The 66,858-nt window shown below is 61.9% G+C and overlaps 4 protein-coding genes across 11 annotated transcripts; all 4 read left to right on the forward strand.

The window, feature by feature from the left end:
• The first annotated feature begins 1,646 nt into the window (after window positions 1–1,646).
• LOC140900869 (uncharacterized) lies at window positions 1,647–11,400 on the forward strand. 3 transcript variants are annotated; one of them, XR_012155737.1, is made up of 4 exons: window positions 1,647–2,333; window positions 3,102–3,332; window positions 3,767–8,960; window positions 9,411–11,400. XR_012155737.1 is itself a non-coding variant. In XM_073318787.1 (3 exons), exon 3 carries the CDS (start codon window positions 5,506–5,508, stop codon window positions 6,952–6,954), a length of 1,449 nt encoding a protein of 482 aa, XP_073174888.1. In that variant the 5' UTR covers window positions 1,647–2,346; window positions 3,102–3,332; window positions 3,767–5,505; the 3' UTR covers window positions 6,955–11,400. The 3 variants fall into 3 exon arrangements, 2 of the variants coding, with proteins under 2 accessions (XP_073174888.1, XP_073174889.1); XM_073318787.1 differs by having other exon boundaries at window positions 1,647–2,346; window positions 3,767–11,400; XM_073318788.1 differs by having other exon boundaries at window positions 3,767–11,400.
• Window positions 11,401–20,813: 9,413 nt separating this feature from the next.
• On the forward strand, window positions 20,814–26,091 carry LOC140900672 (tubulin alpha-1C chain). The gene is made up of 4 exons (XM_073318302.1): window positions 20,814–20,913; window positions 23,667–23,889; window positions 23,986–24,134; window positions 25,020–26,091. The coding sequence occupies exons 1-4, from the start codon at window positions 20,911–20,913 to the stop codon at window positions 25,992–25,994; spliced, it is 1,350 nt and encodes a 449-aa protein (XP_073174403.1). The 5' UTR covers window positions 20,814–20,910; the 3' UTR covers window positions 25,995–26,091.
• An 11,727-nt stretch (window positions 26,092–37,818) lies between these two features.
• PRPH (peripherin) lies at window positions 37,819–46,447 on the forward strand. 2 transcript variants are annotated; one of them, XM_073318708.1, is made up of 9 exons: window positions 37,819–38,425; window positions 40,618–40,678; window positions 41,465–41,560; window positions 41,947–42,108; window positions 42,339–42,464; window positions 42,741–42,961; window positions 43,190–43,239; window positions 43,607–43,686; window positions 44,247–46,447. In XM_073318708.1, the coding sequence occupies exons 1-9, from the start codon at window positions 37,932–37,934 to the stop codon at window positions 44,292–44,294; spliced, it is 1,338 nt and encodes a 445-aa protein (XP_073174809.1). In that variant the 5' UTR covers window positions 37,819–37,931; the 3' UTR covers window positions 44,295–46,447. The 2 variants fall into 2 exon arrangements, with proteins under 2 accessions (XP_073174809.1, XP_073174808.1); XM_073318707.1 differs by lacking the exon at window positions 44,247–46,447 and having other exon boundaries at window positions 43,607–44,099.
• A 2,046-nt stretch (window positions 46,448–48,493) lies between these two features.
• Window positions 48,494–59,847, forward strand: TROAP (trophinin associated protein). Of its 5 annotated transcripts, none has more exons than XM_073318814.1 (17): window positions 48,494–48,566; window positions 49,794–50,083; window positions 51,294–51,537; window positions 52,224–52,393; window positions 53,067–53,160; window positions 53,411–53,529; window positions 54,048–54,256; window positions 54,625–54,671; window positions 55,264–55,421; window positions 55,804–55,897; window positions 56,071–56,195; window positions 56,757–56,855; window positions 57,159–57,233; window positions 57,630–57,737; window positions 57,909–58,242; window positions 58,508–58,719; window positions 59,392–59,847. In XM_073318814.1, exons 2-17 carry the CDS (start codon window positions 49,847–49,849, stop codon window positions 59,512–59,514), a joined length of 2,448 nt encoding a protein of 815 aa, XP_073174915.1. In that variant the 5' UTR covers window positions 48,494–48,566; window positions 49,794–49,846; the 3' UTR covers window positions 59,515–59,847. The 5 variants fall into 5 exon arrangements, with proteins under 5 accessions (XP_073174915.1, XP_073174916.1, XP_073174917.1 ...); XM_073318815.1 differs by having other exon boundaries at window positions 54,628–54,671; XM_073318816.1 differs by having other exon boundaries at window positions 51,318–51,537.
• The last annotated feature ends 7,011 nt before the right edge of the window (window positions 59,848–66,858 follow it).

Raw genomic sequence — 66,858 nt, forward strand, 5'->3', positions numbered from 1 at the left:
CCGCAGGGTGAGATCAGAGTCTCTTTCCCGGGTCTGCAGGCGCCTTTACGCACCCGTTTCTGCAGGGCTGGCAAGGGAGGCGAGGGGGTAGAGAGGGGACAGGCAGCAGCTGCTGCAGGTGGAGCCCAGACTGGCTGCTTTGTTGCAGGCTGGAGAGCAACATTTTCCATCCCTCCCTGCAAGAAATCCACATTTTCTGCACATTTCCCACGTCCTGTAGCTGCTCTGGATTCCTGCTCCCCATCTTTCTCACTAGTTTGACACATTTCTGCCCCCCTCCCATTTCCCTCCTCATCCATATTTTATTTTTTTTAAATAACTCATCAGTCCCAGACCCCTGGCTATTTTGGGGCAATAACATCCCAGTGAATATTGGTCCCAACCCCAAGGAGAACTGGCCCCCACGAATGGTCAAGATCTGCACCATGGCAGCACACATAGACTGTACCTGGATAATAAAGGACAAAGACCTCCTAGACCCAATCCGCCTTCCTGCAGAGCAGGCTGGTTCCCTACATTCCCCAGGGGGCTGATGAGATACAAGAAGAATCCAGGTTTCAGGGTAGCAGCCGTGTTAGTCTGTATTCGCAAAAAGAAAAGGAGGACTTGTGGCCCCTTAGAGACTAACCAATTTATTGGAGCATGAGCTTTCGTGAGCTACAGCTCACTTCATCGGATGCATTCAGTGGAAAATACAGTGAGGAGAAGATTCCAGGATTGCAGAGGCACAGCTGAACAAAGGAACTTCTGGGCTCATTGAGGACCAGAGGGCCAACTCCTCAGCGGGTGCAAATTAACTTCAATGGAGCTGCACTGATTTACACCAGTTGAGGATGCAGCCCAGGGAAAGGGTCCGTATCCGGTTTCAGAATTTGGCCATGGTCAGAGCTGGGCTTTTTCATCAAGTTCATCTCCACGCACAGAAACCTATAAATCTCCAACCGTGTTGTAGTGAAACAAATGGAAACAACACCCTGCCCTTGGCTCCAGCCCGTGCTCTGCGTGGAGAGCTGTCAGGACTCCTAGCTAAACCCCAGGACACAGCAAAATGCTACATTTGCCTTTACACTGACAGTAGTTTATGGTAGAACATGCTGCTTCCTGGAGATGTGTCTCATCCAAGCAGCATGAGAAGAGGAAAGTCCAGGAAATTCAATTCCCTGTGGGGACTTGTCAAGTTCTCAGGGTCTTTTTGCTCCGGTTTGTAAATGGGCTTTGCGGCGCATTAGGGACTGGAAGATCCACGGCTGAAACATAATCATCCATTCGAACACTCACCACAAGCAGTTCCATGCTTACGGCATGGAGCACAGGAAATGTCTTTTGCCTTTTCTTTTCCTCCCTGGCTTCCTTCTATTTTACTCTAATCTATGGCCTTAGCTACACCTGGGGGCAGATCCTCGGCATGTGTCAATTTACACCTGTCAGGAATCTGCCCTGGTTCCAGCTATTGTTGTAGTGGCACCAGTGAAAATAGCAAGCCCCCGTCTACACTAGGGGTTTGCACGGGGGCAGTTACACCAGTGACGGTAACCTACCTTTATGACCCAGAGAGGTGAGGTGGGGCGGGGCAGGTGGGGGGAACAGGGTGGCTGTATTGAGGGTGGGAGTTCTATGCCATTGATTAAGGCATAGAACTGAGGATCAAGAGGCCTGGGCTCTGTTCCCTGTGCGAGGCACGGTGGTGTCACCTGGGGCAAGTTAACGAGCCCATCTGAACCTCCATTTCTCCAGCTGCACAATGGTGGGTAATATAAAGACCCACTTCCCAGAGGGCTGTGAGGGTTAATTCCTTAATGTCTGCAATGCACTTTAAGACCTGGGGTGGAAGGTGCTCTGTAAGGGCAAAGCATTATGATCCCAGATCATCCCCTATTTGGGAAAAATCTAGGTAGGAAACAATCAAGTGCATTTCAACATGCAGTTCCCTCCATCTCCCAGCAACCCCCCAGCTCTCCACGCTTCTGTACAGCCGCCTGGTTCCTCTCTCCTGTCCTGGCTCCTTGGCAGCCTGGTTGTGGCAGGAGCTGGGCTGCCGAACAGTCCGCTGTGAGCTCAGCACAGAGGCAGAACTTGCCTAAATTAACGCTGGCCGTGAAATGTCCAAGGAAGCCGACTGGGCCGTCGCGACAGTGGCTACTCCTCCCCTCTTTCCAGTGTTCCGTCCTTGGAGCTTGTGTTTCAGTCCCTGCATCATTTTCTTCTGGTCGGAGGAAACAGTAAGAAACCGCAGGCCGCGCTCCTCCCTGAGGTCACCCGCCGAAGCCAGCTGAGGAATCCGGCCCCATGCTTTCAGCCTGGGTTTCAGGAGCAACTTGCCCTACTCCTGCTGGGTGAGGAGGCCAGGTGCTCGGCCCCTGTGTGCCCTCAGCGCTGCTCTCTCCTGCCCCCTCCCCAAACCATCTGCTCTCACATGAGCTCGAGCAGCACCACGCTGCTTATCCCTGCTTAGGATCAGGCCAGGGCAGAGCACGGCGGCTGGAAATAGAAGCCAAGGGTGGGTCAGGTGTGGGCTAACCAGGGTTTTGAGGCTGGAGCAGACAGCCGGCTCTTAGCGCCTTTCATGGAAAGCTGGAATGCCCTGCTGTCCACCCGCCATGCCCAGCTTCCCTTTCAGAACAGGCCACGCTCTGCCCGGGTTCGTATCTCTGTAGTGCTGCACTGTGACTTTTCCAGCAGTGCTGTGTGTCCCGGGGTGTGTGTGTGTGTCTCTTTCGGGGCACGGGGCACCACCCACATAGGGCTGGATGGCACTGTATCTCAGCACACTCAGAACCCTCCCCACAAGATCTGGCCCCGCGCCAGCCTCACGCAAGGCAGCTGGCACGGCTTCATCCCCATGGCAGTTTAGGGGGTGCTGTGCTATGGCCCACAGTGCCATCTTTCAGGTGAGAGTTAGAGCAGGGGTCTGGGCATCAGGACTCCCAGGTTCCTTTCCGTGCACTAGGAGGAAGGAAGGACTAGTGGTTACAGCAAAGAGCTGGGACTCCTGGGCTCTGTCCTCAGCCCCGCACGGTGACTTTCTGTGAATCGCCTCATTACTTCGTGCCTCGGTTTCCCCATCTGTAATGTGGCATTTATACCACTCATTCCTTTAACAGGGGAGCTGTGAGACTGGATTCATTGAAGTCTGTGAAGCATCTTCAGATCCTGGGTGAAAGGTGCTGGGGAAGGGCAGCGGGCTGTGATTACAGGAAGAGGTAAAGGCTCTGTGGGTGCAGCAGAGAAATCAATGAAGTGTCCCCAGGAGCGGGTCCAGTGTGCTGTGGAATAAAATTGATGGCTCCATCCCAAGGAGACAGGAGCCCCAGAGATGCTTGCTGTCTAATTAGGTATGTAAGACAGAGCCCTGCTCATCTGCTGCTAGGCAACGGGTTGTTCAGTTGCTAGGAGACGGAACAGGAATCCCTGGTGGCATCTGGTCTCCCTTTATCACCTAGCAAGTCATATGACTGGGCCCCAGGAAAGCTGTCCTGGGAGGGGGAGAGAGAGGAGAGGGGATAGGGAGCGGGGAGAATAGAAAAGAGAGACAGTGAGACAGCTGGGGAAACAGGGAGGGCCCCCCCCCAACGCTATTGTCCCCCCTGGCTGGCTGACATTCAGATGTTAATAAGAAAGGCCAGATCCAGGGGGTTTCTTTTCTTGGCGGGGGGGAGGGGGTGTCACATTATTTCTCAAGACACTTTCCTGGGCCTGGTCCCTTTCTCAGCCCCACCCCCATCAGAGAGAGCTGAGGCTGCATTTCTCCTGCATGCTGGTGTCACAGGAGCTAAAGCCGAGAGGCCTGGAGGAGGAGGAAGGAGACGAATCCAGGCTGCTGCAGTGGAGAGCCGAGTGCGGGGTCCATGGCACCCACATTCCGACCAAGCAAGCTCCGTGGGACTGATGTCATTCGAACGCCAGCCAGAGCCAGGAGTGGGTCTTCCAGGGGTAGCACAGCTCCGGTCTGAGATGGTAGCGCTGTTTCTGTCCGGGAACGCTGGTGTCACGGGGTCCCCGGGCGATGCTCGGGAACTGCTCCCCAGGAAGCCAGGCAGGACTCTGGGGAGTCTCCTCTCGGGGAGCAGCCTGTCTGCAGGACACACAGCTCACCCGGCTCCACCTTCCTGAGTCTGACCTCGGAGCCTTCAGCATCCTCTGCCCCTCCGTGCGCTTCCCACAGCCAGTCCGCCCAGGCAGGGTCCTGGGGCAGCCAGAGGGTCCTGCCCCCCAACTTCACAGTCAGACGGGACTCTCAGCCAGCCAGTAAAACAGAAGGTTTATTAGACGACAGGAACATGGTCTAACACAGAGCTTGTGGGTGCAGAGAACAGGACCCCTCAGCCGGGTCCATTTTGGGGGGCAGTGAGCCAGACAACCACGTCTGCACTTCACTCCTCATCCCTGGCCAGCCCCAAACTGAAACTCCCTCCAGCCCCTCCTCCGCTGGGCTTTGTCCCTTTCCCGGGCCAGGAGGTCACCTGATTCCTTTGTTCTCCAACCCTTTAGCTCTCACCTTGCAGGGGGGAAGGGCCCAGGCCATCGGTTGCCAGGAAACAGGGTATCGGCCCTTCTTTGTGTCCAGACCCCTGCACACACCTGCCCTCCAGACTCTGCAAGGACCATACACCCTTATCCCACCCCCTAGATACTTAAGAACTGCCTAGGGGAAACTGAGGCACACTCACACTATTCAGAGGAAACATTAAGAACAGTCCCACTTCGTCACAGCTGGGACGTTAGAGACCCATCTGAGGCATAGACAGACAGACAGGTGCTCATCATGACACCCAGACAAAGCCACGCTCAGAAATAAAGGCCCAGTTATACTCACAGCTCTCCAGCCCATCTGCACAGCCACTTTTACACACACACACCAGCACACACACACTGGCTCGCACGCACGCACGCACAACCCCAGTCCTCGTGGCAGGTCAGCAGTGACTCGAGCAATGGCCTGTGTGCAGTGAGTTTGGTGGATCTCAGTCCAGCTCCCGTTGGTCAGGTGTCCACATCTCAGTTAGCAGTGACCAGCCCCTTTGCTGGCAGTCTCAGCAGAGAGGCCAGGGCTGAATGAGCCATGGGGACTGAATCCCCTTTCCCTGCTGGGGGAGGGAGCCTCCCAAGGTAGGCTGAACAAGACAATGGCAGTCTGGCTTGTACCTTTGCTGGGGATAAAGGAAGAATGGGAGTTTCTAATCTCATTGACTGGAGCAGTCAGGGACGAGCTGTTCTGTTGGCCTTGGCCTGGAGCGATACCCATGACCAGGAGGCAGCTCTGACTCTCCCATCTGGCACTGGATCCGGGGCCCCCCCCGGGTTCCAGGCCCTCGGAGCGCCTCTCCAAAGTGTTGTTAGAGTCCCGGAGAAGTGTCTTCTCTTGTGTCCCGTGGGGAGCACTTGCCGTTCTCCTGAGCCCGTGCCTCGCTGCTTTCCTCGCCTTTGGCCTTGCAGAACAGAAGCACACGATGCTCTGGCACTGGGGCCTCCGGCTTCTCCCGACCATGCCAGATCTGTAGAGCATAGATGACTGGCTCCATGGCCCTCTCTCTTTCCCCAACCTCCTTCCTCTGGGCTCTCCGAGCTGGAGAGGGCGGACGGGGCCCCTGGCCTCTGAAAGAGACTGAGCTGTACAGGCAGCCTCCTGGGCCCCAGAGAGACCACTGGGAACCTTCGAGTTGTATCCTGAGGAGGAGGAACATGGAAGAACCCATGTGTCCCCTGGATGGTTCCCCCGGCCCCGCTGTGCCCCCTGGACGTTCCCCCGGCCCCGCCGTGTCCCCTGGACATTCCCCCGGCCCCGCCATGCCCCCTGGACGTTCCCCTGGCCCCGCCGTGCCCCCTGGACGTTCCCCCGGCCCTGCTGTGTCCCCTGGACGGTTCCCCCGGCCCCGCCGTGCCCCCTGGACGTTCCCCCGGCCCCGCCGTGTCCCCTGGACATTCCCCCGGCCCCGCCATGCCCCCTGGACGTTCCCCTGGCCCCGCCGTGCCCCCTGGACGTTCCCCCGGCCCTGCTGTGTCCCCTGGACGGTTCCCCCGGCCCCGCCGTGCCCCCTGGACGTTCCCCCGGCCCCGCCGTGTCCCCTGGACATTCCCCCGGCCCCGCCATGCCCCCTGGACGTTCCCCCGGCCCCGCCGTGTCCCCTGGACGGTTCCCCCGGCCCCGCCGTGCCCCCTGGACGTTCCCCCGGCCCCGCCGTGCCCCCTGGACGGTTCCCCGGCCCCGCCATGCCCCCTGGACGTTTCCCCGGCCCCGCTGTGTCCCCTGGACGGTTCCCCCGGCCCCGCCGTGCCCCCTGGACGTTCCCCCGGCCCCGCCGTGTCCCCTGGACATTCCCCCGGCCCCGCCATGCCCCCTGGACGTTCCCCTGGCCCCGCCGTGCCCCCTGGACGTTCCCCCGGCCCTGCTGTGTCCCCTGGACGGTTCCCCCGGCCCCGCCGTGCCCCCTGGACGTTCCCCCGGCCCCGCCGTGTCCCCTGGACATTCCCCCGGCCCCGCCATGCCCCCTGGACGTTCCCCCGGCCCCGCCGTGTCCCCTGGACGGTTCCCCCGGCCCCGCCGTGCCCCCTGGACGTTCCCCCGGCCCCGCCGTGCCCCCTGGACGGTTCCCCGGCCCCGCCATGCCCCCTGGACGTTTCCCCGGCCCCGCTGTGTCCCCTGGACGGTTCCCCCGGCCCCGCCGTGCCCCCTGGACGTTCCCCCGGCCCCGCCGTGCCCCCTGGACGGCTCCCCGGCCCCGCCATGCCCCCTGGACGTTTCCCCGGCCCCGCTGTGTCCCCTGGATGGTTCCCCCGGCCCCGCCGTGTCCCCTGGACAGTCCCCTTGGCCCAACATCTCCACGAGACAGAACAAGCTTCCTTTCCGGCTGCATTTTGTGTATTGTTGGTAGCAACCAGCAGCTCCCTAGCGACTGTTGCCTGGCCTCCCCGGCTGTGTTTGCAGGCGCAGGGTCAGCGCCAGAGGGGCAAAGATAAAACCCGTCTGAGGAAAGCGTCCAGGGCCGTTCGGAGCCTGTTACCCCCACAACCGCCCCGCAGCGAACACACAAGCAGTGCAGGGGAGTTACACAGCAAGGACAGGCTGCTGTCGGTGTAGGGGAGCCCCAAACCCCAGCAGTTCCTCCAGAGTGCCACTCGCAGACCCGGTGCAATGCACCAGTTAGCGCTGGTCCCACCGGCGCTGGGGAGTGGGGTCTGGCTGGCTCAGGGCTGGACTGGGGTACAGAGCCTTTCACCCTCGGTTGCTGGCTTCAATCTGGCCCCAGGCTAGCGGGATCCCTGGCTGCAGGGTGGCCCGGGGTTACATGAGGCAGGGCGTGCGTGTCTCTGTCGGCTCCCAGCAGGTACCAGCCTCACCAAACGACCCCCAGAACTGAGCTCCTGGTCCTGCGGGACAGAGATGGGGCAAGTGGCTGGGAAAGCCTGCTCTGTGCAGCTGGGTCTGGCCAGGAGCCCTACGGCCGGCTTTGGGGGATAGAGAGCGGTGGTGGCTGCATTGGTTACGTGACAGTGGGGGATCTTCCCCTCTCCTGCCTTTTCATGGGGGAAGACAGATCGAGCGGCACTCAGGATTCGGATTAAGATCATCCCAGTGCCCGTGTTCCCTGAGTCCTTGCACCCCAGAACTTTTCCATGGGGTACGCGCAGCTCTCCCTTGAACGTAGCACCGCGCCCCTCCAGTCTGACCCGGCTTCCCCTCCGCCATGGGCTGAATGGCAGCCAGTGGTGTGGTAACCCAGTGTGCCAGGTCGTAATGCCGCCCAGTTTGGGTGCCCTCCCACAGGGGCCCCAGGCAAACTGCCCCTTTTGCCCCCCTCTCGGGGCGGCCCTGCCCTGGCACTGCTGAGCGCGGTGTGCAAAGTTCGGACAGCTGTGGGTGCCGCTGCCCCTCCCCAGGGCCGTGCTGATGGGGTGAGACAGGGAGCAGAGATCCCCAGTCTTGGTGGCTCCAACCGGCCAACCGCCACCTTCCCCTTCTCCTGGATTATTCCCTGGGGGGAATCTGCTGAGCCAGGAGCCAGAGCAGTATGCACAGAGAGGGGCCCGGGCCAGCAAATTTGGATCAGGGTCTAAGGTTCTTGTTTGTTCCATTAGAGAGCGGGACCCAGCTTTCCGCTTCCCAGGTGTCTGGAGCTTGGGCTGAGGTTTGGGCTCCTCAGAAAAATCCTTTGTGTCTTTTAGTCTCTTAAACCACCTACCAATGCAGATGTCCAGACCCGGGAGAGCCCCTAGCTCTGGTGGGAAGATCCCGGCCACCTGCATGCACTAAATTGTCAGCTCCCTTCTCCCCAAGGGGGGTTCTCTGATAAGCTCTGCGCAGTGCAGCGAGGACACCCATCTGCATGCATGCTGCATCCCCCCGGGGTGGCTCCTTTGCATCCAGCACCAGCCCTGGCTGGGTGGCTCGCGGGAGAGCAAACCTGCAGCTCAAACCCCCTCAGCGGCATCCAGCTCTTCCCCCCACCCTTGTCTCACTTGCCGCTTTCTGGGGAGGGCTGGCGGTTGACACCCTCCCGCTTCCTTGTCTCTCAGCACAGAGACCCAAAGCCCTTGCCCATGGGCCTAGTCCTTAGCCCCATCTTGCACCCCCACTGCATGACGCTGGTGTGTGCCCGGCACTGTCCCAGCCGCCTGCTTTCTTGGTCTGCAAACGCAGCAATTTTCTTTGTTTGGCTGACTGAAAACATTTAAAATAAATAAAAAACAAAACAAATAACACGGTAGGGGGGAACCTCCCCCCCTCCCAGCTTCCTCCTGTTTCATGGGGCTCCTCCCACTGCTATTCCTTGAGCTCCCTCTGCAAACACCCCCCAAATCCCAGGCCCACCCAGCAGGTACCAAGAGCTTGGTGTGGCAAGGGTGTAACTGTGGGTCCAGCACTCAGGTGCCCCTTGGAAACGCAGGGGGACTCCCTCCCAGAACAAGGGAGGATCCCCCGGCCCTGGTGGAGAAGGATGCGGGACAGAATGTCTCCAGAATTGGTGAGTTTGGGGAGGCAGTGACAGGAACGGTGGATGGAGCCAGGTTCCTGCTAAATGGGCAGGGAAGTAAAATGGAGAGGTGGGAACCAGGAGGTGCCCAGGCTCAGCCACAATAGATAGGGAGGTGTCCTGATTCCTTGTGGGGGTGGAGGTATCATCTCTCCATCCGGACCCTGCAGAGAGCACAGACAAGCTCGTTTTCCCATGGGTACGAGCCAGGCCAATCGCCCCTGGCCCAGGGGAGGCGGGCGCCCCTGGCTGCAGGTCCAGGAGCATGGACCAGGCTGGCTCAGCCTTCAAGGGACGAACGAATCCCACCACCACCCGCATATTAAAGCCCAATGCAGAGATTGTCCGGGCTCCCTTCTGTGCAGCGGCCCTGGCGGAGGGCAGGGCCTTCCACAAACTCCAGCTCGGCAATTCCTCTCTCTCTTGTTTTCCCACATCCAGATGTGCAGCTTCAAGAGCATCAGATTTTCCAGCTGCCGGATCCAGGACCCCACGGCTGGGCCAATGTTCCTGTCTCTCACACACATGTTCCAGCCAGATGCAAGCAGTCTCTGTGATGAACCCCAGGACAGACACCCCCGCGGCGTCCCAGCCAGAAAGCAAACGTCGGAGAGATGTAGGTGGGGGATGGGGGGCAGCCCATCTGTGTGGGCCTCAGGGGGCAGAGCAGCTGCTCGGGATGCCAGCAGAGACTCACAAAACACACCGTGTTTAAACCTGTGTGGAACTCGTTTGTGGCCCAGCTGGTGTGCGCATGTGTTTGGATTCCCCTCCCACCTCTCCCGCTTGTGTGGACAGGAAAAAAGCAATTAAACGTGCCCTAACCATGTACTGGAACCATCAGAACTCCGATCCCCCTCCCCAGCATGTTTATAACGTGGTCTGTGCCTGTCCACCTAGCCGGGGAAAATTCAAGTTAGAACATAGCTGAACCCCACTTGGGTTTAAACCTGGTGATTTCTTGCAGTGTAGATGGGACCTGAGGACCCGGCTATCTCGGCACTTGTATGGCCTTCGTCACAGTATTACCTGCATGCCTCACTGGTGGATTTTTATCCTGAGTCCGGGAAGGATTGTCCCCCCTGGGGAGCTGAGGCACTTGGCAGAACTCAGCAAGGAATGGCACCCCCTTGACTCCCAGGCCAGGCCAATGCCCATCCTACTAGGCCACCTCCTTCCTACCCACACAGAGATGGCAAAGACCTGTTAGACCACCCAAGCTAGGGCAGGCTGCAGTCCCCTGATACGGAGGGGCCTTGGCCAGAGTGTGAGGCACAGAGTCAGGAACTCTGATTTAGTTGGGGTTGGTCCTGCTTTGAGCAGGGAGTTGGACTAGATGACCTCCTGAGGTCTCTTCCAACCCTGATATTCTATGATTCTATGAACTCCTGGGTCCCACTCCCAGCTCTGGCTTGCTGGGTAACACCATGCCTCTGTTTTGCCTTCTGTGAAATGGGAGTAAACCTCCTGCCTGCCCTGCGGTGGGGAGGGTGAAGTGCTTCGGGATCCTTGGCTAGCAGGGCAATAGAAGGACTGTCACTCTGCACGGAGGCTTAGCCAGATCATCCCCGCCCTGCTCATGTGCAGCCTGAAGACACAGCAGGAAAAGCCACAGGCTAGTGAGGGGAAAGGAACAGCATGGGTCAGGGCTAACGGGGGGGGCAGGAGAAGAATGGGGAACAGGACTCCTGTAAATTGCACTTAGCCGGGTTAGTTCTGCTGGCAGCTGCCCCGGCCCTCTGAGCTAATGAAATGGTGCAGAATGGAACAATTCTCCCAAAGTGAATCAATGCAGAAGGAGATGAAGGAGGGGAACTATGGGGAGGAAATGCATGTCTACAATAAGAAAGGCTTCGGGGAAGGAAGCTGCTTTGTGCCCCAGCAGCTTGGGGCGGGGCTGCAGCAGCTGGGCCAGCAGCCCATTGGTGGATCTCAGCAGAATGAGTCAAGCCCTTTGTATCCTTTAAACATGCCGGTCACAGCAAAGGCAGATGGGACCCTTTGCCCCTTTGCTCTGCTTAGCAGGGGTGTTGAACCTGTGTGTGCGCGTACCGGCTGTGTGCACATGGAGATGGATGCGTTGCAATCAGAGAGGCGCGTGTGTGAGGCTGTGGTTTCTGGGCATGCAGCGGATCGTGCTATTGCCCAGGGCTCAGATTCAGCTTTGGCCAGCCCTTCCTGCTCCAAATCCCACTGAAGTCAATGGAAAGCCCCCGATGGGGCTGGATCAGGCCTGAGCTGGTCACTTGGCTGGCAGGTCTCAGCCAAGGGGGGCACATGTTTCTTCACACAATTTGAGAAGCAAAAGCGATTCGTTTGTCGCTGAGTCTAAACCAAAAGGCTCGTCACCACTGGATGCAGGGTAAAAAAACACATCGCATTTGGAAACCCCCGGAAAAGTATTCCTATGAATAATAAATAACGGTAATGAGATCTGACTATTTCCCAATTACTAAACAGATATCAACCAATTCATCTGACAAGCCGTTAACTTGCAGTGTGTTTTAATCATTCTTATGCTTATCTTTAAAATCAGTGTATGTTATTCCCCTGGTCTGGTCTAGTATGGCAGTTCCTGCGTTCCTGTTCCTCCTGAAAAACCATCCAGTGCTTATCTAGCTAGCTATCCCCAGAGAGACCTATCTGTGGGTCACCGAGTGCATGGTTTTGGCCAGCATAGGTGTTAAATGTATCTTGCTCCATGGCAGACTGTGAAACCATGCGACAGCCATATCAGCAACAACCACACTGGGAAAGGCTCCTGTGCTTGACAACTATTGTTTGCCAAGGCGGCTGTTCACACGGTTGGGGCTCCGGGAAAGGCAGGGTCTCCACCGGCCTCTCTTTAACCCAAAGGAGCTTTCGGGGTGGAGCTAAATGCCTTGAAAATTATAGTTCACAATAGCAACGCAAAACCAGAGCTGTCTTCTTTTGGGAGCAAGGCTGTGCAGTGGGTAGAGCAGAAGACTGGCCATCTGCGTTCTAGGCTCTAGTCCCAACTCTGCCAGTGACTCACTTGGGCAAATCACTTCCTCTCACTGTGCCTCAGTTTCCCCGTGGGGTTTGAAAGGGAGTTGTGGCACTTTTGTGGCACCACTCTTTGGAAAATGCCTTGCGCTTTCAGGAGAGGAGCAGGAGAGCCGGGCAAAGGAGATTTGTGCGTCTCCCCTCCCTTTCCGGGGCACGGCCCGCTCTCCCCGTGTGCTGGATGAGAGAGCATTGCAGAGGAAAAGCGTGGGTAGATCTGGTTTGGGGGCAGAGCCCAGTGTCAGGGGAGACACAGGGTTTGTGTGCCAGCCTCAAAAGGCCTTTTAGGTCCTGGCTGCACCCTCATTTCTACTCAGTGAAAACGCAGCTCAGCCTTGCACCGCGTGCGGCCCAGAGCCACATGCCCGGCTTGGACCTTGCAGGGTTGGTCGGGTTAAAACTCAGCTCTGGGCCTGGCCGCAGGAACTAACCATGTTTGAGCCACGTCCCTAAACCAGCTCACAAGGCTGCCAAGTCTCAGGAAGGGCGGGCGAGCGGGCTGGGCGCTGGCGTGGGCTCAGGTCTCTGTCCCCCAGGCCCCGCTCTGAGACCAGGGCTAACCCCTCCCTGCCTGGCTGGAGTGCTGGGAGGCTGACGCAGAGCACGGGGAGAGGTCAGTACAGCAGCGAGCTGGGCTGGGGAGCCACGGGTCCAGGCAGACACGGACGGTTAGCGCATGGGCTGCTGGGACCCCAATAAACCCATTGCCCGGCCCTAGCCACGCTGCGAGGTTCGAGCTGGGTTGGACCTGGGTCCCTCGATGCAGCAGAAATCGGGAGGGGCCGTTGGAAAGGTCTCAGATCCCCTCCTCCACCTTCATAGAGCCTGTCAGAAACACATTTCCCACTGGCCCCCCGGCATTGCACGACAGGGGACAATCGGGGAGGGTCTCGCCCGACCCCTCCCCCCCCCCACAGGAGGGGAGCTGGCAGATCCGCTGACATCAGGGATGGGCCTGAGCAGGAGGGAGACCCCCCCCCGCCCACGTCCGGCCATGCCCCAGTTGCTCTGGTTTCATACCAGGCTGTTCCTGGTCCCCTCACAAAGGCTGGACAAAGGGGCCGTGCAGCTGCAGAAAAAAGCGGCCCAGCTCCCTCCCCTGCGTCCCCCTCTCCCGCTCCCTCTGTCTGTCTCGCCCGCCCCGCCCCAGGCCCTGCGGCAGGGAGGAGGCGCCCGCGGTTTGGGAGGGGTCTGTGGGCCAGCTGGCTGCTCCCGGATCTCCCAGGCCCACACGTTGACAGTTGCTCCCCTCCCCAGGGGGATCCACCCACTGCCCCTCTCGTCCTTCCCCCCAGGGTGGTTCTGCCTGGCAGCTGGGCTGGGCTGTCCGGCCGGCGGGGGGCTATCGCTGAGCTGGGGGGCCTCCGTGGCCTGTGGGGAGAGCTTCTGGCAGCTGGGGCCAGCAGCCTGGGTAACGCCCTGTCACTCAGGCGGCTGATGGCGAGGCCAGGTGGGGAGAAACCGGCCGGCTGGCCTAGGGATGCCCCTTGCCTGAGCCCTGCGCCCCACACGCTGGGGATGAGCCATTTCCTGGCGGAGGAGCCCCACGTGCCTTCGCTCCATGTCTCCTTTCGCAGACGGTTTCCAGCACTTCTGATCCAGGCAGATACCGACGTGACGGTGACACAGAAACGTCTCAGGGAGCCGGGCTCCAGCCTTGGTGCTGGGGTCTGGCTGGGAAGCCAGGGAGAGCAGCGGGGGGCGGGGAGCATGGCTCTGGGTTTCCAGTTCAGGCAACTCCCCTGCAAAGCACGTCACCTGCCCCCACCGACTGCTCACCCCTCGGCCATCCCCACACACCGCCATGACCCCACCCAGCCAAGGAGGGCGGATTAAAGACCCTTTGACCTGGGATCTGGACACCGGGAACTGAGGCAGCGAGAAGCCAAGCACCAAACCGAGCCCTGGCACAAGCCAGTGCAAGAGGCCGGATGATGCCCCCACCAGGCCCCACAGATCTCTCTGGGGTGGGGGCAGTGAGGGGGAGTCCAGTGCTGTCCTGGGGAACCGAAGGGCTCATGCTACAGGGCCCCACCCAGCACTAGCAACCCTAGCGTGGGACGAGTCCCAGAGCCAGACGCACAGGACGTGCCTCTGGCTCGTTGCCACCTCGCGGCTCGCTCGGCCCGTTGGCAAAGCAGCCACGGAGCAGGGGCGCGGCTCGGGACTGGCTCCTTGTGGCTACCCACCGTGGGGGAGGGGGTCGCTGCAGACGTGGGCTCTGTGAAGGGGAGAGGAGGTGGAGCCGAAGACCGCATTGCGGCAAAGCCGGGGATGGAAGGAGGGGGAGAGAGGACCGAGATGAAGCAGCAGCCGCAGCGCCTGTGAGTCCCCCCTGTGTTTGCATTTCAGATGCATGGGGGTCTGTGCCATTGCAGGTCCACTAGGGTTGGGGTGTTAGAAACACTCCCTTCGGTGGCTATTATGGGATGTGCATGGCAGCTCCGGCCTGGCCCAGGACCCCGGGCACTGCACAGACACAGAACATGTCTGTGCAAAGCTTTGCAAGTGGACAAGGCTAATTATCAATGGCGATGGACCCAATCCCCAGAACCCAGCCCCCCGCTCCATGGTTTGGGGTGCTCAAAATCCAGTCCCAGCTCTGACTCGTCTTTCCTTCATGCCAACCCCCCAGGCCGGCGCCCTCTCTCCCCACGCTGCGGGACCTGGGGGGCTGAAGGTCTTGGTGCTCACCAGGTGGTTACTCCCCTGCTCTGAGCAGGGGGGTGCTGAGCACGCAACTGAGCCCTGGTGGGAGGGGGCTGAGCTTTCTCAGAGGTCTGGCTGCTTAGGGAATGTTCAACCCCCACGCGGTTCTGTGGGTTGATGTGCAGCCAGCCTCTCCCCCCCCACCCCCAGAGCTTCATGCGTGTCACTGAACTCAGAGTAGGGCTGCCACCTCTGAGGTGAGAAACACTGGGATGTCCGGGGTGAACTGGAACCTGAGAAACTGGAGAGCTGGGAGCAGGTACCAAGCCCCCGGACAGATTTCCCAGGACCTGGACAGGTGCCAGCCTTAACTCAGCTCAGCCAGCCCCCAAACTCAGCTCCCGCCCATGTGAGCCGAAGGAGATTCTCCATTAGCTCCCAGCAGTGCCGGGCCTATGTCACACAGTAAAGCCGCTCTGAGGCAGTGCTGCACTAACCCCTTCAGGACAATATCCAAAGGTTTCTTTCAACACCAGCTCGAATTCCGCCTCCGAACACGGTGAATAATACCCAGTGTGGTGGGGGGTGGGGAGCAGGTCAGGACAATGTGCTGAGTCGGATGCGTGCATGCTGCAGGTCCCCGGGCCTCGGTGCGTCTCCCTTCACTTCTACTGAGCCATGGGGGGGGCTTTTGAAAATCTTACTCGTCATCTGTCTGTGCTTCAGTTTCTCCAGCTGGAAAGTGGGTAAAATAAAACCCCTGGCCGGCCTCCCTCGCACTTGAAATCCAGGCGGGTTCCCTATCGCTCTAGCCTTGTCTGGCGCGCACCCGCGGGGTGAGACACCAGAGAGGACTGCATTTCCCTGAGTCCCGGGGACGAGGGAGTCCTGCATGTGTCATTTGTAAAGCGCTGGCTGAACAGAGCACTAGATCAGGGGGAAGTAAAGGAACAATGCTCGGTATGTGCTTTGCTGAGCTGCAGCCTGCCGGGCTCACGGAGCCAGCCCAGTGCAGGGTAAGGCAGGGGGGCAAACGCTGTTGCCACAGTTTGCAAAGGGCTGGTCTGTGCCCACAACCCACGGGCCACCCCGGGCCTCTGGCAAAGGGAACATTTAGCTGCAGCGCCACCTCCGGGAAGCAACGCGAACCGGCAGCGCAAGGGAAGGGCGGAGGCCTGCAGCAAAATCCGTCCAGTGGGAAGCCATCACCACGCCAGGGTCTGCAGCCTGGTGCGCAGGTCCCCACCCTGGTGAGACTCGCACCCGCGCCCGGGCAGCTGCTTAGTCATTCAGCAGTGAAAGACCCCGGGACAAGCTCTGCCCCTGGGCGACCTCTGGGTAAAGCCCAGGGGGTTTCCAGCAGGGAAACAAGGGCTTGGTTACACTTGAACTGCGCTGTCAGGCCAGTTTAGCAACACTGCTCTCGTTCACACCCCGACAGGTGCTGAAACGAGGGGTGTGGGTGGCTGCAGCACCCCCTGACTTGAAGAAGTTTCCACTCTCTACAGGGTTTCCAGTTTGATTCAGTGACTCTCAGCCCCCCACTGTACAAATTGCTCCAGCAGCACCCCTGCATCCCGACCGACATGGTCAAACCAGCCTCACCTGCGAGTGTGGACCAGGCCGAAGAGCAGAATTTGGGCCTGTTCCCAGACTTGGCAGGTGCTGCTGGGTGGCCTGGCGCTGACCGTCCCTGAAGAGCCATCGCACCGCAATCGAAGTCTGCCAGCTAACACGGTCCCTCCCGATCAACCGGGCGTGGGGCTCAGGAGCCGGGCGTTCCTCACTCCTGGCTGGAGAGTGGCAGAGGATTGATCCCGTGGGATGGCTGCGTGGTGGCCACTGCGGGATGCGGTGGGAGGGGTGTAAGGTGCTGGAGGGCACGTGTTCCCATCCCCACGACCAGTCACAACCAGGCTGTGGCCTAGGGAAACCCCGCTAGATGGGGTGCAGGAATGAGGCCCCTTGCTAAGGTCTGAGCAGTACCTCTTCTGGGTATGATCAGGAGACCAGCCACTGAGACCCTTCACAGCCCCCAGCTTTCAGGGGTGGCCTGATCATTAGACATCCCTAACCCCCCTCCCTCAGGGCAAGGTGAAACTTCACCACCCCGGCCAAATGCCAGCCAAGGAGAATGATCTCTTCCCCCCATTCCTTCTGCGTCCTGGTGCAAACCCAGCAGGAGCTGAGTTCAGGAGGGGCCAGAGGCTGGAGAGATACAGCCCCAGTAGGCTCAGCTGGGGGGGGGCAAGCAAAGGGGACCCAGGGGCTGCTCTAACTTACAGCTGCCGACAGACCACTTCACATCCCATGCCGCCCAAGCTGCTCCCAGCACCTGCTATGCCCGGGGGTCATGAAGGAGGGAGAGGGCACAGGGCCATCTGTGACTGGCGAACACCAGTGAAAAGTAGGGAGGGGGCTTGTTAATGTAACTACTCAATTTTCAGAGGTTCCCAGCATGATTGAGAGCCTCCCCCCCGCCCCCCGGGTCAGTTCCCCACCTGGAGAAGGGACAGCGAGCGCCCAGGGGAACGTCACTGGGCATGCTGCTGCTGCCCCCGCTCCTCTCGCCTGCCAGCGCCCCCCCACTCCGGCCTGGGACTTCCTCTTTTCCTGCCCTTGTTTGTCCTCTTTAATTCCTGTTTGTCTTTAACATTGGTTTGCCTTTCCTGCCCACTGCCGGCCTGTCCGGCCTGCTGCGTTGCCAAGCTGGGTGCCCTGGCCCCGCCCGAGGAGCTCAGATCTGTAACAACAGCTTGGCCGGGCGGCCGGGGACCAGCTGGGAGCCTGTCCGTCAGTGGCAGGTTCTCACCCCAGCTGACCGTACGCTTGGCCCCCGCGGTCATGCTCGGGCCGGGATGTTTTGGTGCCTTTACCGATGGGGAGACCCAACACCCGCCCGGGCCCTCGTCCTGACTCTCAGCCCTCGGGAGTGAAAATGACGCCAGAGCTGGGGCACGTTGAGCCGTGGTTTGAGCAACAAGGTGCCGGTCTTGAGCTGCCACCGCCAGCTTCTCCCTTTCTGATACGGGCTCACGAGCAGTGGGGGGTGCAAACCCTTTCCGAGAGGAAGAGCCCCAGAAGGATGGGGCGGGGGGAGCAAGTCAGCACACCAGGATGTGCTCGTGCGAATGCCGTCCCGGTGAGAGGGTCACACTCACGGCCCTGGGACTGGAGCCCGCGGCAGCAGGGCGAGCGCCCGCCCCCAGCCTGAAGAGACCCTCGCTGGGGGCTGGGCCTGGGATGTACCTGAAGGGGCCTTCAAGGGAGAGGCGTCCCGCCCGCACACAGCCCGTAGAGAGCTGCAGTGGGACTGGCCCTGCTCCCGGCACATGGCTCACACGGTGGATCAGGGGCATGGCCAAAGCGTCACAGGGGGCCAGAATGGGAAATGGAATGTCTTGGAGCGGCCAGCGCCAGCCGGGCCCCACAGAACAGGGAGCCCCTGCAGACCCCGTCCCTGCTCCACGTGCAGGATGGGAGTAACTGAGAACTGGGGCCTTGTCCTTGGCCTCTCTCCTGACATCATGGCAAGCGGCTGGGCTGCTGGCGGACGTTGTTTCCAGTCCCGTTGGCAGGTGGGCTGAGACCCCCCTGCTCATTTAATGTGGGACCCAAAATGGCTGCCACCAGGTGACAACTTGCAGTCACCTGCCGCCTTGGCCAGAACTGACCTGGGGAGCCAGGTGTCAAAGCTGCCCCAGTGGCCGAGGGGTCCAATGCCTGGTGAATGCTAGTGCAGCCTTTAGAGCTGTCATGCCGCCCGCCGTGAGGTTCCTGCTTTAGTGGAGGAGGAGATTAAATTCCTGACTTTATTAGTTGCCTTTGTCCCACCCCCAGCCTGCTGCGTGGTTTTTCCCTAAGGAAACTCCCCAGGATCCCATTGTCAAAATGGAAAAGGAGGACTCGTGGCACCTTAGAGACTAACAAATTTATTTGAGCGTAAGCTTTCATCTGCCTCTGTCATTTGTTTTTATGACTAACTAGCCCCAGTTCCCCAGGTAGCTGTAACTGACCCATACCCTGGAAAGTCCCACAGGTGGGTTCACTTGGGGCAAGTGGCCTTGGCTTTCACAAGAGATGCCCAGAATCCGCGCTGTGGTTAGTACCAAGCAGCAAAGAAAGCCGGGTACTGGCCCTGTAGCTAATCCAGTGACTATTTGAAAGGGCAGTTGTCAAACACGCATGGATTACAGGTGTTCGCCATGTCCTAGCCATGTTGGTACCCGGCTGACAGAGGGACAAGGTGGTGAGGTAATGCCTTTGATTGGCCCAGCTTTGAGGACAAAAGCGGAAAGAAAGCCAGGCTCCATGCAGAACGAAGGTCACGTGCGTCCTGCAGGCTAAAGTCTCTCCTCGTCCCCACTCCCTCGCCCCACAGCGTGTCATCCAGACAACATGTTCCCCACTGGGCCAGCCAGGGAGGGGAGAAGGGCACTGAGTTCAAATCCTGACTCAGACACAGGCTGGGTGCTGGAGCCTCGGGGCAGCCACTTGTCTGTCTGGGTAGTGGGGATAACAACATCGGCCTCCCCAGGGAGTCACCAGGGTTAGCTAGAGCTAAGCACTGTTCTGATAACTCCTTCCCCCCTGCTGCCACTCGCCACCGCTCGGCGGCAGTTCCCAGGCATGTAGGGGCATCCGACAGGTGAAACAGGCAGCAGAGCTAGACTCCGGACAGGGGCAGCCGCACAAGCTGGACATGCTGGGGGAAGAGGGTGGGCGGAAAAGTGCCCTGGGAAAGCGCAGCGAGGAGCCTCCTTGGGGAGAGCCTGCGCGAGGCAGGCAGCCTTGCTGGCCCTCCTGGCCGAGACAGGGCCAGGAAAATGCCTCTACAGCCAAGCCCGGGCTCCTGGCGTTTCGCCTGGGGGCATAGGCTGATCCGGAGCCGGTGCCCCAGGTCGCTGCCCCCACGAGCAGGGTCAGCGCTGGCCTGCCAAGCCTGGTCGCTCAGGCCCTGTGCACGCTAGAGCATTCTCAGACCCCCATATGCCCCCCCGCCGGGGCCTCGCCTGCCCACCGCAGCCCCCCAGCCAGGCTGCAGGCCGGTGGGGATAATGCCATGTCGCATGTCCCTGGGGCTCTGTGCCCACAGACCCCCCCCCAGTTCCCTCCAGGGGGCAAGCGACCCCCCGTTACAGGGGGGCACCCCAGGAGAAGGGGGAGTGTTGATAGCAGGGAGTTGACTGCTCAGAGGGAGCTCCCCAGCCACACCTGTGGCCCCAACCCCTCACCCTGGTCTCAGGCCCTTCATGTGATCTGCTGCCCCCTCCCTCCACTGTCCTCCCCTCCCCAGGGAGGTGCTGCCTTGTCCAGCCCCCTCCTCATTCACTGAACACTGAGCTACCAGCCCCCCCCACACTTCCTTCTGCACCCCACCTCCCCAGCCCATCGCCCCTGTGTCTCCCCCACCCCCCGTGTCTCCCCCAGCCCACCTCCCACCCCCCATGCCTCCCCAGCCCATCTCCCCCAACCCATCACCCACCCCCGTGTCTCACCCAGTGCTCTCCCACTCCCCATGCCCCCACAGCCCCTCCCGCATCTCCTACCCCCAGGCCTGCTAGGGTTGCCAGTTGTGGTTGGACACATTCCTGGTGGTTTCTTCACATGACAAAACCTTTAATTAAAGATTTGTCTTTAATTCCTGGAAACTCCAGGGCAATCCTGGAGGGCTGGCAACCCTAATGCCTCCCCATCCCATTCCCCCACCCCCATGTCTCCCCCAGCCCATCCCCCCTCTCTTGCACCACCCCACGGTCCCCATCTCCCCCACCTCCCATGTCTCCCCCAGCCCATCCCCCATTTCTCCCACCCCCATGGTCCCCATTTCTCCCCCATGCCATCCCCCCTCTCTCCCACCCGCCCATGCCTCCCCCCATCTCCCCCAACCCCTTCCCCATGCCATCCCCCATCATCCCCACTCCCATGTGCCCCCCCAGCCCCTCCCACATCTCTCCCACCCCCCATGGCCCCCCAGCCCATCCCCCAGCCTCCCTCCCTCCCCCCTCCACATTCCACTCCGCGTCCGTCATCCACTGCGTGCGAGTTCAAACTTTCGAACCTGCCAATCAGGACACCTTGGGGGCGGGGCTTAGACGAGGGGCGGGGCGTTGAGGGGACACACACCTATCTCCCCGCCCCTTCAGCCTTAGCCCCGCCCCCTCGGGTATATAAGGCCCCGCCCGCGGGGCTGCCCAAACTTCTTCTCACTGGAGACTCCCTAAAGGGTCGGATAGTGAGAGACGCCGCTGCCCCCCCCCCAGTCATGGTGAGTGCGGGGCCCGGGTTCGAGTCCCCCGCGGCGAGCCTTCCACGCGGGACCGTGCGCACTGTGGGGGGCGGCTGGAAGGGAGCTGGGGGGCAAAGTGTGGGGGAGGGGCACGATGGGGCTGGGCGGGCCGCGTGGGGAGGGGGCGGGCTGGTGGGTGGGGGGCGCCCTGGGGCAGCCGCAGCTCGGCATGCCGGGGGGGGGGGCGCACCGGCTGCAGCGACTCCGGGGCCCTAAGCACGCGTGGGCCCCACTCGCCGCGCCTGGCCCCGCCGCGCCCCGTGACCTTGGTGGGGGGCCCAGCGCGGGCCCCCCCCGGGCTCCGGAGCATCCCCGGGCCGCGCCCTCGGCTCCTTGCTGCGCCACGCGGGGCGGGTCCAGGGAAGCGGGGGCGGGCCGAGCTCGGCCGGAGGCGGAAGCTCGCTGGGGGGGGGGCGAGCTCGCTGTCCTGCGGCCGGGTCGGATCGGCCCCGGGGGGGGGGAGCTGGTGCCTGGCGGGAGTTCTCCGGGGCGGGCCAGGCTCGGATCTGCCCCGGGCTGGGGCCCTGCAGACAGGAGCGCCCTGGAACCGGGCGTTATTGCTGGTCTGCGCGCTCGCAGGCGGGTATAACGCCTGGCCACGTGTTTCACTGCGGGGGGGGGGTCTCTTCACAGTGATGGGGGACCGACCCCCCCACAGTTACAGACAGGGATAGTGAGACTCCGGGCCCAGCTGGCCTGCGAATCCACTCCGCGGCCACCCTTGAGAATCGGACCCAGGAGTCCTGCTGGGCCCAGGACACCGGAGCCTGGCTTTCCAGCCGCTTCTGCTAGGCCATGGTGGCCCCAGAGACCGGGGCCCTGGCCCTCGGAGCTAGCGGCCACGGGGTAGACAGCTGGTGCCGTGTGAACGGAAGCTGTAACCCGCAGCGGCAAGTGACTTTCGGGTTGGCCCCTTGGGAAGGGGCTGGGAAGATGCCCTGAGGGCAGAGAGGCGAGCCAGGGCTCCGTCAAGGTGAGATAGGAGGGAGTAGTGAAAGCGGGACTGGCGGTTGGAGAGGGATTAGGCTGGCCCCGTTGGTCCTGGGTACAATATTCAGGAGCATGCAAATATCCTGCCCCCCATGCATGGGAGGCCAGTGCTCTCTCCTGGGTCTGCGCCCCACCCCGGGGACCTGCCCCTGTGGTGATGCGCAGGCTGCCGGGCCTGAGCGCCTTGCTTGGAGCAGTCAGGGGGTGCGTAATGCTCCGAGTCAGCCAGGGTCACAATGGGCCTGGGATAGCGAAGGGCCTGGCCCGTGGCCCGCATTAGTCAGCGCTTCAGCGGGGCTAGGGGCGACTTCATTTTAGAAGTCGATGGCCATTTCAAGTGACCTGAGGGGCTTCCAACAGCGAATGGCAACATAGCCTTTGCCAGCTCTCCTGACTTCTGGGTGCCTCCGTTTGCCCTCTGTGAGGAGGAGGAGGTTTTCCTACCCCTGGGGAGGAGGATTAGGGTTTGTGCCCTGCGAAGCCTTAGTCAGGTGCCAGCCTGCATTTCAGCAGGGACCGCCTCAGAAGCCCTGTGGCCGCGAATATGGAGAGGAAACACTTAGAGACAACGTTTCAAATGTTTCAGAGATGCTTGTGGGACGTTTCCATGGGCTCCGACAAGTTCAGTCCCTTGGCTTCCCTGGGGGGCAGCCAAATCTCTGCTTCGGCTGGAATTTCTGGCCACTTTAACAACTTTTTTAGGAAAAGAGAAGCCGTTTTCCAGACCTTGCGGCTGGCTGTACTCTGGCTAGACTCGCCAAGGTGCAGTGCGACCTCCCCTATGGGGTTAAAACCGGCTGACCACAGCCCTTCAAATTACAGCTTTTGTGGCTGCTTATCTGGCATGTTTTTCCATGAGTCAGATGGCTGGAGCTTGCTGGTTTAATCTGGCTTAAAGGGGAAAAAGGGCCTTCTATTGAAAGAATAGGACTGAAGCAGAGGCTGAATTAGCTCAGTGAGGGTTACACAATCGCTGGGAAGCCATGGATCAGGGACTGAAAGGAGGAATTTGCATGTTTCCATGGGGCCCATCAGGAATGTTCCCTGGAGCTGGAGGCTGGCCTGCGGGTATACAAACTGGTGGGACCCAGGGAAGCAACACTTCAGCGACTAGGCTGCAGCTGAGAACTTGCTGCCTCATCACATGTCTGATTTTGGGTCAAATCTGCTTTGACCCTGCAAGCCAGAGCTGCCTTGACTAGCTGCTTTCAGGCACCCAGCCAGCCTGTAATGTGGCTTCTCTGAGCTGATGTGGTCGGGGAAAACCCTTGTCTGGCCTGGTTCGGGAGCCGTGTGTGTGTTCTGATAGATGCCTTGGCTAAAGAAATGGTTCCTTAACAGTCACAGCATACTCTTCCCACCCCAGGGGAGTGGTAATTGGCCACAATTCTGTCAGGGCCAGCTCCCTTCCTGCTGGGGGGCTTCCTCTTGGCTCCTCTCTAGCCTACAGACTGTTTCCTGGAGGTGTTTGCACTGTGGGTCACATGCCTCATTTGTAAATCTAATCTTTCTAAGCATAGATTCTCAGGGTTGGAAGGGACCTCAGGAGGTCATCTAGTCCAACCCCCTGCTCAAAGCAGGACCAAGCCCCAACTTTTGCCCCAGATCCCAAATGGCCCCCTCAAGGATTGAACTCACAACCCTGGGTTTAATCTTGCGCCGTCCAGCCCCATGATCAGCTGGTGACACTGGGTGCAAAACCACCCCCAGCCAGGCTGCTCAATGTCCTTTTCTCCCCGCAGCGTGAGTGCATCTCTATCCATGTCGGCCAGGCTGGTGTCCAGATTGGCAATGCCTGCTGGGAGCTCTACTGCCTGGAACATGGGATCCAGCCTGATGGCCAGATGCCCAGTGACAAGACCATCGGCGGAGGAGATGACTCCTTCAACACCTTCTTCAGTGAGACGGGTGCTGGCAAGCACGTCCCCAGAGCAGTCTTTGTGGACTTGGAGCCAACAGTCATAGGTGAGTTCTGGGCTCCCTGGAGTAGAGTCCTGAGCCTCGTGTTCCCGTGATCTCCATGGAGAAGGCGCCTAATGCTAACTCTTCTTCCCTCCCCAGATGAAGTGCGCACTGGGACCTACCGCCAGCTCTTCCACCCTGAGCAGCTCATCACCGGCAAGGAAGATGCTGCCAACAACTATGCCCGTGGGCACTACACCATTGGCAAGGAGATCATTGACCTGGTTCTCGACAGAATCCGGAAGCTGGTGAGTGAGTCTCTGCCCAGTGAGGCCAATCTGGGGTGTGCCCACAGCATTGTCTGTGGTCCAGCCTTGGCAGCAGAACGGTGCTGATGTGTATATGTGCCAACCCCCGTTCTACCTGAATTGGCTTCCTAGCAAACGTCTCCTGTTCCGGACGGGAGCGAACCCTTCTCCCTGTTCAGCAGCAGAGCAGGGAGGGGCTGAGGGCCTGTGTCCTAGACAGCTAGGACAATGGAGTGAGCATGCTGGTGAAGGGAGGGATGTGGGGGCGGGTCTGCACCCATGTTATGCAGATATTGGGAGTCTTGGATTTAGTGTGGGGTTGGAAACAGACTGGCCCCCCATGGGGCAGGGCATGAACAGAGCAGACAGGCTTATTTGCCTGCTTGGTTTCAGCCTTTACGACTTCTCACCTTCCTGACTGGCTCGTTCTCACAGCTGCCTGTCCTACCCCACTTCCATGGGGGTGGGGGGGCCCTCTGCCCCTGTGTGACACTGGAGGGGAACTACCTCAGTCTCCACCCTCTTCGCCAGGCATACAATCACTGGTAGTAGGCGGTTGGGGGCGAAAGACTTGGCTCTGGAAGAGCTGCTGTCTCCAAGCAGTGACATCGCTCTGGGTTCCTTGGGTGGGTCTGGCTGAGGGTGCTGTCTAGAGCACCGAACCCACTGAGGGTGGGGGACCAGCTGTCAGTCTTGTGGCCAAAAGGCTCATCAGGAGCAGATGCTCCTGTCCCAGCAGGGGCGGGTGAGAAACCAAACTGTACTTGATCAAAGAGCAGAGCTGGCCAAGATGGCCTGGGTCAGGGCCTGGTACGAGCAAGGCTTGTGTGACCAGGATCTCAGTGCAGGTTCCGGAGGCAGCTTGTAATGTTTTTCTTCTAACAGGCCGACCAGTGCACTGGTCTCCAGGGCTTCCTGGTCTTCCACAGCTTTGGAGGTGGCACTGGTTCTGGGTTCACCTCCCTGCTGATGGAGCGTCTCTCCGTCGACTATGGCAAGAAGTCCAAGCTGGAGTTCTCCATCTACCCCGCTCCTCAGGTCTCCACCGCAGTGGTGGAGCCCTACAACTCCATCCTGACCACCCACACCACCCTGGAGCACTCTGACTGCGCCTTCATGGTAGACAACGAGGCCATCTATGACATCTGCCGCAGGAACCTGGACATTGAGCGCCCCACCTACACCAACCTGAACCGTCTTATTAGCCAGATCGTGTCCTCCATCACCGCCTCCCTCCGATTTGATGGTGCCCTGAATGTAGATCTGACAGAGTTCCAGACCAACCTGGTGCCCTACCCCCGTATCCACTTCCCTCTGGCCACCTATGCCCCAGTCATCTCTGCTGAGAAAGCTTACCATGAGCAGCTGACTGTAGCAGAGATCACAAACGCTTGCTTTGAGCCAGCCAACCAGATGGTGAAATGTGACCCCCGCCATGGGAAATACATGGCCTGCTGCCTCTTGTACCGTGGGGACGTGGTGCCCAAAGATGTCAATGCTGCTATTGCCACCATCAAAACCAAGCGCAGCATCCAGTTTGTGGACTGGTGCCCAACTGGCTTCAAGGTTGGTATCAACTACCAGCCCCCCACTGTGGTTCCTGGCGGTGACCTGGCCAAGGTGCAGCGGGCCGTATGCATGCTCAGCAACACCACAGCCGTTGCCGAGGCCTGGGCTCGTCTGGACCACAAGTTTGACCTGATGTACGCCAAGCGTGCCTTTGTTCACTGGTACGTAGGGGAGGGGATGGAGGAAGGCGAATTCTCGGAGGCTCGGGAGGACATGGCTGCCCTAGAGAAGGATTACGAAGAGGTGGGGGCGGATAGTGTGGAGGGCGAGGATGAAGGAGAAGAGTATTAACCGGTCCTGTCTCTTCCCTGTGCTGTCACTTCATTCTGTTCTCTCTGTTCCTGTAAAACTCTCCAGTGTCCTGTAGTCATTAAAAGTGCTCTTCCTACTTGGACCGTCTCGTTTACTCTCCTTCAGCGGAGCTCTGGCTCGGCCCTCGGGTGGGCCAGGGCAGGCTTAATGAGGAGCAGCTATTGAATGGGAGGGGGGTGGGGCTGTTCTCCACTCCTCGCCAAGCTGAACACTGGCCTGGGACCCTCAGCCCGTGACCAAGCCGCTGCATCAGAGCAGTGCCCCGGTCCCGCTTCAGCGATTCACTGAAGCCACTTGGCATGTGCTGGAGCCCTGCTGAGGGGTAGAAGTGCTGTTATGGTGACCATGCACTCGCTGTAGCTTCCTGCCTCTCCCGGAGACACTCATCCAGCTCCCATCTGCCACAACTTGGGGGCAGGGGGTGTCTGACTCCACCATGGCCTCCTGGGTGGCAGAGACCTCCCTGTATGCTGTGCAGGGGACAGGACCCCCCTTGCTCATACAGCTGGGCACAAGACTGAGACCTGTCCCCACCACAGCCCAGTCCAAGCTGCTCTTAGCCTGCCATGCAGGCGCTGGGCAGAACTTCATTCTTGGCCTGGGGTGGCCAGGCCCTGCCAGGCATGGGGCAGGTGCTAGGCATGGGGCAAACTGCCCAGTGCTTGGCCTGGGGAGCCCCTGGCTCATGCCAGCAGGATGGGGGACAGAAGCTGAACCCAGCCAGAGATCCAGCAGCCTGACTGCTCTTGTACAGGCTCTCGTGTGCAGCTGCCTGTCCTGCTCAAAGGAACCAGGCACACCCTGGTGAGGGAACCCAGGCATCCTGCCTCCCGTTCTTCCCGGGAATGGCTGCAGTCCATCTAGCTGCCTGGACCTATTGGGTGCAGATAGTCCAGAGCAATCTCCCATTCCAGTATTAATGCCTCCCCCTGAGCTCCATCCAGGGCTCTGAGGGTCACCGCTACTTAACGGGGAAGTTTTCTCCCTTCTGTAGTCCTGGAGGAAGCCTGGGCACAGGTAGGGATAGTGTAGCCCTATGCTGACCACTCACTGAGCCCTTCCCTTTCAACCCCTACTCAGCAGCATGCAAGGGTCCTTGCCCCATCCCTGTGTCCTAACTACTCCCATGCACTGAGTGGGGCCAGGACTTTGTGCCTCAGTTTCCCCTGAGTGGGGAGCTGTGCAGGGGGAGAAGGGACAGGCTGGCCAATAAAGCAGCAGATGGAGGGAGAGGACTGGCCCCGCAGTTAGGTTTGGATTATGCTTTTCTGTGGTCAGTACCATAGCAGGGCTGGATTTCCCAGTTTCCCTCCAGACAGCCCCTGGCATCCGCCTCCCCCAGCACCAGGCGGCAGCTGCTGTTGGGCCAGCTCCTGGGAGAAAAGGGCAGCAGGCTGCAGACACACCAAGGGGGAGGCTGGCATGGGCTCAGGCCTGCTGGCCCCAGCCTGGCAAGAGCAGGGGGACACCCCCTCCTGCTAGTTTAAATGTCCTGCTAAGATGCTGTCATAGGTCCTGGCTGTGCAAATGGCACCATGTTACTCGGCCTGCCTGCTCCCCTGGCTGTAGGGGCTGGCTCCCCTCTGTGAGCCCTGGGGAGCAGACCCACCGTGGGCAGGGGGGTAGAGACTCCTGCCCCAGAGACATTTCAGCTTGAAGCCAGCAGCTCCCCAAGGAGAAGGGGGAGCAAGGGATGGGACTGTCATGTGGCCCAGCAGGGGCTGGTAACAGCTGACACTGGCCAGTCACTGGGGTGGGGTGGCCCCTTCTCTTTCTCTTCTCTCCAGGGTGGCAGTTGCAGGGGCCTGTGGGCTGGACTGAGGGGGGAGTCCAGGGTGGTGCTCACAGGGGGTTGTGGGTCTGGACTGAGGGGCACTGGTAAAGCTCTGGGGGAAGCCCAGTGTGGCAGTCACAGGAGGCTGGACTGAGGGGGGGAGCCCATGGTGGTGGTCGTGGGGGCTGCAGTCAGGTTGAGGGGCAGCGGCAGAGCTGTGGGGGGCTGTGGGTCTGGACTGGGGGAGCCCAGGATGGGCACTGGGATGCCCAGAGGAACAAGGTGCAATCACCCCCGAGGCCTAGGGTGCTGCTTGCAGTGTTTCTTCCTTGGCAGCTGGCTGAAGGTTGTGTCCTGCAGGGCCCCTTCTTTGGGCTGCTTCACCCCTAAAATGGCTGGGGGAGGAGACAGCAGGGGGCCCCTGCCCCATGTACACTGCAGGGGCAGGGCAAATGCCTCACCCTGGAGCAGGAGGAGCCAGGGGCTTGTCCCACTCCCTCGCTGACAGTCGATGGCCCTACCCCAGCTGGGATCCCATGGTCCCCAGCAATCATTACATAGGCCCCAGCCAGTGCTGCGATGCAGTCCCTGCTGGGGTGGGGATGGCAGCTGTTTAACAGCCAGGCTCCACACCTGTTTAGAACAAGGGAAGAAGGATCCGGCTGTGGGAACAGAGGGGGCAGGATGGACGGGCTGGAGCTGAGGTTTGTTGGGGGTGGAGGGTGCTCTAAGGGTGCTGAGTGGTCAGAGCCCCTGTGCTAGAGAGAGGTGATGCCGTGCTGGGATTGCGAAGGGGACCCCTTGCTGCTCCCGATCCACAATGGGGGCTATTTGGCAGGCTTCCATCCAGGCACCTGCAGCCCCAGTGACGGCTCCCCGGCCCCGCTTTGTGGCAGGCCCAGCAGGTACCAAGCAGGCTGGCTAGGTAATGAGCTGGCGGGAGGGGGCTCGAACCCCTGGGAGGGACAACAAATGCCAGCTGCCAGGGCCACCGAGCTGGGGGGCCTGATGGATCCTTCCCTGCTGCCAGCGCCGGGCGCTCAGCTCTGATCTGCACCTGGGGGATTCTTGGGCAGTGGAACCTGGGCAGGATTTTCCTGCCTGGAATTTCAGCTGGGGAGGAGGGGGAATGTGTGGTGTTGGATGGGGGGGCAGGGGGACTCAGCTCATTGTCCGAGAGGCACTGGAGTGAACGCTGGGGCTGATTTCTCCTCCCTAAAGAGTGCGGGGGACCGTGAGAGTTGCTCTGTGTGTTCCCACCCTGGAAGTGCCCCAGGCCTTTTGCACTAGGGAAATGCAGCTCCTTCTGGGGTGCAGCACAGTCCCTGTGTGGTGGGGGGGGTTGGATTTTAACCAGTGGCCCCCTGGCTCTTAAACCAAGTCTGCTGGGGTTTGTGCTGCACTGTGGGGTGAGGGGGTCCCCATGCAGGCCATCAGGCATAGGCCCCCATCCCCCTTTATCTGTGGCCCCAAAGGGGTGGGTGCCCCCTCTCCAGCTCTAGCTGTGGGGTTCACAGGCTCCCCCCATTCCCTCCGTGTTGTCTCACAGTCCGGGGGATGGGCGGTGCTGTCAGGGAAGGGGGGTGTCACTGGGTTCCCACGGCAAATGGTCCCACCTGAGTGAAGGGGGTGGGGGAAGAATGGCGTGAAGGGAAGACAAAGCCATGGCGGGGAGCCTCATGCTGCAGGACTGAGACACCCAACATGATATCCAATAAAATAAAAACCAGCGGGATCATCTTAAAGGGGAAAAGGCAAAATACCACATTTATTGTGAATACAGAAAGAATCCTAGTAAGCAGTTAGTTATAGCGATAACATTCCATTTATTCTCACATTCATTCACACACACACAGGTTCTGCAAGGTTATTATCGTAGTTACCAGCCTTAGAGTTGCTCATGCCAAGCCACTGGCCAGGTCCATTTTTGTAGGAATTTCTTCCTGGGCCAGTCTATGGAATTGCTTCATCATGCTGTTGCTGAATCAATCAGCGGATGGCACATTCCTGACGGCTCCGTGCTGCCAGATGTGATCTTGTTCTTTGGTTCTCCCATCCTTGAGGCTGTTGGGTGGATTCCAGTCTGCCCTCCGGGGTCCTCTGGTTATTTCCACTTGACGCCTTCTTCAGCCGATGGACACCGGATTCTTAGGCTGGCACCTCCCTGATCATTCAGTTGTTATCCACACCAAGCATCCATCCACATACATCCTCTATCTCTATTTTAATCACAATTGTTAACAAAGCGAGATGAATACAACAAAAGGGCGGGGAGTCTCTGGGTGCTGTTTCTGTTGTTACAGAGTATTGCTTTGAGTTCCTCTCTGGGTGAGTGGTGGTTGTTACAAAGAATTGCTTTGAGAACAGACTCTGTCTCAGAATGTAATACTAAAATTAGCAGCTTGCAAGTTTCACACGTAGTGGGAGAGAAACAGTACCAAAAACCAAGAGACCTCTGAATTAGTAATACCCTGGAATTTAAACTATGGGGAATCAAACTCATTTGTGATTTTAATATAGAACTTCTTTAATATGATCCAACAAACAGGCCTGGGCCCCCTGGAATGGGGTTATGGAGCCTTTTGCCTTGAGGTGGCCAATTCCAATCCTGCCCAGGGGCAGTGACTGGCCTCCTCAGAGACCCCCCCCTCCCCATGCAGTGAGTTCACAGGTTCTCAGCATGGACTGGCCCCCTCATTAACCCAGACCTGACTGGCCGCATAGGCTGACGGCCCTGGGTCAAAGTTGGAGCGTGGGGGGAGCTGCTGCCTGGCCTGGACCCACTGTGGGGACAGATGGGGACTTCAGTGCCCATGGTGCTGCTCTAGAAATGCCTACAGACCAGTCTGGTGCCAAGGCCCCTAAGGAAAGGACGTGGGTCGTGTCTGGGGCCGGACCCAAAGGCCACTGCAGTTAACGAGGGTTCTTCTGTTGGACTCAAGGACCTTGGGATCGGGCCACTGGGTCCGAGGGGTGCGGGAGGAGACAAGGGGCTGTGGATTGTGTGACGCAGTCATCGCCTGACCCGGGGGGAGGGGGGCGGCGCTTGGGGCAGAATCTGGCTCTTGTAAATAGTGAAGAGATAAATGAACATGGCTGAGATAGCTCCTCTTAATTAATTAGCCTCTTAGAGTTGGTCTGGCAACTTCCACCCTTCCAAGTTCTCTGTATGTATATCTATCTTCTTACTCTCTGTTCCATTCTAGGCATCCGATGAAGTGGGTTTTAGCCCACGAAAGCTTATGCTCTAATAAATTGGTTAGTCTCTAAGGTGCCACAAGTCCTCCTTTTCTTTTTGCGAATACAGACTAACACGGCTGCTACTCTGATGGCTGAGATTGTTCCCAGTTGCCTGAGAACTGGGAGCCCAAATCACTGAAGCAGATTTTAAAATGTTGATTTATCCATCCACCCATCCCCATCCACTCCATCTGTTTATTCCTGTACACCCCCTCTATCTATCCCCATCCACCCCCTCTATCTATTCCTGTACACCCCCTCTGTCTATCCCCATCCACCCATCCCCATCCACTGTCTATCTATCCATCCCATCTATCCCCATCCATCCCAATCCACCCCCTCTATCCATCCACCCCCTCTATCTATTCCTGTACACCCCCTCTATCTATTCCTGTACACCCATCCCCATCCACTGTCTATCTATCCATCCCATCTATCCCCATCCATCCCAATCCACCCCCTCTATCTATTCCTGTACACCCCCTCTATCTATCCCCATCCACCCCCTCTATCTATCCCCGTACACCCCCTCTATCTATTCCTGTACACCCCCTCTGTCTATCCCCATCCACTCCCTCTATCCATCCACCCATCCCCATCCACTGTCTGTCTATCCATCCCGTCTATCCCCATCCATCCCAATCCATCCCCTCTATCCACCCACCCCCTCTATCTATCCCCATCCGTCCATCCATCCTGTCTATCTATCCCCATCCATCCCAATCCACCCCCTCTATCCATCCACCCCCTCTATCTATCCCCATCCATCCATCCATCCATCCATCCCGTCTATCTATCCCCATCCACCCCCTCTATCTATCCCCATCCGTCCATCCATCCTGTCTATCTATCCCCATCCACCCCCTCTATCTATCTAGCCATCTATCCCCCTCCACCCCCCCCCGCCCGATTTAATCGAGTTTTAACAAACTTTCCCTTGTACAGACCAATTTTCAGGAGCGTCGGGTTCAACCCTTAGCTACCCAGTCCCAGCCAGCAGGTAAAGACATCCCCTCCCATGCTGGGAGCAGCCCTGCAGGAGAAGAGGAAACTGACCAGAGCCACAACACAAAACTGACCAATCCGGGCTCCTTGGGGCAGAGAAATCCCTGGCCGAAGCTGGGCATCTAAATCAATATTTTGGTGCCCAAATAGGATGCTGATCCTGAAGGATGCTCCATGCAGGCCCAAGCGCACCCCTCGAGGAGCTCCCCGCAGAATGGGGGCTGGTTTTAAGTGGTGCTGAGCACTGGGGCGGGGAAGAATCAATGGGGCTGCAGGCGCCTGGCCCCAGCCATCTCAAGTTATCAAGCTGTATGGCTGTCTAACCCTAAGCCCCAGCCCCCGCCCATGGCCCCAGGCACTGCTAAACACAGAACAAAGCAGCAGGCCCCACCCCAGGGAGCTTAGTCTCTAAGGTGCCACAAGTACTCCTTTTCTTTTTGCAGATACAGACTAACACGCTGCTGCTCTGAAGCCTCTCAAAATCAGCGTCACCAACTCTCACGATTTTAACTTGTGATACTGGAGGTTTCTCCTGAAGACCCACCTGCCAGGGTCACGGCCTCCTGCGAGAACCTCTCCTTTCCTCATTACGATGATTTAATAAAAGCTACTTGCAAGCCCTCACATCTGTGGGGTGGAGAAAGGGGAAGACAGGACTCTCAGGAACCAGGCGGCCAGTGAGCAGAGCCGCACCTTTATGATATTTTAAATCTCAGGGGTTTGAAGCTGATCTCCTGAAGTTTGGAGGCCGGACTTGTGAAGCCTGATGCCACAGCCAAGCCAAGGGCTGGTTTTGGAAAGTTTGGTGCAGACGAGGACGATGCTGGAAAGTCCTGCTGGGTGAAATTTCCAAAAGTGCCTAAGTCCCCTTTTCAAAAGTCACTGAGGCACTTAGGAGCCTGAGTCTCATTGAAAGTTGATGGCAGTTAGGTTCCTAACTCTCCTAGGTGTTCTGTGAGTCCCAATGGGCGCCTTAGACACCTAAAGATCTTTAGAAATCTGGCCCTAGCTCCTAAACCCCTTAGGAAAATGTTCTCCTTCTAATCAGCTCAGGTGACATTAATAACCCAGGGAAGGAGAGAGATACAAATGGGACCAGATGCTGCCCTGGTCCTGACATGAAGCCAGGGTGAGACCAGAGATTGCACCAGATTGACCCCAACGGGGCCAAGAGCCCCATCCACCCAGCTCTGTTCTGCCAGGAATCCCTTTGAGCTGAGATCTCTCTCTGGCTACCTCCAAAGCAGAGCCTTGTCCTTCGGAAATGGGGTTCAAGTCAGCAGCTGCCTCGCCAAGGAGCCCCTCCCTTCCCCTGCGCGGGTCGGGCTGCAGCCAAGTGCCGGATCTGCTGAGACTGGAAATCCAACGCCACTGGCTGACGTCTCCCTCACTCTCCTCTTCACGAGGCCTCGAGGTCCCTGGGCACAGACACAAAACAGTTTATGCTTCCCGTAAGCTGCTGCACCGCCCCCCCCCCCCATAAATCTTCAGCCGTGGGGGAGGGGAAACAGCCCAGTGACCATGGCCTGGCAGGGAAATGCTCATCAAGAAGAAACCAGTCGGGCGCTCAGGGGCCATTTAAAGGCCATTAGCCCAGTATCATCTGTCTGCGCAGCCCGCTGAGCGGCTCCAAAGCTCGTCTCCCTCCCCAGCAGGGACTGGGCCAAGAAAAGCTTTTCCCTCCCCCACCCTGTGGCTCATGATCAGGGATGCAGGAGAACTAGTCACTGGGGGTGAGCGCTGGCCCCGCCCCATGGGAAAACCGACTTCTTGGTCACCTGCACAAGACAGGTAGGGGGTGGGGGGAAGGAAGGCCAGGAAGCGGAGAGGGTCCGTGACAAGACTAGGGGCTGCCGGATGTTGCTCAGGGCACATGGGACTGTGCCCCCCCCCCACACACACACGTTGGGAGTTGGTGCTCGGGGTTAAAGGGGGCATAATGGGGGGCCGTGTTCCCAGGCCATAGTGATTATCCGTAGCACGGCCGTGCCTGCACGAGGGAGCGAAGCCCCGGCGGGCTGGGTGCTGCATAGACAAGGAGTGAGACAGTCCCTGCCCCAGGCCACGCACAGGCTAGACAGACAAAGGATGGGAGGGAAGGGACATCACCAAGGTCACACAGTAGTTGGTGGCAGAGCTGGAAATAGAACCCAGGAGTCCTGGCTCCCTGCCCAGGCCTGCTCCATTATGTCAATGTTAATAGCTTGAGGCTACACTGATTGGCTCTTGTGGGGTGGGGCCAGAATTTGGTCCTCAGTCAGGACTGCACCTCATCCCCTAAGGAGCTTGAGGCAAGCGAGGTGTGGATGGGCCCCAGCCAAGGACAAAGTCCCCTCTCCCGCCACACAGGGCTGAGCAGAGGCTGCACCCTGCAGTGGGGCTGGCTGGGTGTCTGGGGAGGCCTGGGCCCTGCAGTGGGGCTGGCCGGGTGTCTGGGGAGGCCTGGGCCCTGCAGTGGGGCTGGCTGGGTGGGTCATTGACTGGTGGAACGGTGAGGCCGGAGGCGTCTGGGGGGTGGGAGAGCCAGTGGGTAGCGGGAGGCGGTAGGGGGACAGGGCTGTTTCAGGCTGGCTCTGTGGGCTGGGCTGGGAGCTCTCTGCAGGGGAAGGATCCATCAGGCGGATCCAGCTGCATTACCCCCAACAGCCCGGAGCCAGGCGGGCCCAGCTGCTCCACATCCACCTCCCCAGCACCTCGCAGCCACCCCGCTCTGCCCCTGCCCCAGATGGGAGGGGGTGCAGCAGAGGGAGCTGACGGGGGGTTTATGGCATGCGGGGGGGGGGATGTTTGCAGCCTCCACTCCCACTCGTTGGCCACAGGCGGAGTTGGGGGGGGTTGGAGGGTCACCACAGCTTCAGCTCCCCGCTTTGCTTGATCCTGGAGGCACTGCATGGCTGGAGAGGGAAGAGTCCCGCTGTATCCGGAACGGGGCCTGGAGCTGCTCAACCCCTCTGCAGCCTGTGTGCGTGGAGGGGTGGGGGGGTTGCTGTTCGACCAGCAGCAGCCCCCCGGACACAAGCATCTGAGAGCTGGAGCTGCGCCCCCTCCAGGGGTCACAGTACAGGTGAGAGACGCCATGTCCTGCTCTGGGGCTGCAGGGCGTGGCTCTGCCCAGTGCCCTCTGGTTGGGTGCGGAAGGGGGGGCAGATCCCTGCCCAGCCCCCCCGGCTCCCTGGCATGTGAGAGGGTCTGGCTGTCAGCGATGGGCCTGGCTCAGACGGAGACGGCTGGCTGAGGCAGGGCAGGTTGGCAGCGCCAGGCTGTATCTTGTCTGGGGCAGGGCCGCCTGCTCCCCAAACAACAGCCCCCCCTGCCCCGCCCCACGGGAGGAGACCCACCGGGGGCTGCGGCGGCAGCTGCAGGGGGGCTCACAAACAGAGAGGGCGGAGGTGGGGGGATGCGTGTGCAAGCGAGCTGGAGGCGTGAGCCCAGCTCTGCGGGGACTGGACCCACCCAGCTGCCCCTGCCGCTGGGGAGGCGTCTGGCTGGGCTGGGCAAGGCAGTAACAGCACTGAAGTCCTGACCCGGGGGGGGGTTCCCGTTCACCAAAGCCCCCCAGGGCACCCCCAGGCTCCATCCACGTTGTGCTGTCCTCAGCCAGCTCTGGCCCTGTGTGTGTGACCCCAGCATGAGACCCCCCAGCCTGGCTCCTGGACACGGACCCACCCCCAGGGGAAGGAGCCAACACCCTGCCAGTCATGCAGGGAGTTTAAACACCACTGATGCCGGGCTGCTCTCTGCTGTAGCTGGGGAGAGGGGGGCAGGACCGCTGGGTTCTCTCCCCCCCCCCCCCGCTCGCTCTGGAAGTGGAGCGGGGTCTAGTGGCTGGGGGCGGGGGGGTGCTAAGAGCCCTGGCTTCTGTTGCCAGCTCTGGGAGGGAAGTGGGGCACGGTGGTTAGGGAGGGGGGGGGATGGTGGGTGCCAGGACTCCTGGGTTCTATGTGCAGGTCCGTGGGGCAGTGGGGCACGGTGGTTAGGGAGGGGGGGGATGGTGGGTGCCAGGACTCCTGGGTTCTATGTGCAGGTCCGTGGGGCAGTGGGGCGCGGTGGTCAGAGGGGGGGTGGTGGGTGCCAGGACTCCTGGGTTCTATGTGCAGGTCCGTGGGGCAGTGGGGCGCGGTGGTTAGAGGGGGGATGGTGGGTGCCAGGACTCCTGGGTTCTATGTGCAGGTCCGTGGGGCAGTGGGGCGCGGTGGTCAGAGGGGGGGTGGGTGGGTGCCAGGACTCCTGGGTTCTATGTGCAGGTCCGTGGGGCAGTGGGGCGCGGTGGTTAGGGATGGGGGGGTGGTGGGTGCCAGGACTCCTGGGTTCTATGTGCAGGTCCGTGGGGCGTGGTGGTTAGGGAGGGGGGGGGATGGTGGGTGCCAGGACTCCTGGGTTCTATATGCAGGTCCGTGGGGCAGTGGGGCGCGGTGGTCAGAGGGGGGATGGTGGGTGCCAGGACTCCTGGGTTCTGTGTGCAGGTCCGTGGGGTGCGGTGGTCAGAGGGGGGATGGTGGGTGCCAGGACTCCTGGGTTCTATGTGCAGGTCCGTGGGGCACGGTGGTTAGGGAGGGGGGGGATGGTGGGTGCCAGGACTCCTGGGTTCTATGTGCAGGTCCGTGGGGCAGTGGGGCGCGGTGGTTAGAGGGGGGATGGTGGGTGCCAGGACTCCTGGGTTCTATGTGCAGGTCCGTGGGGCAGTGGGGCGTGGTGGTTAGGGAGGGGGGGGTGGTGGGTGCCAGGACTCCTGGGTTCTATGTGCAGGTCCGTGGGGCAGTGGGGCGCGGTGGTTAGGGATGGGGGGGTGGTGGGTGCCAGGACTCCTGGGTTCTATGTGCAGGTCCATGGGGCGTGGTGGTTAGGGAGGGGGGGGGATGGTGGGTGCCAGGACTCCTGGGTTCTATATGCAGGTCCGTGGGGCAGTGGGGCGCGGTGGTCAGAGGGGGGATGGTGGGTGCCAGGACTCCTGGGTTCTATGTGCAGGTCCGTGGGGCAGTGGGGCGCGGTGGTTAGGGAGGGGGGGGATGGTGGGTGCCAGGACTCCTGGGTTCTATGTGCAGGTCCGTGGGGCAGTGGGGCGCGGTGGTCAGAGGGGGGATGGTGGGTGCCAGGACTCCTGGGTTCTATGTGCAGGTCCGTGGGGCAGTGGGGCGCGGTGGTTAGGGATGGGGGGGGTGGTGGGTGCCAGGACTCCTGGGTTCTATGTGCAGGTCCATGGGGCGTGGTGGTTAGGGAGGGGGGGGGATGGTGGGTGCCAGGACTCCTGGGTTCTATATGCAGGTCCGTGGGGCAGTGGGGCGCGGTGGTCAGAGGGGGGATGGTGGGTGCCAGGACTCCTGGGTTCTATGTGCAGGTCCGTGGGGCAGTGGGGCGCGGTGGTTAGGGAGGGGGGGGATGGTGGGTGCCAGGACTCCTGGGTTCTATGTGCAGGTCCGTGGGGCAGTGGGGCGCGGTGGTCAGAGGGGGGATGGTGGGTGCCAGGACTCCTGGGTTCTATGTGCAGGTCCGTGGGGCAGTGGGGCGCGGTGGTTAGGGAGGGGGGGGATGGTGGGTGCCAGGACTCCTGGGTTCTATGTGCAGGTCCGTGGGGCGCGGTGGTTAGAGGGGGAAGGGGGGTAGCCAGCCCCTCTGGGAGGTCCCTGCGCCCCGCAGCAAAACTCACCCAGCTCCTCCGCCAGCCCCACTTCTCCGCCCCGGGATCCAATAGCTGACACCCCCCCACCCACCGTGTCCTGGGAGGGGGGACTCGGGGGGGGGGGGGGGGCTGGGCTCCCGGGGCTCTGGCCGGCGGCCGGGGGGGGGCGGAGCCTACCCCCCCCCCGCGCTATAAAGCAGCAGCCCGGAGCCGGCGGCTCTTTCCATCGCCAGCCGCGAGGCCGGGCCAGGATCCGGATCGGGGCCGCCGCGCAGCAGCCATGAGCGCCCGGGCCACCTCGTACCGCCGCGTCTTCGGGCCGCCGCCGCTGCTCTCGCCGGGCTCGGGCTCCTCCGCCGCGCGCCTGCTGGGCGCGCCGGGCCCTGCGCGCTCCGCGCAGTGGGCGCGCGGCTCGTTGCGCGCCGCGCAGCCGGCCCGCCTGGCCCCGGGCGCCGCGCGGCTGGACTGGGCGCTGGCCGAGGCGCTGAACCGCGAGTTCCTGGCCACGCGCGGCAGCGAGAAGGCGGCGCTGCAGGAGCTCAACGACCGCTTCGCCAGCTTCATCGAGAGGGTGCGCGCCCTGGAGGCGCACAACGCGGCGCTGCGCGCCCAGCTGGGCCAGGCGCAGGCCCGCGAGCCCGCGCGCGCCGCCGACCTGTGCCAGGGCGAGCTGCGCGACCTGCGGCGCCAGCTGGAGCAGCTGGGCCAGGAGCGGGACCGCGCTCAGGTGGAGCGGGACAACCTGGCCGAGGACCTGGCCGCGCTCAAGCAGAGGTGAGGGGGCCGGAGTGCGGGGAGGGGGCGCGGGGGAGTGGGGGGTGGGTTATGGGGAGGGGCGGTAGGGATGGGGAGGGGAGTGGGGGGGTGCAGGGGAAGGGCGGTAGGGATGGGGAGGGGAGTGGGGGGTGGGTTATGGGGAGGGGGCGCGGGGGAGGGGCGGTAGGGATGGGGAGGGGAGTGGGGGGTGGGTTATGGGGGGTGCAGGGGAAGGGCAGTAGGGATGGGGAGGGGAGTGGGGGGTGGGTTATGGGGAGGGGGCGCAGGGGAGAGGGGTAGGGATGGGCAGCAGCGCAGGGGAGTGGGTTATGACGAGGGCGTGCAAGGGAGTGGGGGGTGGGTTATGGGGGGGTGCAGGGGAAGGGCTGTAGGGATGGGCAGGGGAGTGGGGGGTGGGTTATGGGGGAGTGGGGGCGGGGGAGGGTCTGTAGGGAGGGGCAGGGGAGTTGGGGGTGGGTTATGGGAAGGGGGCACAGGGGAAGGCTGTAGGGGTCGGTGGGAATGGGGCACAGGAAGATGGGAGAGAAGAGGTGGAGGGGGCTGGATGGGGAGGGGGTGATGGAGGAAGGGTTACAGGTGAATGGGGTGCAGGGATCTAGGGGGCTGTGTCAGCAGAGGGGGGAGGGGATGGGGGTGCCGGGCGCTGAGTGCAGTGGGTAATGGGGTGTAGGGTGGGGTTTCTGCTGAGCTCCTCCCCCTGTACTCTTCCAGGGTGGGGGAGCTCGCTGGCTGGCTGATGAGAAAGGGGTGCAGGGGGGTGAAGGGCTGCAGTGGAAAGGGGGGCATGGTTTGGGGTGGAGGGGGTGAGGCTGGGGGGGATGTGGGGGATGAGGTACAAACAGGTTGTGTGGGGCATGGGGATTGCTTGAGGGTGCAGGGAAGGGGCCATGGGGCACACGGGGTGGGGTGGAAAGTGCAGCAGCGTTGGCTCTGTTTGGCCGATGTTCAGGGCAGACTTTGGGCCCCACCCAGCTGCAGCCCAGCCCCCCCCCCCATGCAGGCAGAGCAGCTCTGAGGGCCAGTGGGCTGTGGGGGGCACAGGGTGAGGTTTGGGGGTAGAGCTGGGGCTGGAGAAGGGAAATGGGGAAGGGTGGTGGGTGGGCAGGAGGGGTTGGGGGGAAGGGAGGGGCTGGGAGGATTAGAGGGCAACTGAGGCAGGGATGGGTGGGGCCATAGGTGCTGGAAATAGCGGGGCTGCTGCACCCCCAGGCTTGAAGTGGTTTCCATTGTATACAGGCTTCACAGTTCAGTTCAATGGCTCTCAGCCCCTCCTCCCCCCCCCAAAAAAAATTGTTCCAACCCCCCTGGGTGGGACTGGCCCCTCCCTTATAGTGTGGGCCTATGGCCTGGAGGGGACCCTGTCTGCCTTGGGGGAGGGGATATCCCAGCAGTCCCTGGGGCGGGGGGAGGTCTGCAGTCTGGGCACCCCCAGAGCAGCGTCCCCCAAGCCCAAGCACAAGGCGGAGTCGGCAGTGGGTGGGGCACTGAGCTGCTGCATCTGGAACAACGGCACCATGGGTGCAGGGGAGGGAGAGGGGCCCTGCTGCCCCTCTGGGCCCATGGGTGGGGGGGTGCTGCAGGGTGTGGCATCCCCCCTACCCACATGGTCCCTGCAGATGACTGCAGGGCTGGGCTGCTGGCCCCCTGCTGGAGAAGCTGGGGTGGGGGGGGCTTCACAGCTGCCGCCCGCTGCCCTCTGCAGCTGGGAAATCCCCTGCCGCACTGTGATGGGGGGGGGGGTCTTTATCCTCCAGGGGAGAGGATGGGGTGGGGGCTGTTCACAGTGCAGGATTCCCTCCCCAGCACTGCCCCACCCTCCTCCAATATACCGCAGGGCCCGTACCCCTGGTTTGGGGGGGTGGGGGTGGACCAATGCGGAGCCCCACTCCCCCTGCTCTGCTCAGGTGGGGCTCCGAGCTGGGGCACTTCAGGGGACTGAATTCAGCCATCCCAGGAAGCGGTGGGGGCAGAGAGGCCCCTCTGATCGCTGGCAGTGTTAGTCCCGAGGGGTGAGGGGCAGGTAGCATCCCGGGAGGGAGGACGTGGTGGGGGGAGGCTCACGGGGTGTTCAGGGAGCGTGCGCATGGGGGGTGCTGGCATGAGGGGGTGGGCGTGGCAGGGGCTGGAGGGAGCAGTGTGTGGGTGTGTCCTGCCTGCCTCTGACCCTCTTGCTGTGCCCCCTCCCCCAGGCTGGAGGAGGAGATCCACAGGCGTGAGGATGCAGAGAACAACCTGGTGCTGTTCCGGAAGGTGAGTGTGTGTTGGGGAGGGAGGGTGGGCTGAGGGGCTCTGGAGTCTGTTCACCTGCCCCCCCTTGTATGCACACTTGCACACACTCATACTTGTGCCTGCACTCTTGTTCACGTGCTTGTGCACCTGATCACATACACTTCTGCACGTTCCCATGTGTCTGCTCACACGCTCCCATGCAGCAAGCCCTGGAATCGATGGGCTCTCGCTGTCATTCACATGACACCGTGCCAGCCCCGTGCACTGAGGGGACACGTGGAGCCGAGAGCCGGGCGTCCCCCTGTCCAGGCCGCGTGTGCAAATCCGTGTGATCCAGAGCCCAGCTCTGCCCTGGCCTTGCTCTTAGCAGCCCTGAGCTGCCACGGACTGTAGGCATGGGGTGGAGGGTTGTGACTGGATCTACACCTGCCCCAGTGCAATGCACGCACCACAAGTCGTGAAGCCCTGTGGGCGCGTGCACCCAGGAACATCACCCATGCGATGGTGTCCACATGCTCCGCGCCCACACCCAGGCCTGTGCGCCTCCACGTACACACCTGCATTGGGGGAGACGCGTACGGCCCACGAGCGGTCACACAGGCACTTGCGTACAGGAATACATGTGCAAAAACACCCCCATATGGGCGCGTGTACACACACATAGTCCCCCTCCCCGCCACCTCCAAAAAATGCCCTCCGTGCAGGGAGAGGGCGGGGACCTGTGGGCCGGACTGCCCTCAGCGACCCCCCCCCCACCCCACGGTGGGCCTGTCCCTGGCACTCGGCCCCCTGCCTCCCCCTCCACAGGATGTGGACGACGCCACCCTCTCCCGTCTGGAGCTGGAACGCAAGATCGAGTCGCTGATGGACGAGATAGAGTTCCTGAAGAAGCTGCACGAGGAGGTAGGGGGAAGGTGGGGGGCACAGAGGGGAGGCAAAGGAGGGAGGTGTGGGAGTGGGAGGGGATGGGGGGGGGGGACTCAGCAGTAGCCAGCTGTTCCCTGGGCTTGCCAGTGGCCAAGGTACCTTTCCGCCATCTCGTGGTGAAGAGCAGAACTGCAGTACAGCCCCACCCTGCGCCAGGCTGCCGCGCACCTGGGTGAAGGGCGGGGGGGGTGGCGGTGGCACAGACGGGACCCCAGTACTAGGCTCACAAACTTCTGGGTGCAGCTGGGGCCCCACATGCGTCAGATTTCAGGGCGTCTCATGGTCTCTCTTGTCCCTGTGCGTGTGGCTGGCGTGTCTGTGCGTGTGGCTGGCGTGTCTGTGCGTGTGGCTGGCGTGTGCAGGAGCTGCGTGACATGCAGGTGAGCGTTCACAGCCAGCAGGTGCAGGTGGAGATGGAGCCGGTCAAGCCAGACCTGACGGCCGCGCTGCGCGACATCCGCACCCAGTATGAGAGCATCGCGGTGAAGAACCTGCAGGAGGCCGAGGAGTGGTACAAGTCCAAGGTACTGGCCCCAGTCGTGGCCCCCCGGGGCGAAGGTGCCCCATATGCTCTCTGTGCCTGCCCGTGCCCGCAGGGGGAGCCGGGGGCGGAGGGGGCGGACATGTGGGGCACGGCTGCTCCTGCTGCGGGGGGAACAACCTCACCTGCAGCAAGCTCCCCCTGCACCTCGCTGGGGTGGCATTTTGGGGGGTCCTAAGACCCCCTCCCCGACACTCCCTCCCTCCCTCTCAGTTTGCCGACCTGTCGGACGCAGCCAACCGGAACCACGAGGCGCTGCGCCAGGCCAAGCAGGAGATGAACGAGTCCCGGAGGCAGATCCAGAGCCTGACCTGCGAGGTGGACGGGCTGAAGGGAACCGTGAGTACTGTTTGGAGGGGTGGGGGGACCCCAGTGCCCCATAGCACTGCTCTGAGGGAAGAGCGCCTCCTGGTGGAGCTCCCTGCAGCAGCTGGTTGTATCCCCTGTGTTTGAACTGGGAATCACAGTCCAGCTTGCTTTCTGCTGCACAGCTCCCCCCCGCCCCGCCCCAAATGGTGGGGAGCAGCTGCCTCCGGATGGGATGTAGAGGGAGCGGGGAGAGACCGGACCCCTTTGGACCAGGAGTCCGACGCCTGCCCTCCCGCCCGTGGCCAGAACGAGGCGCTGCTGCGCCAGATGCAGCAGCTGGAGGACCAGTATGGGGCGGAGGTCGGCAGTTACCAGGACACGGTGGGGCGGCTGGAGCAGGAGATCCAGCACCTGAAGGAGGAGATGGCACGGCACCTGCGCGAGTACCAGGACCTGCTCAATGTCAAGATGGCGCTGGACATCGAGATCGCCACCTACCGCAAGCTGCTGGAGGGCGAGGAGAACAGGTGGGCGTGGCACTGGATAGCCCGGCTGGCAAGTGCCACGGGGAGAGGGGGGCGGCACGGCTCTCCGGATGCCAGGAGGGTGCCTCTGTCGCAAGGGGTGGGGTATTGCAAGGGAGGGGGCTGCTGTCCACGCTCTCCTGTTCCCCTTCGTCTCCAAGGGGGCCGGGTGGGGTGAAGGATAAGCAGGGGCCTTCTGCCACTCATTGCGCTCTTTGACCCCTCCCTCAGGATCACGATCCCCATCCACTCACTGGCCTCCCTCAGCATGAAAACTTCGGGTAAGTGAGCAGCCACGTGGGGGTGTCTGTCCCTGCCTCCCCCAGGAATCTCTGCCCCTCCCCAGCCAGTGTTTTGGGGGCTCCCTGCATCCTTCCCCAGGTGTCTGGGGTGTCACTGGCCTCTGCCAATTGTGTGGGGTCAGCTGCATCCAGCTGCTCTCGCTGGGGAACCTGGGAAACAACTCTGTCGCTGAGCAGTATCATTAGGGGCAGCACCTGCCCGTTGCGGGATCTTCCCCAGTCGTGGCCAGAGTCTGCTGTCCTGGTGCACACCCAGCCCAGGACTTGGAGGCCTCACTCTGGGGGAGTGGGTTCAGTGGCTGCAGCCCCTTCCTCTCTCATGGCCGCCCTGCACCCCCCTGCCCAGTGCCCGAGCCGGAGCAGACCATGGAGAGCCATACCAGGAAAATGGTTCTGATCAAAACCATTGAGACCCGGAATGGAGAGGTGAGTCTCCACCCCTCAGTGCGGGGAAGCCCCGGTCAGGAGAGGAGGATGGGGAGCTGTCAGGATGCAATGTGCCAAGCCGAGGGTATCAGGGTGTTAGGGGATGAGGTCAGGGCAGAGGTTCCCTGGGGGTTCAGCTGTCATTCAAATCCCAGCACATGCAAGGAGAAGTAGCAGTGTCTAGTGGTTAGAGCAGGGAGGCAGGACTCCTGGGTTCTATGACCAGCTGAGGGTGGAGTGAGCTAGTGATTGGAGCAGGGGATGGGACCCAGGACTCCTGGGTTCTGTACAAAGCTATTGGGGAGCATGGTGTAGTGGCTACAGCAGGGATCCCTAGGACTCCTGGGTTCTGTTCCTAGCTCTGCCTCTCTTGGGCTAATCGATTCCCCCTCTCTGCTGGGGATAGTGCTGGGGCAGGGGGCTTTGGGGGCAGGGCCTGGCGGAAGGGCTCCAGGATCCTTGGTGGCGGGGGACGTAGCCAGGCGCTGGGGCTGAGGGGATGGCGGGGTGGGGTCTAATCCTGCGGTCTGTTCCATCCTGCCCCTGCCCGCACACGGCAGGTGGTGACTGAGTCGAGGAAGGAGCAGAGAAGCGAGCTGGACAAGTGATCCCGACACCAGGCCTCTGCCCTGGACCAAGGCGATGGCGTGAAACTGACATGCAGAAGCCACTGCGAGACCCCTGCTGCAGCCCCCCACCTGCTCCCAGCCACACTGGCCTTATTACTACTGATACCTCTGACAGCCCTGCCGCACTGCCCCATCCTCCCAGCCTGCCTGCCCCCACAGTGCACCCAGAGGGGTGAGCACAGCAATACCCCCTCACAGCCCAGGGGCAGGGGCTCCTGCAGGGAAAGGAGCCTGGGGGCCCTGCCTCCTGATCCCCCACGCCTTTGCCCCTCTCACCACATGCTGTTTCCTCTGTCCCACCCCTGTCCTGGGCACTTGGATCTGACCTGGCTGCTTTTCTGCTCCAGCTCTGCTTTGGGGAGGTAACTGACCTTCCCAGACTAGCCCTTCTGAGGGGGTAGAGCAGGATTAGGGTGACCTGACAGCAAGTGTAAAAAAATCGGGACGGGGGTGGGGGGTAATAGGAGCCTATATAAGAGAGAGCCCCCAAATTGGGACTGTCCCTATAAAATCGGGACATCTGGTCACCCTCAGCAGCTCCCCCTCTGGCCACTGCCTGGGCTCTGCCCATACAAACCTCAAGACCACTACCCAGTCCCTGGAGCGACTGCTGAGACCAGTCCCCAGATCCGGGCCTGCTGCTCCATCCCACCACGATTCCCGCTCCCGAGGCAGAGGCCCTGACCAAGTTTGGTACCAAAGAGGCGTGATGCTGAAGCTGATGCCAGAGAGGCGTTGTCCTGGTTCCGCTCTCGACCCTGGACTGTGGAGGGGTGGTGCCTCCCGCCAGCTCTTCCCAGTGCTGACAGGGTTCCTGCTAACAGAGCACTAGGGTCAGTGCTGTACCAGAGCCTCCGTTTGCGAGTGTGATCCAATGTCTGATTGCAATTCTTACGGCTGCTACTGCTGTCTGACACGGTGCCCGTTCCCAGGGCAGAGTGCGGCCAGGCCCCAAATTCTGACCCTGATCAGTCCAGAAACTGCATTTTAGGACAGAAGAAACCAATGGCAGGGACTACTCACCACGGCTGGATTTCTAGCCCCAGAGCGCTCAGCCTGGACTCCTGCTCCCCAGGTAAAGTCCCAATACAAATGGCTGATGTTGACGCAGTTCCTCGTCCCACTACTGACTCTTCTCATTGCTGCTGAATCTCTGAGTCGACTCTCCTTTGTGCTGCTGAGGAGCAGCTGGGCATGATCCCTTTCCCAGGGCTAAGGCCATGTTCACCACCCAGTACTGATTGATGCCTGCTGCCGGCTCCTGGCTCTGATTTCTGCTTTGACCCCAAATCCCAGCGCTGAAAGGGATAACTGCCACACGCTGCTCCACAACCGTGCCGAGTGAGACCAGGTGGGTGAGCTAATGCCCGTTACGGGACCAGCTTCTCTGGGTGAAAGAGACAACAGCAGTTGGTCCAAGAAAACAGATTAGCTCATCCACCTTGTGTCTTTAGTATCCTGGGCCACAACCGGCACTACTGAAGGTCCAGTGCAGTCCCCAATTGTGATTCCTTCCCCAAGGAGCCCTGCTGTGGTACTGAGTCTCCGTTCTCCTTTTGAACGGATCCCTGTCTGCCTGATAGCCCTCGTGCCTCTCTGGGATTTTAGACACGTTCTTAGTTCTCAGGTCCTGCTACGGGAGAGTTTCTTCTCCCGATTTTCGGCCCTCGCTCTAATACTTGAACAGATGCATGGAACGAGGTTTCCTGCTGCTGAAATGTGCTGCTCTTCCATCTCAGTAGCGATTCCTGAGCCCGCTACCTCCTGCTGTGCTTTTCCCATTCTGCTCCCACGAGTGAGTCCCACAGCACCTTCCTGAGCCTGACGGCTGCTAAATATACAGTCCCAAAATGCTTTACCCCACGGCCCTCCCCGCATGTCTGTGCTCTGGGCACAGGCCGTGCCTGACTCGGATCCACCTCCCTTGCCCTAGCTCTGCCTTTAACCAGGGGGCTGGGGTAGGGACCCCTCACCCTGCCAGAACGAGACACGCTGGAGACTCTGAGTAGGTGCAGGCTAGTTGCTTTGGTGCTCCCTGATCTGCCTGGACGACGAGGGTTGCCCAGCGCTCGGCCTTGGTGTTGAACGTGCCCTGTCTTGCTTTACTGGCCACTAAAGATCATCACAAGGAATCTCTGCGTCTGCCTCTCGTCTGTGCCTCCTTGTCCCAGTGTCTGGTATCTCCACCCAGGGGCAGGGGGGAGAGGCCTCAGGTTTGACCCCTTCAGGCAGTGCCCACCAAAGGGCCCCTGTCTGAGGTGAGTTGTCAGCTCTTAGGCCTAGTGGGCAAGTGGTGCCATCCCAAAATAACCTCACCCCACTTGGACCTAGCAGACCTCCTGGGTTGGCAGCCACTGTGGGGGGGGCCAAGCTCCCTGCCTGTCCCTTTAGGGCAGCATGAGGTGTGGTGGTGGCGATGGGTGAGGGGGAGCTCGCCCATGCTGTGTCTGCTGGGGGGGTGGCGAGAGGTTAGATTCAGAGGAGGGCCCTACAGGCAGTAGTGCCTCTTCACCCCTTCCACTGCAGCTCTCGGCCCTGGCCAGCTCCCCGCTTCCAGGGAGGGGATGTCGTGTAGGAATCCAGGCGGACCGCGGAGTAAGCTGTGGCCATGCTGCACAGTGAGATCCAGGCGCACAGGGGTGATCTGTGGGCACAGCAGTGCCACAGGGCTGTCCGTGGGGCTGTGTCAAGCTGTGCCTGGTTGCCAAGACCTCGCACCATGGTATGACGCTGCCGTCTGACCTGGTGGAGCTAGCTGAGGGGCGACCTCACAGCAGGATGGGCACCAGCCAGTGACTGACAACCATGGGGAGTGTCTGGCATGGCCCAGTGCCAGGGCCTGGCCCAGTGCCAGGGCCTGGCCCCCTGGCATGATGCTGCAATGTGACCAGGAGCCGGGCCCTGACCCCTGTGGGCCCTTGGCGTGACCTGGAGCCGGGGCCGTGGCCCCTGTGGGCCCTTGGCGTGACCTGGAGCCGGGCCCTGACCCCTGTGGGCCCTTGGCGTGACCAGGAGCCAGGCCCTGACCCCTGTGGGCCCTTGGCGTGACCAGGAGCCGGGCCCTGACCCCTGTGGGCCCTTGGCGTGACCAGGAGCCGGGCCCTGACCCCTGTGGGCCCTTGGCGTGACCAGGAGCCGGGCCCTGACCCCTGTGGGCCCTTGGCGTGACCAGGAGCCGGGCCCTGACCCCTGTGGGCCCTTGGCGTGACCAGGAGCCGGGCCCTGACCCCTGTGGGCCCTTGGCGTGACCAGGAGCCGGGCCCTGACCCCTGTGGGCCCTTGGCGTGACCAGGAGCCGCGCAGTGACCAGGAGCCGGGCCCTGACCCCTGTGGGCCCTTGGCGTGACCAGGAGCCGGGCCCTGACCCCTGTGGGCCCTTGGCGTGACCAGGAGCCGGGCCCTGACCCCTGTGGGCCCTTGGCGTGACCAGGAGCCGCGCAGTGACCAGGAGCCGGGCCCTGACCCCTGTGGGCCCTTGGCGTGACCAGGAGCCGGGCCCTGACCCCTGTGGGCCCTTGGCGTGACCAGGAGCCGGGCCCTGACCCCTGTGGGCCCTTGGCGTGACCTGGAGCCGGGCAGTGACCAGGAGCCGGGCCCTGACCCCTGTGGGCCCTTGGCGTGACCTGGAGCCGGGCCCTGACCCCTGTGGGCCCTTGGCGTGACCAGGAGCCGGGCCCTGACCCCTGTGGGCCCTTGGCGTGACCAGGAGCCGGGCCCTGACCCCTGTGGGCCCTTGGCGTGACCTGGAGCCGGGCAGTGACCAGGAGCCGGGCCCTGACCCCTGTGGGCCCTTGGCGTGACCAGGAGCCGGGCCCCAAGACATGGGGGGGGGGGTCTCAGCGCTCCTCCCACCCGACCCGGCACATCCGCCCGCCGCTCTACCCACGCCCTTCTCTATGGTCTATACGCCCCAGCTCCCTTCAGCTCAGATCTCGCGAGATCGTCGACTTCCGCTGGGCGACCTTGTCCCGCCCCCCCCGCGCGCCTGATAGGCCGGAACGGCAGGCGGCCGGTGGGAGGGGCGGACAGCGCCGACCAATCAGTCACCGCAGCTCCGCCCTACGCCTTGCGTCGCCCTGGCCCCGCCTTCCTTGCTTCCGATTGGCTCGCTCTACGATCGACCCCGCCCCCCAGGCGGAGGCAGGTGGCCAATCAGCGCCCTTGGTATTTTACAAACCGGCGGGGAGCTGCAGCCTGGCCCCGAGCCGCTGGGCTGAGCGGGGCGGACGCAACCGAATCAACCGGGAGCAGGTGGGGTGGGGGAGTCCTGGGGGGCGGGGCCGTCCTGGGGGGCGGGGCCCTGGGCTTATGGGGGGGGGGCTCCCTGCCTCGGGGGAGCCCGGAGGGGGGTCCTGGGTTGGGGGGTCCCCGGCCTTAGGCTCCCGAGGTGGGGGCAGGAGAGGGGGGACCCCCGGGGGGTTCCTGGCATGGGGGGTGTTTGGGGATGAGGTCTCCATGGGGGGGCCCTGGGGTGGGGAGTAGGTGGGCACGGGGTGGGGTTCCCAGTTGTGGGGGGTCTCTGGGGGTGTCAGGCTTGGGGAGTGGGGGGGGCCCTGGCCTGAGGATGAGGGAGGCTGCCAGGTTGGGGGCAGTAGAGGGGGGGATCCCCCCGGAGAGTGTGGGGATGGGGTGTACTTGGGGAATGCCTTGGGGTGGAGAGCATCCAGTGGGGGATCCCTGAGGTGGGGGCCTAGGAGGGGAGTTGGGAGAGGGGTTTCTGGGGGCTGTAGTGGTTGGATGGGTCCCTGGAGGGGTTTCCCTGTGGGGGGAGGTGGGGTTCCCTGAGAGCAGTGGGGTGGGGGAGTCTCTGGGCTGTTGCCCAGTAGGGGGCCCCCTGGGGACCAGCAGAGGGGGGGTATGGGTGGGGGGCAGTAGTGGATTGTGCAGAGCTGGGGCAGGGGACAATGTGGTGGGCCGCACGGAGGAGACGGTCGGGCAGAGGTTGCAAGTGGGTGCAAACTGCCGGGACTTGTTGGCCTCGGCCCTTGGGGTGTGGGTGAGCCTCCCCTGGGGCCGGGGCTGGTGGCGTTATGCACAGGGCAGAGAGCCTGTGGCTAGTGTTGACCCTTCACTAGCCGTGCAGCTCCCTGGCTGGGCCAGAGGTGATGGGCTCCGTGCGCCGCAGCATCAAATAGGCGAGTGAACTGGGGCAGACTCTGCAGTGGCCAGGATCCAGCCACACGGGGCATTGCTCTGGGCCTGTAGCCAGTCCCCAGCCGGCTCGGGAGGGAATTCCCCCTGGGCTAGTGCTGCCAGCTCAGGTCTAGCCAGGGGGCTGGACTTGAGGAGCCCAGCAGTGGGTCTCCTCTGGCGTGGTGGGGAGGTGGTTACACACTCTGCATGTTACACTCTCTTCAGCTCCTGGGAGCTTCTCTTCTGATGAAGTGAGCTGTAGCTCACGAAAGCTTATGCTCAAATAAATTTGTTAGTCTCTAAGGTGCCACAAGTCCTCCTGTTCTTTTTTTCTCTTCCTCCAAGTGCAAATGCCAGGAAAGGTGCTGCGGTGACTTTGCTTGGTGCAGCTGTCAAAAATGGCCCAGGTCGGGAAGAGTCCGGAATGGGCTTCCTTTGCCCACCCACCTCAGGGCAAATGGAAAGGGAGCTGCTCCCTGGACAGGAGTGAACCGCAGCTGGGAAAGGAGAACGAGCCGTCTGCCTGGGACGGGTCAGACACGCGGAGCCGCAGCAAGATCCCTGTCCTGTCCAAAAGCCGCCTGCCCCCGGACTTCCAGCAGCTGCACCAGGCCTGGGAGAGCCAGTTCCAGAAGGTGAATGGAGGGTGAGGGGCCAGCCTCGAAGCACCATTTGTTGGCTGGTCCCTGTGCTTGGGAGAGAGCTGCATGGAAAGAGGAGGAGAGAGGAGGAGAGAGCTGGGGCACGGCCGAGACACACAGCAAGGGCCTGCGCCACTGTGGAGTCTAGACCCCTATTTACCCCTCTTGGGTGTGGGAGCTGGTACGCTCGGCTCGCTTGGAATGTGCTGGCTTCCGAAACAGGGTGCTGGTGCCTATGTGCTCCCGCTGATCCACAGCCCCCTTTAACAGGGGCAGGGCAAACTCTGGTGCCTCAAGCCCCCGGGAGCGCGGCGTGAAGTGCCTTAACTGCCCAGCACATTGTTAGCAGATAATCTGACTCTGGTGCATCTGATCCTGGCTGGTACAATGTTCTAGCCGATGCCCCCTCTCCGGGTCATATGGCCACGGCTGTGATCCACTGGGAGCATCACTAAGAAGAGCCGGGGTCAGCTGGCAGGGTGCTCTGAGCCCCCCTTCCACTGGGATGCTGTGTTCCAAGGCACAAAATAGCCCACATTTCTTGTGCTGCAGCTTCGGGTGATTATAGCCTTGGAGCAACAAGGTGATCATAGGTTGTGGGGGCGTGCCCGTGGTTTGACACTAGTATGGGACCAAAATCTTTATTAAAACGAGAAAAGGGGATGTGTGGAGAAAGTGGTGGGTAAGAGCAGGGGAGACAAGCCCCTAGGTTCCGTAGCTGTCTTTGGGACAGGGAGTGTGGTGTAGTGGTTAGGACATCGGCTGGGAGTCAGGCCTCCTGGGTTCCATTCCCACCTCTGTGACTGATGTGTGATGTCAGGCAAGATGCTTCCCCGCCTAGTGCCTCAGTTTCCCCCTCTAATGGGGATGCATCTCTTGCTCCTTACGCTTATGGCAGTAGGTAGAGGACAGGCACGACGCACGGTGCCCCAAGCCGCGTCCATGCTTGTCACTGCGGTGTAGGTACGCCTGGCAGCGAAAAGCTCCGGCCCTGGGGAAAGGCTCTGGCAGCAGGGAGTCAGCAGGGTCCGACGCTCGGTAGCAGCGTAGACATGGGAGGTGCTGCTTGTGTGCACAAAGCCGTGTTGGGGTGTCCCCGGGGGCTCAGGTGTGGATGGCACTTGCCTCAGCTGGGTCTCGCTGTCTGTGCAGCTGTGCTCGTGGGGCGTGCAGCGTTCGCACTCTGCATGCCTTCATCTCCCAGGTGACTGCTTTTCTGCCCTGCCAGGGGAAGGCTGCCGGTAAGAAGCCCTGTCCGCAGACCTGTCCCTTTAACCTGGCCTGCAAAGGGGACAAGTTCCATATTGATATGGCTGCAGCCGCGGAGCTGCCGGCGGGATCCCCGGAGCTGCCGAGCAGAAGCCAGCCCGGAGGCCCCCTGGAGGAGATACACCTGGGGGCAGCAGCCCAGAAGACCCCGCCAGGCACCAGCCTCCCCAATGGCAAAGGTACCCGCTCTTGTGCTGAAAAGCCGTGCTGGTGCAGTCCCAGCCTCTGCCAGCAGGGGGCCCCAGGCTCCTTTCCTGACGTCTGTCTCCTGCTGTGATGCTCTCGCATCTCACAAGCTAAGCAGGACTGAGCCTGGACACCGTGTGGATGGGAGACCTGGCGGGACAACTGGTTGCTGCAGGAAACTGTCCTGGCAACTTGTACTTGGGGGCTCTTCCCACTGACTCAGTGCTGGCCCTGGTCCCCCAGTGTGGGCCTGGGGTGCTTGGTTGCAGGAACAGGGTAGGGGGCTGCTGAGCACAGTCCCCTGGGGCGCGGTGCAATAGGAGCACCATCTTTCTGATGAGTGGTGAGGCCCAGGGACTGGCTACCTCTGCCAGGTGCCACGGCACATTTCCCAAATGCCCAGGCCCAGAACCCTGGCATTTCATTGGGCATTGGGCCACGTGTCCTAGCCCAGCTCCGGTAAGTGCATTCATTGCCCTGGCAATGTCAGCTGCCTCTGGGATTCTTTGCTGTCTAGCCCTGCAGCGGTGGCCGCGTTTCAGAGCGAGATGATCTTGTAAAGCATTTTGGGGTCCTTCAGGATGAAAGACGGGCTAAGATCACAGGATGTGGGGGGCCAAGCTACCTGTGGCTTAGTGGTCCCGTTTCGGCCCCATGACCACCGTGGTATCTCTTGCAGAAGTTGGCCCAGTGGAGTTCGTGGCTGACCCAGCGGCTTTGGCCAGCATCCTCTCCAATGTGGGGCTGGCAAACAGCACGCTGGGTGTGGCCAGGAAACCCAGCCTGGCCCGGCGGGTCCCTCTGAGGGGGAGCAGGGGCAACTCGGTCCACGCCAGCGGGTCTGCACGGGTAAGTCCTGTCATCCCGGGCCCAGCGGTGGAACCAGCTCCCTGCTTACACTGTGGCTGGCTGGCCCGCCCTGTTGTGGGTCCACCTGGCTCGCTCTGAGCCCTGGGGCCGGCACACAGTAGGGTCAGCACAGGTCCTGCGGTAGCTCATCAACTCGTGCTGATGGGCCATGGAGGGAGGGGACCCTTCTTTTAAAGGAACAGTGTTATGATGAAAACTATTAACAAATTGTCCTCCTTGTAAGCGGGGGCGGGGGAGTGGGGGGCTTGGTGCCAGGACTCCTCCCAGAGCTGGGGCAGAACCCAGGAGAGCAGGGTCCAGTGGGCTAGGGCGAGGAAGGGCCTGGACACTAGGACTCCTGGGTACTACCCCCGATTCTGGGTGGAGAGTGGGGTCATGGAGGTGGGAGTCCTGGGTTCTATTCCTAACTGGCTATGTTGCCTCAGTTTCCCCATGTGTAAGAGGGAGATGACGGCCTCCTTTCTACGGTGGGCTGAGGTCTGAGCTCCTTTGTCTGTAAATTGCTTTGATGTCTCGAGGAAGTTCTGACTTCTCTGCTTTTCTCCTGAACACAGCGAGCTTGCAGCCCCCTCTCACTAGGGCTTTAGTAAGGGGTGGGTCAGGGACCCACTTTCCTAACTGGCCTTCCTGGCTGCTTCTCTCTTTCCCCCAGACTGTGCGTGGTTCCCTGTACGTGGCCTCGGGGACCCCTGCCTTGTGCCCGGATCCAGCCCGCACCTCCTGCTTCTCCCGGCTGGCAGCTAAAGGTACAGCCCCTGGCTCCTGCAGCTGGGGCCCGGGTGGCCCTGGGTAGGGTGGATGGTGCAATGCAGGAGCAGCTTCCCCAGAAGGTGACCTCTTGCTGCAGGAAGCTGCCTGCATGGGGGAGAAGGGAAGGGAGCCTGGCAGCATCTGCTGATCCTGGGCCCTTTGGCATCATTAATATAGTGTTGATTGCTCCCCGGGCCTGCTCTCGGCTCGCCGCCTGACTTCTGCCCTCTCTGCTCCGGCCCCCAGATGCAGCTCGTCGAGCCACACAGGATCCTGCTCAGCACCGTGGCCTGCTCCTTAAATCTCAGCAGATCCAGGCCCTGTCAGCGACACTGCGGGACTTGGGGTCCCGTGCCCAGCCCGCGGTGAGTGCTGGCTGGCTCCAACCTTCCTCTCTGCCTGGCTAGAGATGCCATCGGAGGGCAGTGGGACACCCACAGGGTTTGGAGGGGCTGCACTAAGTCCCAGCTCCAGCTGGCAATGCTTTACTGCAGAGGGGCCGGTGCTGGAGGGGGCTGTCTGCCTCCAGTGCTTAAGGAGGCACCCTGGGGCTGGCAGCTGGGAGGGGCCTCGGGGGGGTGGGGGAGGGTGCAGGGGACTCCTCGTATTAGCCTCGTTCCCTGCGCAGCCCACGGCACTGGGTTCCTCTGCTCCAGAACCCGCCCTAGTCCACACCTGGCCTGGGCCAGCTGCCGCGACTGGTGCCTGCCACTCCCGCGGCCCCTCAGGGTGAGTCACCATGGGGCTGGATGCGTTCCGTGGGTGATGGGGTGCCCATCTCCAGGGTGGCTCGGATGCTCCAGTTCCTTCAGTTGGGGGCAGGGCGCTGTGGGTACCATGTGCCTGCCCAGCCCCCCTTGAACCAGGTTTCTCTCGGCGCCAGGGGCACCCCGCTCTGCAGAGACTGGGCGCAGGGGCGAAGGAGGCATGTCGCGGGCGCCCGCGTCCCATTGCAACGGCGATGCAGAGTGAACCAGCCAAGAGCCAGGAAGCCGGTGGAACCAGGGACCAGTCCAGCAATGGCAGGCCGGGGTCCTTGAGCGATGGCAAAGGGGGCAAGGCTGGCACTGGGGGGCAGAGTGCAGCCCACAGGTGACAGGGGAGCGCGCCATTAACGGGTACGGGGGAGGAACATACCATTAACCGCCCATCGCAGCTCTCGTGGCTCTGTGATCGGCTGGAGGTGCACAGCGTGTACCTGGCATTCCCAAGGAGTATCTGCAGCCAGCACTGGCCATGTTGTGTCATCTGGAGCCAGGTTATGATGGATTATACGGGGGGCCCTGTGCTGACACCCGGCCAACTCTCTACACACACCTCTGCCCCCTGCTGGGATCCTGAGCCGGAGGGGCAGGGGAGGGGAGGCAGGGGAGCCTGGGAATCGGGTGGCAAACAGTGCCCTGCACCTGCCCGAGTCGGCAGGGGTGGGGAATGAGCAGCCCCTGTTTTCTCTGCTTCAGCAGCAGTTCACCCTCAAGGACGGATCCCATGGGAGCATCAGAGACAGGTAAGATCCCATGTCCCGTAAGCCTGGAATAGATCCCAGGAGTCCTGACTCCTGCTTTAACTCACCAGACCCCACTCCCCTCCCAGAGCTGGGATAGAACCAAGGAGTCCTGACTCCCCTGCCCAGCCCAGCCCAAATTCCATCTTGTCTTATGAGTGATGCAATGTCGGGCACTTCCACAGGCTACCGTGATGCCCTTGTCGTGCCTCCCCGGTCCCCGCCCCCCATGGCTGATGACCAGGCTTGGAGGGGTTAGATTGATATCAGTCAGTGTCAGGACGTGTGTTTCACTGGAATCCACGAACACACCACCCATTGGAAGCATGGCCAGCCAGAGCCGCCATCCAGCCCTTCCTTGGCAGGGCTGGGCGTGTGATGTCCATAGTTTGTGTTTTAAGCATTATAACCGTTTTGAATCTCAACATGTACTGTCTCCGCTCCGCTATTTTCAGAGCTGCAGGGTCAGACCATTTAAATCGCTGGAAATAGGGAAAAACGCTTAAAAACATTGACGTTAGCCATCAGAAATGTAAACCAAACCAGACTCCTACCGAGCCAGTTGCTGACAGTCTCCTCTCCCCCGTCCCTGCAGAGGAGTTCGTGCCAGACCTGGATGCCCTGGCCAGCGTCCTCTCCAACGTGGGACTGAGCCACGCTGCCCTGGGGCCCACGGGGAAGCTCAGTCTGGCTCGGAGGGTGCCAGTGAAGGGGCTGCGGGGCGTCCCGCCCTCCACTCAGGGGAGCCCCACGGTGAGCTGTTCAGGGGTCTCGAAGCCTGGCCTTGTGGCTTGGTCCTTGTTGGGGCAGCTGGTGCTGGGGGCACTGCCTCTGCCCGGCGCTTTGTGAGATCCACACCCGGGGAGCTGGCACCAGTGGGGCAGGAGGAGGGTATCTGGTCCCAGGATTCCAGCAGCTGGGCTGGCCCCTCCAGCCGTAGCTTGGCCCAGCCAGTGCCTGCGGTGATGGGGTTAGGTGCAGCCCCGGCTGCTGAGAGGTGGGCAGGGTAGCAGCAGCCCAACACAGGGGTTTGGGGTGTGCCTGGCCCTGGCCTCTGGCCCACAGGGGCTCAGCACCCTGCCCTTGCCATCTGCAGAGCAGAGGGGGCTGAGGTGGCCTTTTCTCTCCCCCTCAGGGCAGCAGAACCTCGCTGCTGAGACCTCAGATCAGCGTCCCCCCAAAGGGCGACTTCGGCCACGCCTCCTGCTACTCCACGCTGGGACTTAAAGGTACAGACCCCTCCCCTGCTCCTGGGATCCAGCGTGGGGGGTGGGAGCAGATGGGGGAGGGTCTGTTTGTGCTTGGGCTCTGGGGGTTCCTTTTTATGCACGAGCCACAAGTCCTGGGGGTGGGGGGGAATTGGTGCCAGGGTTCACTGCCTTCAGCCTCCCCTTCTCTCCAGGTGCTGAGGCCCTGGATGGCCTCCAAGCAGCCCAGCTGGCTGGCACGCCCAGGACCCGGGAGATCAGCCGCTCTTCGCCCTTTGGCTCCGCCAGGAGGGTGCCCGTCACGCAGCCCCAGTCCCTGGTTTGTACCCTTGGGCGGGGCAGGGGGTGGGAATCTCCTCAGGGAGGGGTTGGTCTGAGCAGCTCCTGTCACCCGGACCTGCCCTCTGCTCAGCTGGTCCCCACCCTCACCAAACATGACCCATAGATGGGACCCAGGCATTCCCTGGGGTCTGCCTAGGAGTTAGAGCCGGGGGGCTGGGAGCCAGGACTTCTGGGTTCTGTCCCCAGCTCGGGAAGGGGAATCTAGTGGGTTGGGTGAGGCTGGGAGCCAGGACTCCTGGGTTCTCTCCTTGGCTGTGCTGCACTCACTGGTCCCTCCCCTGTCTGTGAGGCAGGGGCCTGCCAGGCTGGGCCCTGTTCAGCCCTGCCTGGGGTCTGTGTCCACAAGTCCTAGGATGGACTCACTACGAGTCCTAGGATGGACTCACTGCAGCGCCTGGCTCTCCAACCAGGGGAGCCCAAAGAGAGCCTGGCCAGTCCGTGCAGGGTCTGTTCCCTGGGGTGCGGGGCGGGGGCAGCCCCAGTGAGACCCAGCCCCATGCGCTGGGTGCTGTCCACATGAAACCTTCTCCCTTCGCAGCGCCGTACCTGCTTCTCCACCCGCCGCCTGGCCGTCTTCCCCCGCACGCCCCGCACCGAGGGGGCCCTGGACAAGCGCCCGGCACAGGGAGTGCTGCAGGTGGGTGGGAATGGGGCTTTGGGGGGCAGGAACAGGGACAGATCAACTTGGTTCCAGGGTGCTGTGCCTGGATGCGGGAGGGACCTGGCTCCTGGGCTGTTGGGGAGCAGTGGCCCTGCTCAGGGTCTGAGGGGTGGGGTGCCCCCTTGCTGACAGGCAGGCTCAGGGCTCTGCCAGCCCTTGCCTCCCCAGAGCTCGCTGTCCAAGCCCCAGAACAAGCCGGGCTTCTGTCTGCAGGGGTGGTGGCGGTGGCTACATCCCATTGCCTGTAGGCCTTCGCTGACCCCGTGTTCCCATTTCTAGACCCCAGCCAGGTGGGCCGGCGGCCTCTCCCCGGAGCCCAGAAGCCCTGACCCCGATGAGACAGTCCTGCCCTTGGTGAGTGCCCTGGGGCTGCGGGGGCGTGAGGAGACCCAGCCGGGGGATTCCTTCCTTTGGCCAAATGCCAGCTGAGCCCATCCCACTCTGGGACAGCAGCCCTGGGAGGGGAAGGGGCTGCAGTGGGGTCTGACCGATGTCTTGGGGGCTGTGTGACTTCCCCCCTCCAGGATCCTCTATCCTAGCTGAATTTGGGCCCCCCCATGGCAAAGAGCATGGGGTGGGGTGCTGAGTGGGGGTTGGAATTGGACCGTCCTGCAGCTTCTGTGGGGAAGATCATTCCGTGCCCCCACCCCCCGGGAAGGGCCTGGGCTGAGCTCGGGCGGGGGCCCTGCAAGCGGGGAGGGGGTTCCGTGCTGGGTCTGGTCCCACGCCCCTGATGGTGCCTCCCCCCAGGAGAAGATCGTGGTGCGGCTCTTCGGGGACGGGGAGAGCCAGGTGGCCACAGAAGCATCAGTGAGGAAAGCGCTCGCCTGGCCTGGCGAGGGGGGCAGCAAGACGCAGGTAGGAGGGGGGGCCTGGCTCGGTCCTGCAGGCATGGGGGGGAGCCCCCAGTCTCCTGGGGGCAGCATGGCCTGAGAGGCCAGCGTGGTGGTGAGGATAGGGTGGGCTCCCTTGGATACTGGGGGGGCTGGGCTGGGGGGGTCCTGTTCTGACTCTCTCTCCTCCCGGCAGTGCATCGAGTTCCTGGCCCGGCTCCTGCGGAAGGAGGTGGAGGGGGCGGGCGGCTCCTCCAGCCTGGATGACCTCCAGAGCCTGCTGGCTGCCTGTGCCCCGTCGCCCAGGCCCCCCCGCACGCCCCCTCCCCTGCCAGAAGCTGGCAGCAGGCTGAAGCAACTCCCCTCCACCTCTTCGTGCCAGGACCCTGCCAGCAGGGCAATGCCCCCGGCCAGCTCTGCGGCCTTCCCTGCGGCGGGCACCACGCTCACCTTCTCCTCCCAGCGGCCCGTCTGCTCCCACCCTCTCATCCACTCCCTGAGGTCCCCCACCGCCAGCGGGGGTGCTGCAGGTAGGACATGGCTCCTTCACCCCGTCACCGAGTGCCCCCAGGGGCTACAGGGCTTCTTTGGACCCCCCTGTCCCCGTCCCCATCTGCTGGCTACCTGGCTACTGAGCTGATGGGAAATGGCCAATAGGGGGCGCTGCCTCCAATCCAGCCCCGGGGTGTTCAGGTCTCCATTTCTGCAGCCCCTGTGGCTGGCCGGACCCGGGGGGAACCGGACGGACTGCGGGCTCCAGGCCCCCGGGTGGCTCACGTTCCCTCTCGCCTGCAGGGGCCAGGGCTGCCCCTGCAACATCCCCCTCCCGCGTGGCCCTGGTGAAGCAGCGGTTCAGGGACCTGCTCCGCGCCCCCCAGCGCTTCCAAGAGGCCTGCCTGGACGACGAGTGTGCCTTCTACATGGGCCGGCCCCCTGGCAGCCAGGCCCCGGCCCCCCGCTGCTGCACGGACCCTGTGGCCACGCTGCTGGAGGCCCGGGAAACCACAGTGAGTCGCTGGCTCTTCCCCCTCAGTGTCTGTTCCCTGGGGTCTCCGGCATTTGAGGGGTGGGGGCTGAGCCCTGGTGCCAAACCAACTGGTCCCTTGGGAAAGAAGAACTGAATCAGGACTCCTGGGTTCTCTCCCAGACTCTAGTGGGTTTGGTGGGGGGGGGTGGGGGGACCAGGACTCCTGGGTTCTCTGCCTGGCCCTGGAAGAAGGAGCTAGTGGTTTAGTGAGGCGGATGCTGGGAGCCAGGACTCCTGCTTTCCAGTGCCCTCTCCTCCCCATGCTTGGCATAGAGCCCAGAACTCCTGGGTCCCAGCTGTGGGCACTGGGAGGGGTGGGGGGGGGGCAGCGTATGTCATGAGATGAGATCCCAGCCTCAGTCTCTCCCCTCCAGCACTTTATCCCCATCGTGCAGCCGGCACCTGGTGGCCCCCCAGGGGAAGCCAGGAGTTCCCTACAGGCAGCCCTGCCGCTCCAGCCCTTGAGATGACGGAGGGGAACCAGACCCGCTTGAGCTGGTGCCCGCCCAGGTCCTGCCACAGATCTGCTCCCCACTGGCAGTCATGGCAGGGGCTCCCCCCCCCCCCAGCACAGGTGGGGTCTGGCATGCCCCCCACCTGTGTCCCATGCCAATGGATGGGCCGGGCGGGCACCTCCTGTTCTTCGTTCCAGGGGCACATCGGTGGCACCGGGCGGGCCCCACGTCACCCTGGCCAGTCCAGGACTCCTGACCTGAGGGTGGCTTCTGTAGCCAGCCCCCCCGCCCCGAACCCCTTGCTGGAGACGCCACCTTGAGCGCTGGGGGGCGAGCAAGGCAGCCTCTGGCGCCCCCTACTGGCGTCTGCCCAGCTGCTGCTCAGGCCAGGCCTGTCACATCACCTGCGTACCGGAGCTCCCAGACCCGCCAGCTGCCGCTAGCCTGGATCGCGGCCTCTGCGCCTTCCCGTGTGATCTGCAGGCACGTCAGTGACCCCTGCAAAGTCTCTAGGACCTCCCTGGGCCTAGCCCCGCCTCGGCCCCTCTATTTATTACGAGCCCAAAGCCCGGGGGGCTGGGAAGCAGCAAACTCGTTTTGAATGACGAGCTGTCTGTTACTATGGCACCCTAATAAAGTATTGTTTACACTTGGCTGCTGTTGTAGGTCTCCTGTTTTGCTATAGGCCCTACAAGCTCTGTAACAATCATGCACCCTTATCCCACCACCTAGATACTTAAGAACTGCCTAGGGGAAACTGAGGCACCCTTCTCTCTCCCAGGGCCAAGCCGCAGGCTCCTCTCCCCCGAGACTGCTCGCTGCAGTTCGCAGGGGGCCCCCATTACTGCACCATCCTTCTCGCTGGTCACGCACTCCCAGGGGTTAACCACCCCCCGAAACCGCTCCTCTCTGAGCCTTCAGCACTCCTGGTCCTTGTCAATCCCCCTTCGTTTTACTGCTCCCCTGTCACTTACTGCAGGAAGCGCCATCCGCGGGGTCAGTACATCCCACTGCTGCCACCAGCTGTCACGGAGTCCCCGAGCGAGGCTCTGGCCCTGCTTCCCAACAAACCCAGGCAGGACTCTGGGGGAGTCTCCTTTCTGTGAGCAGCCTGTCTTCAGGACACACAGCTTCCACCTTCCTGGGTCTGACCTCGGAGCATTCAGCCTCCTCTGCCCCTCCGTGTGCTTCCCCCAGCGAGTCCGCCCAGGCGGGGTCCTGGGGAAGCCAGAGGGTCCTGCCCCCCAACTCCGCAGTCAGACATGACTCTCAACCAGCCAGTAACACAGAAGGTTTATTAGATGACAGGAACATGGTCTAACACAGAGCTTGTAGGTGCAGAGAACAGGACCCCTCAGCGGGGTCCATTTTAGGGGGCAGTGAGCCAGACAACCCCGTCTACACTTCACTCTATGTCCCAGCCAGACCCAACCTGCCTCCCCCTCCAGCCCCTCCTCTGGGCTTTGTCCCTGTCCCTGGACAGGAGGTCACCGGATTCCTTTGTTCTCCAACCCTTTAGCTCTCACCTTGCAGGGGGGAAGGGCCCAGGCCATCAGTTGCCAGGAAACAGGGTGTCGGCCATTCTCTGTGTCCAGACCCCTGCACACCCCTGCCCTCTAGGACTCTGCAACGATCATACACCCTTACCCCACCACCTAGAGACTTAAGAACTGCCTAGGGGAAACTGAGGCACCCCCACACTATTCAGAGGAAACATTAAGAACAGTCCTGCTTCGTCACAGGTGGTTACACTTCCAGTGGCTTCGCAGCTGCGCCCCTTCCATAACAGCCCGGCCCCTGGAGCAACGGGGCTGCAGGAGCTGCTTCTAGGGTGGAGCACAGCTGCTGTTCAGCAGCCTCCCCGAGCTAAGAGCAGGGGTGAGGGGAGTGGGAGGGCATCTGATCCCCCTGCTGGGTCCGGGGAAAATGCCTGGTAAGGGCAGGCTCCTGCCTCTGCCCAGAGCTGGCTGCACTTAGCAGGGCCTGGGTTTTGGCAGATCTCGCCTGTTGAGGGGAAGCTGCTGTAGCAGCCCCTGGCTGGGCGTTTAGCGGGGTAAGTTACTGCCAGGAATGAGGGGCAGCAACCTGGGGGGTCTGTGCTGGCAGAGCTCCCTGGGGGTGTCTCAGGCGAAGGGTGGGCCTGGCAGCCAGCTGTCTGGGCTGGGCGAGGGCAGAGAATGTGAGCATGGCACTGGGAGAGCTGGGCCTAGGACTCCTGGGTTCCATTCTCATCTCTTCCCCTCCCTGCCGCCCCCCCGCCTCACTTTCCCCACCTGTAAAACCGGGAGGATCCCAACCCCATCCTGGGGGAATAATGAACCCAGGCTCATCAGAACAGCCACAGGAGGTGGGGGAATACCCTCCCTGTGCCCAAAGGGGAAACTGAGGCAGAGACGCACAGTGAGTTGTCTGAGTCCACAGGAGAGCCGCAGTCCGTCTCAGTTTGTGTGGCATGGTGTCCCCTCCTCCACCCCGCGCCTGCCTGGGAAGGGAGGGGGCTGGGCTCTGAGAGCATTGTTCACCAGGAATCAGTGTGTCCCTAGGGGCTGCCCTGAACACCCCCATGCATCCTCCTGCCCCCGCACTGGTCCCTGCCGGGCTCCCTCACCTCCACAACCCCGGACTGCCCAAGCAGGCAGGGCCGAGAGCTTTCAGAAACTTTCCTGTGCAACCCCCAGCTCCTCCACAACCCACGGAGGGGGGTCCCACTGCCCCAACCCAGGTTCACCCAGGGGCCACCCTGCCAGCGCAGGGAAGGAGAAAGTGGGGGCCAGACCCAGCACCCCGGCAGGGGAGGAGAAAGGGAGACCCTGGGCTGGGTGAGAGAAAGGAGAAGGGGGGACACAGCCTCTGGCAGGGGGGAGATGAGGGTTGCAGGGTGTCCCTGAAAGGGAGCGGGCTGGGAGGGTGGTGACCCTGGTGTCACGGAGTGTGGGGGAGTCCAGGCCCTGCACCCCTCTTCCTGGGATTCACTGAGACTCTCAGCCAGCCAGTAAAACAGAAGGTTTATTGGACAACAGGAACACAGTCCAAAACAGAGCTTATGGGTACACCCAGGACCCCTCAGTCGAGTCCTTCTGGGGGAGCAGGGAGTTTAGACCCCAGCCCTGGGGCTCCCTGCGTTCCTCCACCCAGCCCCACATTGAAACTAAACCCCCCCAGCAGGCTCCCTCCTGCAGCCTCTGTCCACATTTCTGGGCAGAGGTGTCACCTCCCTGTCCCCCTCCTGGCTCAGGCGACAGGCTCTCAGGTCTCCCATCCCCAGGGCACATTCCCAGGTCAACACTCCCCCCTCCCTGCTGCGTCACATCCTCACACCTGGGCCGCATGGTGGGAGGGGTTGGGGGACTGCAGGGGGCTCCTGGGGCAGCACCCAGGGACCCCAGATCAGGACCAGACCCGAACGCAGAGCAGAGCGCGGCCCTGGCCCAAACCGCCTCCAGTCCCAGCCCTGTAACATGGGCTGGTGGGCACGTGCCCCCCCCATTTATCCATTCTGCCTCCCCTCGCCCAGGAGTGGGTGGTTGATGGGGGGTGGGAGCTGGTTTGGGGGGAGGAAACGGACACCAGAAAAGTGAACTCCTGTTGAATGGCGGGGCCCAGGCCTGTCTCAGCGCCGCCTTCCCAGCCTGATTTGCCGATTACCGGCGTCCCGGGGGGGCGGGCGGGGAGCTCATTACAGGCGGGCGCCGCTGGGCAGCATCAGCGCGGTGACAGGGCCAGCCGGCACAGACGTGTGCGGGGGGGGGCGGTACTGGGCCCGTGTGTGCACGCGGCCTGTCTGCCTGCACACGCGTGTGCACCGTGAGCGTCACCGCCCGGGGGGACCGATGGGCTGCAGATAGCACACAGCCAGCGGTGTCTTTGCTGACGTGCTGCAGACATGGTGGGGGGCAGGCAGGGCCCGCCGGGGCACCACGCGTGCATGGCGCTGTCATGGCCACTAGGCAGGGCCCGCCGGGGCACCACGCGTGCATGGCGCTGTCATGGCCACTAGGCAGGGCCCGCCGGGGCACCACGCGTGCATGGCGCTGTCATGGCCACTAGGCATGTCCCGCCGGGGCACCACGCGTGCATGGCGCTGTCATGGCCACTAGCAGGGCCCGCCGGGGCACCACGCGTGCATGGCGCTGTCATGGCCACTAGGCAGGGCCCGCCGGGGCACCACGCGTGCATGGCGCTGTCATGGCCACTAGGCATGTCCCGCTGGGGCACCACGCGTGCATGGCGCTGTCATGGCCACTAGGCAGGGCCCGCTGGCAGGGGGATGCACGGGCGGGGCTGGGATACAGACACGACATGTGTGTAACGTGACTGGAGCACGGGTGGCCAGGCCACGCTATGTGCATGCAGACAAACGTGTGCGGGCAGGCATGCTCCCCGTTCAGCGCAGGCTGGGGGCGGCCACACTACTCCCCCCCCCGCCCCCCACCCAGACGCAGGGTTGCATACGGCGCATGGGGGGCGCACAAGGGGCCCAGCTGCTGGTGTGTGACCCGAACTCTCCTAGCAGGACACTGCCTCCCTATAACCGGCACAGGGGGGCACTGCACCCCCCCAGGCTGGGTGGCGGTGGGGGTGGGGGTTACTTTGGGGGGCAGTTTGCAGGGTGAGCAGGAGAAACAGCAGGGCTCAGAGCTGCCAAAGCCCAGGGGTGCTCAGTGCAGGATGTGGGGTGCGTCAGACAGTATTGGGGGGGGGAGTCTGGGGAGAGCCGTGCCTGAGTGCCCCATCTATGCCTCTCCTCTTTCACCACCATCAAAGCCCCCGGTCCCCTCCCCATGGGTGCCCCCGCATCTGGCCAGGGTGGGATCGAGGGGGGATCTTGTGAAAAACACCCCAGTGAGATGCACGCCCATCCCTGTGCAATGTAGCTGGTGCTCAGCTGCCTTGCCCCACCCCAGCAGTGGCTGCATTTCCGCCCTGGGTGGGTGAGCCCTGTGAGGTGATGCACCATAGCTGTATGGCACCCCTACCCCACATGCAGGGGCGCACACATACCCACAGACACGTGCACTGGCCAATGTGGTTAATTAACACTAATTGGCCAAGCAAAGGGGCTGGAATTGGAGATGAGGCTGGGAAAAGATTTCCTATAGCTGTGATCACCCTGACAGCAGTGCCCTGGTGGGAGCCCAGCACTGTGAACTTCCCCACAGCAGTGTCCTGGACTCAGGACTCCGGTGTTGCAAGCTTCCTGACAGCAGTGCCCAGGACCTCAGTGCGGTAAACTTCCCAACAGCAGTGCCCTGTGTGTGCCCTTCCCTGCAGATGTGTTGCTCCTTGGCGAGGACTCCTTGGGGTCAGAGAAGGGGAGGTGAGGTGCCCCAGACCCTGGGGAAACAGAGAAGCCAGGAGAGGCCCCTGGCTGGGGCTGGCAAAGAAGGCGTTAAAGTGCCGGGGGTGGAGAGGCCATGAGCATTCCTGGGCCAGGGAAGGAGCCAGGATCCTGGAGCAGGGACTTGGTGACACATGTTAAATGCATCCACGGGGGAAGGGGAGGGCAGGCCTGTAGCAAGGAAGGGGTTAACGAGAGGGGTCACGCCCAGGCCCAGAACCCCCTTGGCCTCAGCCTCTGGCACCCTCCAACCCGCCACATCCTGGGTGCTGGCTTCTGTTACAGCCCAAAGATCCCAGCTGGCCCCATGCGCAGCAAGGGAGCTGGTGCCCACGGGCGGGGCTGGGACCCAGCATTGCAGCTCAGGTGATCGTCCCTCCCTTCGGGGCTCCAGCTGGAGGCGGGATCCTCCTTCGCTTCCCAGCAGCATTGCAGTGTGGCTGTTGACCCGCCGCTGTGCCTCACCCCAGAGGTGGCTGCAGATCAGTGGTGGGTGAGTGAGCCCCGTGCATGACTGCATTGTGGCAACAGAGAAAACCCCTCCAAAGTGCGAGTCCAAAACCAGAGTGTTTTAATGGCGGATCAAACACAGAGCCTGGCGATCGGAGACATGGGTTCATGGGGCCCCTGGTGTGAGCGGCCCCGGGGGGGTTAATCGCAGCGAAGTGCCCCGGCCCCTGGACAGTTCGAACAGGTCACTGCACAGCTCCCTCCCGCGGCCCGTGGTTGGTGAGTGGCCAGCACATGGGGCTTGCATGCAGGGGGCAACGTGCGTGTGCGCAGAAGAGCAATGCTGCCCCAGTGAGGAATAGCTTCCACCAGGGGGTGACCTTTCTGAGTGTGCAAAGGAGGCGGGGCAGGGTGGGGAATGGGGGGAGGGGAGCAGGGGGAGGAGAGCCGAAGGCTGGGTGAGACTGAAATGAGGGGTGGCTGGGGTGATGGGGGGTGAAGGGGAAAGATGGATCGAGGAGGGGGAATTGGAGAACACCCCGTGCATGTGCAAACATACTTGCACACGTGCGTGCAAACACCTGCACATCCCCCTGCTGCGCATCCGTGTGTGCTCACTCAGACACGTGCCTGCAAAGCACCCACGTGATACGCACACGCCCTGCCACACTCACGGGGCAGAAAGAGCCAGCCCAGGTCTCTGGCGGGGAAGAGCCACGGGGGTGGCTGGGGCTGGCGGTTCGCTGGTGGGCGGGCGAGAGTGGGGCAGTGATCAGGGGTGTTTCTGCGGGTATGTGCGGGTCTGGGAGGATCTGACGGGGGATGTGGGGTGTACGCTGGAACAGTTGTGGGGTGCAGTGGGGTTTTGCAGTGATGCTGTGTGTGTGATGGGGGAACGGCAGTGGGGGGCTGTGGGGGTGTTGTGTGTATGGGGGAGGGGAACTGCAGTGGGGGGCTGTGGGTATGGAGGAGGGGAATGGCTGTGGGGGGGCGAGGGGTGTTGTGTGTATGGGGGAGGGGAAAGGCAGTGGGGGGGGGGTATCGCAGGGGTTTGGCCGCGGCCCGGCTCTGACCCAACCATCTTGTTTCTTTGCTCGCTAGGAAGATGCTGGGGCGGAGTCTGGGCATTGCCCTTGTGGCACAGGCTCCCTGCCCCACCCACACAATACAGCCCCCACCCCCTGTGACAAAGCAGGACTGTTCTTAATGTTTCCTCTGAATGGTGTGGGGGTGCCTCAGTTTCCCTTAGGCAGTTCTTAAGTATCTAAGTGGTGCGATAAGGGTGTATGATCCTTGCAGAGCCCTAGAGGGCAGGTGTGTGCAGGAGTCTGGACACAGAGAATGGCCGACACCCTGTTTCCTGGCCACTGATGGCCTGGGCCCTTCCCCCCTGCAAGGTGAGAGCTCAAGGGTTGGAGAACAAAGGAATCCGGTGACCTCCTGGCCCGGGAAAGGGACAAAGCCCAGAGGAGGAGGGGCTGGAGGGGGAGTCAGTTTGGGGCTGGCTGGGGACGAGGAGTGAAGTGCAGACGTGGTTGTCTGGCTCACGGCCCCCCAAAATGGACCCGGCTGAGGGGTCCTGTTCTCTGCACCTGCAAGCTCTCTTTTAGACCATGTTCCTGTCGTCTAATAAACCTTCTGTTTTACTGGCTGGCTGAGAGTCCCGTCTGACTGCGGAGTTGGGGGGCAGGACCCTCTGGCTGCCCCAGGACCCCGCCTGGGCGGACTCACTGTGGGAAGCCCACAGAGGGGCAGAGGAGGCTGAATGCTCTGAGGTCAGACCCAGGAAGGGGGAAGCCGGGTGAGCTGTGTGTCCTGCAGACAGGCTGCTCCCAGAGAGGAGACTTCCCCAGAGTCCTGCCTGGCTTCATAGGGA

This window comes from Lepidochelys kempii, chromosome 20 (assembly GCF_965140265.1).
Source record: "Lepidochelys kempii isolate rLepKem1 chromosome 20, rLepKem1.hap2, whole genome shotgun sequence".
Classification (NCBI taxonomy): domain Eukaryota; kingdom Metazoa; phylum Chordata; order Testudines; family Cheloniidae; genus Lepidochelys; species Lepidochelys kempii.

Bases quoted from the DNA above. Each gene is read 5' to 3' on its own strand.
- LOC140900869 (XM_073318787.1), top strand. From the start codon at position 5,506: ATGACTGGCTCCATGGCCCTCTCTCTTTCCCCAACCTCCTTCCTCTGG.
- LOC140900672 (XM_073318302.1), top strand. The intron at 23,890-23,985 runs GTGAGTTCTGGG...TTCCCTCCCCAG, and splicing joins CTTGGAGCCAACAGTCATAG to ATGAAGTGCGCACTGGGACC. The intron at 24,135-25,019 runs GTGAGTGAGTCT...TTCTTCTAACAG, and splicing joins TCGACAGAATCCGGAAGCTG to GCCGACCAGTGCACTGGTCT.
- PRPH (XM_073318707.1), top strand. From the start codon at position 37,932: ATGAGCGCCCGGGCCACCTCGTACCGCCGCGTCTTCGGGCCGCCGCCG. The intron at 42,465-42,740 runs GTGAGTACTGTT...GCCCGTGGCCAG, and splicing joins TGGACGGGCTGAAGGGAACC to AACGAGGCGCTGCTGCGCCA. The intron at 42,962-43,189 runs GTGGGCGTGGCA...CCCCTCCCTCAG, and splicing joins CTGGAGGGCGAGGAGAACAG to GATCACGATCCCCATCCACT.
- TROAP (XM_073318814.1), top strand. From the start codon at position 49,847: ATGGCCCAGGTCGGGAAGAGTCCGGAATGGGCTTCCTTTGCCCACCCA. The intron at 51,538-52,223 runs GTACCCGCTCTT...TATCTCTTGCAG, and splicing joins CAGCCTCCCCAATGGCAAAG to AAGTTGGCCCAGTGGAGTTC. The intron at 55,898-56,070 runs GTACAGACCCCT...CCTTCTCTCCAG, and splicing joins CTCCACGCTGGGACTTAAAG to GTGCTGAGGCCCTGGATGGC.